General features: G+C 38.5%; 3 protein-coding genes, 1 long non-coding RNA gene and 1 pseudogene across 5 annotated transcripts in view; 4 read left to right on the plus strand and 1 right to left on the minus strand.

Annotated features, from left to right (window-relative positions):
- LOC124825122 (beta-galactosidase 3-like) overlaps window positions 1-5,560 on the plus strand; it is a 5,647-nt gene extending 87 nt beyond the window's left edge. Inside the window, exons 1-19 of the mRNA XM_047297697.2 lie at window positions 1-239; window positions 334-429; window positions 545-657; window positions 877-943; window positions 1,033-1,125; window positions 1,225-1,368; window positions 1,591-1,679; window positions 1,764-1,869; window positions 1,961-2,048; window positions 2,374-2,492; window positions 2,575-2,739; window positions 2,876-3,054; window positions 3,226-3,335; window positions 3,417-3,526; window positions 3,766-3,876; window positions 3,954-4,067; window positions 4,157-4,359; window positions 4,473-4,809; window positions 4,963-5,560. The exon at window positions 1-239 is cut by the window's left edge and continues 87 nt beyond it. Coding sequence (XP_047153653.2) covers window positions 75-239; window positions 334-429; window positions 545-657; window positions 877-943; window positions 1,033-1,125; window positions 1,225-1,368; window positions 1,591-1,679; window positions 1,764-1,869; window positions 1,961-2,048; window positions 2,374-2,492; window positions 2,575-2,739; window positions 2,876-3,054; window positions 3,226-3,335; window positions 3,417-3,526; window positions 3,766-3,876; window positions 3,954-4,067; window positions 4,157-4,359; window positions 4,473-4,809; window positions 4,963-5,097 — 2,544 coding nt within the window. The 5' untranslated portion in view covers window positions 1-74 and the 3' untranslated portion in view covers window positions 5,098-5,560. The remainder of the gene's footprint in view (window positions 240-333; window positions 430-544; window positions 658-876; window positions 944-1,032; window positions 1,126-1,224; window positions 1,369-1,590; window positions 1,680-1,763; window positions 1,870-1,960; window positions 2,049-2,373; window positions 2,493-2,574; window positions 2,740-2,875; window positions 3,055-3,225; window positions 3,336-3,416; window positions 3,527-3,765; window positions 3,877-3,953; window positions 4,068-4,156; window positions 4,360-4,472; window positions 4,810-4,962) is intronic.
- A 7,819-nt stretch (window positions 5,561-13,379) lies between these two features.
- On the plus strand, window positions 13,380-56,268 carry LOC124825211 (protein MICRORCHIDIA 1-like). 2 transcript variants are annotated; one of them, XM_047297817.2, is made up of 18 exons: window positions 13,380-13,739; window positions 14,435-14,509; window positions 15,655-15,689; window positions 16,389-16,467; window positions 16,581-16,670; window positions 25,064-25,139; window positions 36,959-37,037; window positions 37,122-37,250; window positions 43,661-43,759; window positions 44,643-44,750; window positions 44,836-44,985; window positions 45,605-45,703; window positions 47,639-47,690; window positions 47,782-47,893; window positions 48,494-48,710; window positions 54,751-54,824; window positions 55,869-55,911; window positions 56,000-56,268. In XM_047297817.2, the coding sequence occupies exons 1-18, from the start codon at window positions 13,481-13,483 to the stop codon at window positions 56,099-56,101; spliced, it is 1,878 nt and encodes a 625-aa protein (XP_047153773.1). In that variant the 5' UTR covers window positions 13,380-13,480; the 3' UTR covers window positions 56,102-56,268. The 2 variants fall into 2 exon arrangements, with proteins under 2 accessions (XP_047153773.1, XP_087960724.1); XM_088104598.1 differs by lacking the exon at window positions 43,661-43,759.
- On the plus strand, window positions 26,169-28,807 carry LOC148206686 (14-3-3-like protein B pseudogene; annotated as a pseudogene).
- Window positions 56,269-61,020: 4,752 nt separating the features above from the next.
- Window positions 61,021-61,928, plus strand: LOC148206687 (uncharacterized). The gene is made up of 3 exons (XR_015786290.1): window positions 61,021-61,319; window positions 61,472-61,562; window positions 61,710-61,928. It is a non-coding gene; the product is annotated as an uncharacterized LOC148206687 (long non-coding RNA).
- A 7,000-nt stretch (window positions 61,929-68,928) lies between these two features.
- The window catches only part of LOC148206688 (uncharacterized), a 5,819-nt gene continuing 2,658 nt past the window's right edge, over window positions 68,929-72,089 (minus strand). The window contains exon 2 of the mRNA XM_088108546.1: window positions 68,929-72,089. This exon is cut by the window's right edge and continues 2,235 nt beyond it. Coding sequence (XP_087964672.1) covers window positions 68,929-72,089 — 3,161 coding nt within the window.

Here is a 72,089-nt window from a genome sequence, read left to right on the forward strand (position 1 = left end):
TCACCCCATTCTTAGAACAATAATTTCATCACATTTTTACTTTCCCTCTTCCTGCACTTCCTTCCCACTGCACCATGGAAACCACCTCGTTTTCCATCTTACTGTTCTTCTTTCTCTTCGCCTCTTCCACTTTCTCTTCTCACGCCACTGTCTCCTACGACAGAAAGGCTATTCTCATTAATGGGCAAAGGAGAATCCTCTTCTCCGGCTCCATACATTACCCCAGAAGCACCCCTGATGTAAGCACCAAAAAATAACATCGTTCGACTTTACCAGCTTTCTTTACTTTCCTCTCGTTTTTTCTGATTTTGTTGTGAAATGGTGTCGGCGCAGATGTGGGAAGATCTGATTTTTAAGGCCAAAGAGGGAGGGCTTGATGTGGTTGAAACCTACGTCTTCTGGAATGTTCATGAACCTTCTCCTGGCAATGTGATTCTTCACTCTCTCCTCTTTTTTTTTTTTGGTTTCGCTGTGTTTTCATTTTTCGACCTCTAATTTGAGCTTCTGGTCGAATGTGCTTGTTTCTGCATGGAACTCGATTCAGTACAATTTCGAAGGGAGGTATGATCTGGTGAGATTCGTGAAGACCATACAAAAAGCAGGGCTTTACGCTCATCTCCGCATTGGACCTTATGTCTGTGCAGAATGGAATTTCGGGTAACTTCTCTTTTTCTAACATGGCAATGGAGTTCACTTGCAGTCCCCGTTTCATTGCATTTGTGGTCAATGCGGTCACAATTCTGGTCGTAGAGACTCTAGAAACCTTGTGTTGCTGTGGCCACAATTTCAAAGCTTGTTTGTCAGTTTTCTTTTAAATACACTCTTCTCATTGCTTAGCATCTTAAGTTTTTTTATCTTATATCGTTTTTTGTGCAGGGGATTTCCTGTTTGGCTTAAGTATGTTCCGGGGATAAGCTTTAGAACAGACAATGAACCTTTCAAGGTCTTTCATTTTTTTTTTTCGAAAACTGTTTTATGATAAGACTATTGGGTGCTTTGAACTTTACTGATGAGACATAAACTGTGTTGCAGAGGGCGATGCAAGGATTCACTGAGAAGATCGTGGGAATGATGAAGAGTGAGCAGCTATTTGAGTCTCAGGGTGGCCCCATTATACTCTCTCAGGTAAACATCAGGGTCTTTCATTTCAAAGCACCAGTGGCTATGAACTTTTCACTCTAGATCTAGTTTGAATAATGAAACATTTACTGTGTGCTGTTTTAGATTGAGAATGAGTACGGTGCACAGAGTAAGTTGCAAGGGGCTGCTGGTCAAAACTATGTGAATTGGGCAGCCAAAATGGCTGTGGAGATGGGAACCGGAGTTCCTTGGGTGATGTGTAAGGAAGATGATGCGCCAGATCCAGTGGTAAGCATTCTTACTCTTCCTCTTGAAAACTGTATAATATAAAATGCAATCTTCTGATACACCATTAACATGCCTAGGTTTTCTTTTTGGTTATTCTATGATTATTTTAACTTTCAGATACTAGCAACCTTAAAAAATTAGAAAATTAAATGCAGCACTCGCACAGTTGCGTTTACTTCATTTATTTCATTAAACTAATTATTTTCGTCTGTGGGGTAACAGATAAACACGTGTAATGGCTTCTATTGTGATAAGTTTACTCCAAACAGACCTTATAAGCCTCTGATTTGGACAGAGGCATGGAGTGGCTGGTAAGCTTTCTTTCTTTACTGCGACATTAAAATTTAGAAATGGAGAAATGAAATATCCGGCATAACTTTCTGTTAAATGTGAAGGTTTACAGAATTTGGAGGTCCAATCCACAAAAGGCCTGTCCAGGATTTGGCATTTGCAGCTGCTCGATTTATAATAAGAGGAGGGTCCTTTGTAAACTACTACATGGTTAGTTTTGTTGGCTTAAGCTGATTTATAAATTGATCATGATGGCACCTACTCTGGTATCCAACCTATGTTCTCTTGCATTTACCTGTAGTATCATGGAGGAACCAATTTTGGACGAACAGCTGGAGGCCCTTTCATCGCTACCAGCTATGACTATGATGCTCCACTGGACGAATATGGTGAGAGCTGAAAATTCTATGCCTGCTTTGTTATGTATAGTGTTTATTGACCCCATAATAACGAAACCAAAGTTCTTCAAGAATTCTGGCAGTAGTACTGTGCAAATTTTGTAACTACATGTCACTACCGTTCTTTTTCTTAGTAACCTCATATGCATGAATTTTTTGTCAATTTTTATGTCCAAAAACTTCTTACTCTTCACTACTTTGAAAGCCACAAATACTTTCCTCTAGTGCTTACACTTTGGGGTGTGTTTATCTCATAACAGTACCCCAGAACCCTTTTTTCCTCTTAACTGACTATTTCTGCAATAAAACATTGAAGGCTTGATTAGACAACCAAAATATGGTCATCTAAAGGAGCTTCATAGGGCCATCAAGATGTGTGAGCGAGCTTTGGTTTCGACTGACCCCATTGTTACTTCATTAGGGGAATCCCAACAGGTGTTGACTCAAGTCAATGTTATTTTGTTTTTCACGTGTAAAGCTTTGTTTATTGATTCTAGCTAACATGCTCCTTTTTCAGGCACATGTATACACTACGGAAACTGGAGAGTGTGCTGCTTTTCTCTCAAACTATGATTCAAAATCCTCGGTTAGAGTGATGTTCAATAATATGCACTATAACTTGCCTCCTTGGTCCGTCAGCATCCTCCCAGATTGTAGAAATGTTGTCTTCAATACGGCAAAAGTATGTAATAAAAGTTTGACATATTTGGTATCCTGTATTGTATTTAGTTATTCTATCCTTACTTCTGATGGCAACTTTTTCACCTTCAACGTGTCCATTCAACATGATTTAATGGACTCCTGCTCCTTTTGTTTAGGTTGGAGTGCAAACATCTCAGATGCAAATGTTGCCGACAAATACTCAAATGTTCTCATGGGAAAGTTTTGATGAAGATATTTATTCTGTAGAAGACAGCTCGGCAATCTCTGCTCCAGGTCTCCTGGAACAGATAAATGTAACAAAGGATGAAAGTGATTATCTTTGGTATATAACTAGGTAAAGCCTGATTTTTAGGCATTCCAAATATACTCCTTGAATAACCTTTTCACAACACCTTACTTTACAGATTCTTTAAGTTTATCCCTCGTTCCAGCTACTAAGTGAAGAGGTATAGAAACCATATTGAATGTACTTAATCTGTAATTCATTTTATATCTATGTTTCCAGCGTTGATATTGGTCCATCTGAATCCTTTCTACGTGGAGGTGAGCTACCCACTCTCCTTGTTCAATCTACAGGCCATGCTGTGCATGTTTTTATCAATGGTCAACTTTCTGGTATGTAAATTTTCTTGCTTGCCCATAACACCCCATTTTAGCTTATTGGTATAAGTAAACATAATATATATTTCAACCCAGGTTCTGCCTTTGGAACGAGGGAATATAGAAGATTCACATACACAGGCAAGGTAAACCTTCGTGCTGGAACAAACAGAATAGCTCTGCTCAGTGTTGCCATTGGACTTCCCGTAAGTCTCTTTCCTCTTTTACTTTCCAAATCCTACTGTCAGTAAATGTTTAGTTTCCATAAATAGCGGTTATTGGTTTGCGCTCAAGTTTATTTACCACTTCCATCTTTCTATGGTTACAAAAGCCTACTAAATGTCAGCTAATTGGGCAAGAAACAAAAATATCAACAATGGCTCAATTGTTTTCCTCCGAATAACTCTTATTATTGACCAAATGCCTTTCTGTATTTTGTTGTCAGAATGTAGGAGAACATTTTGAGTCATGGAGCACCGGAATCCTAGGTCCAGTTGCACTCCATGGACTTGACCAGGGAAAATGGATCTTGTCAGGGCAGAAATGGACTTATCAGGTTGCATACCCTTACTTTAGAAACTTAAGTTGCCTCACTTTCCTTGTAGAAAATTTCATTAACACGCTCTTAAACAGGTTGGGTTGAAAGGAGAGTCCATGGATCTTGCTTCTCCAAATGGTATCTCTACTGTTACGTGGATGCAGTCAGCAATAGTTGTACAAAAAAATCAGCCATTGACATGGCACAGGGTATAAAATAAAAGACAAAATGGGCTAAGTTTGACTGAAAATGTAACTCTAGCTTCAAAACTGATAAGCTTAATCTGTGAACTGTGCAGACTTCTTTTGATGCTCCCGAAGGAGACGAACCATTGGCATTGGACATGGAGGGAATGGGTAAAGGTCAGATATGGATTAATGGCCAGAGTATTGGAAGATACTGGACTGCCTTTGCTACTGGTAATTGCAATGAGTGTAACTATGCTGGTTCATTTAGACCTCCAAAGTGCCAACTTGGTTGTGGCCAACCAACCCAGCGATGGTGAGTATTACAAACAATGACATTGTAGCTTCTGCTACGTTATTATATCGGTGAACATAGTATGAGGCAATGGAAATCTTATATTACATTTCATTTCATACAAAATGTTTCAGGTACCACGTCCCTCGATCTTGGTTGAAGCCAACTCAAAATCTTTTGGTTATTTTCGAGGAACTCGGGGGAGATCCTTCAAAAATCTCGCTAGTGAAGAGATCAGTGAGCAGTGTGTGTGCTGATGTGTCTGAGTACCACCCAAATATTAAGAACTGGCACATCGAGAGCTATGGTAAGTCAGAAGAGTTCCGTCCACCGAAGGTTCACTTGCACTGCAGCCCTGGCCAGACCATCTCTTCCATTAAATTTGCCAGCTTTGGTACTCCTTTGGGTACTTGTGGGAGCTACGTACAAGGACCTTGCCATTCTCCAGCATCCTATGCCATATTGGAGAAGGTGATGTATCATACTCCTTCAGAGACACGGAATGTGTGACCTTTTCCGTGGATATGTTATGTTATAAGAGACTAGTCCTTTCTGATAGACTTTACCTCCATAATACATTAGCTTCTGATAAATTTCCTCCTATCTTTCTGTTTCATGTTTCAGAGATGTGTAGGAAAATCAAGATGCACAATCGCTGTGTCAAACAGCAACTTCGGGCAAGACCCATGTCCAAACGTAATGAAACGGTTATCAGTGGAAGCGGTTTGCGCTCCAAGTGCTACAAATTGGAGGGGTTGATTGGAGAAAGAAGCACCCTTTTACGTTTAGTGTGCAGTGACATAAAGCGCTGGGAAAAGGGAAGAACAATAATAAAAGGAGAATAGATAAAGTTAAAGGTAGTTGTGTAGCTGAAGACTAGGTTAAGTGGCATAGTGTGAAACTCTATAAAGTGGTTCTAAGGCGCGTCGTTTATAATTTTATTTGGTGGGGTTAACAGGGAAAAAATTTTCGTAGTTAGATAGGTGAATGTGAAAAACAATGGTCTGAAATTTGGACCCTCGTATGTGTGAATTTAGAGTGTACCAGTCCCCGACCTTTTAACCAGATATGGGCACTGGGAAGCGAGGCATTTATGTTGGTGTGATTTGTTTTTTTTTTGGATAACGTTGTATTAAATTAATGAAACCAGGTTCAACGTGAGAGTGGATCCTACTGTAACAATTGTCTGATGAGATTTATAAAAGTTCAATATTTATAGAAAGTGTGTTTTCATTATAGTTGCTAGAGCCGTATGTTGTTTTATTGGCTTAATTACTTTCCTTCCGTGGTTGGTTGAAAAGTTGCAAGTCTCTATTTTTGTTGTTTCATTTTTTTTAAAAAAAAATACTCAATTAGGTGTCCAATAAATATACTTAAAAAAAAAGGGTTCAACATGATTCATCCACCTTTAGGTTAATAAATAACGTAAAATAATAGAATATATATAGTCAAATTTTGATAGTTTGATTATATTATAAATATTTTTTATACCATTATATGGTTATTTTGTTTCGTAGAGTCCAAAAACCATGTGTTTTTCTAGGAAGTATACATTTTTTCGTACTTGTTCACATTTATCGTACTTATTCACATTAATCCAAACTCTTCAGTATAAGAGAGTTTTGTACAGATAAATTTTTCTATGTGTTTCAGTTTTCAAGAACATTAATCAAGAGTAATCAAGTCACTCATATCTTGTCAAATGTTTCAAAATATTTGACGTCTATCATAAGATTCGATGAAATGAAACTCTTCCCACGTCAGCATATAACAAGATAATCTCACAACAAATGGATGAGATAAAAAAATAGATGATCAAGACGTAATTAGGAACTTATGCACAAAATTCATCTTAGCAAACATTGAGATGTGATTTTTGTGTTGGAGACCATTATAATGGCCATTACACTCTGAAAAAATTAGCTCAAGCCAAGGAAGCCAATTACATGAAAAATTCTAGAAGGCCAAAAATTACTCAAACAACTCCAACTAGAGAAGCAAACAAAATCAACATGTTGCTTTTCACAAAGGTAAACCCCTACCAAAATCATCAACATGATAAATTATCCAAATTGAATGATGCACCCTAGGTCTCCATAACCTGTCAAAAGAACATTAAGTCTCCCATATAAAATTTGGAAATGCAGGTAGGACAACTTCCCAAGAAATTGACTGACAAAGAAGATAGTCAATTTCTTCCAATACAACACTAAATCCCAAGGAATAATGTCAGTCCATAACAATAAGACAAGGGATTGTAATTGGCAAAGGAGTTGGTGATGATTGAAACCAAGAAAAAAAGAAAATAGGAAGTGGTGAGGAGGAATAAGAGAATGAAGAGAGAAAAAAATCAGAAGATGAGGAGATATGATTGGTGAAAAGCATAATGTAAAATAATGAGGAAAAAAAATAAACGAAGTGGAGAGAAGATGTACATAAAAAGCAAGAAAAGAAAAATGAAGACACAATAAGAAAGTTGGAAGAAGAGTTGAAAAAAAAAAATAAAGTGAAATATCCTCCTGTCTTGCATCTACCTTATCCTTATGCACCTACAAGGAAGGATAAGAAAAGACAATTCGCAATGTTCTTGGACATGATCAAAAGATTGCAGATCAACATTCCATTCATAGAGGCAACGGAACAAATGCCTATGTATGCTAAGTTCATGAAGATCTACTAACCAAGAAAAGGAAAATTCACAAACAAGAAACTATGGAATTGGAAGTTGGATGCAGTGCCATCAAGCAAAAACTCCTACCTAAAGTATCTAGGGATCCTCGCAACTTCACCTTGCCTGTAGCAATTGAAAGTATAACAATAGGCAAAGTACTACTGACCTCTTTATAAAGGGTTATATGAATTTGCTTTTACTTTGCTAGAGGATATAAGAAGGGATTTGGCGTTTAAAGATTGGAATTTGTCTATGAGAATCCTTCATGTTCTTCCTTGGACTAAAGATTTTGTTTCAACTTCTATGAAACTCACAAGAACCTAATGTTAGGTGTGCATGACCTTCCTTTAAAATATTGGCAGCCTTGATTTTCTTAATTGTGTGTGGCATTAACACACCCTTATCTTTAGATGATTAACTAAGAATAAGTCTCATGAGTTTTTTTTTTGCATGCGTCTTGGTTCATCTTGACTTTTATCTAATTTGTCTAATCAAATTTTGGAGGAGAAGACTAGGGTTTGTGTTTATTGCTAATACGGAGTATGAAAAATTATCTTTTTTTTGTTTAAATTTTAAAATGATTTATCTAATAGTAGACGATTACAATAAGATTCTAATGTAATTTCTAGTAAGGAGAAAACAGTTGGCACAAAAATACAACAACTTTATCGTCCTAAAGTGGTGGGTGTTAAAGATGGCAATAAAAGGTTCGATTTTAAAGCTTGTAGAGGCTCTTTTAGAGCTCGTGGTAAAACCTATAGTTCAACCTATTATGATGCATTCTTTAGTGGTATCGTCTGTTTCTCCTAAATCTACTAAATCAAGGATTTCTAAAAAGCAATAATGAGTTTTTTAAAGAGGGAGATTTTTATTGGAAAGACACCACACTAATGAGACTTAAGAGAGAGATTTATTGGGAAGATACCATACCAATGAGACATATGCAGAATTACATAAGAGTTTGACAATCATCATTGATGAGTCTTTGAAGAGGCAGAATGTTTATTAAAGAGACATAACACAAATGAGTTTATTGGTCTTCATCCTTATATGGTGTTCAATATTCTCACTTCTATGAATTATACTCATGTGTGAATTTCCAATATTATGTTGATCAATTTGATTATTGAGTTGTTTGATGTTGCATTGATTTACATTTACTATTCTTCATATATGTACTTGTTTAATTTTTCATATTTTTTTCTTATGGATACAATATAATTTTATCATAGATATGATTCATGTTTTTGTTATTGTTAGTGTTTCTTTTTCAAATAAAATTTTTATTAAATGACCTAACCTAAGTCTATTTAAATATTAATTACGAGACACTAAATTAAAAATAACACGAGGTTATCATTCACTTGTACCTAGGGATGACAACGAGTCGAGTCGGGCACGGATAGTGCCTACATGCAACCCGACCCGTCGGATAAATATGTACGCTTTACCCGACCCGCTACCCGCGCGGGTACCCGTTTAGAAAATACCTGAGGGTATTTTAAAGTCTGCGGATACTCGCGAATACCCCCCAAAAAAAATATTTTATACATTTTTAAATTAAAATTTAAATAAAATTACAAAAAATATATATATTATAATATAATATAAATCAAATCTAAATTATAATTTAATTTTAATTAAATTTAAACTAATAAAATATAATTTAACTTTATTTTTAATTAAAAATATATAAATTAATTTATTTATTATTTTTTCGGGTATCGGGTACCCGCGAGTCGGATAGTATACTACCTGTACCCGACCCGTTTAGAAGCGGGTATTAAAATACCTGCTATCCGTTACCCATGAGTAGTAAATATTCGTGGATACTAATTACCCGCCACGAATTTTACCGAATACCCATGCCCTCATATATTTTGCCATTCCTACTTGTACCACAAAAGTGCAAACGGAGTAGTGTGTCTCTTAAACACATGTATTGATTTTAATGTATTCCACTTATTGGTAAACATATTATTTTACTTCTAAATAAACATGTTTTATGATTTTTTTATTAAATTATTAAATTGACATCTGTTCACGCGATCAAATTTACCATTGGAAAGCGTTTCTTTGACAATCCAAAGTTGCCAACTCTTTTACAACGACACGTGGCGTTTTTTATTGGTTGGTTTATAATATTTTATTAAGAAGGTGCATTTTGTCGTGTAGGGTATTTATGGAAAGGAATTTGAGATTCCCCTTTTCATTTCACGGTTTCATTTGAGACTTCTTCTCTCTCCACCATTTTCATTTCTGTCTTCTTCGTCTCTCTCCACCATTTTCACTTTCTGTGGAACATTGCTTTCATTCTCGCGGGTCTTCCTGTCCATCGAAAGAAATTTCGCCTTTGTGTGTTCCTGTTTTCGGGTTGGCGGCATTTTCCTCTTCTTTGTCTCTCTCCACCATTTTCAATTTGTCTAGAGCATTGCTTTCACTCTCACGGGTCTTCCTCTCCATTGAAAGAAATTTTTCACTCGAGTTGAAACTAAGTGCACATGTTTTTTGTATACAAAAGATTATGATTATAAATGTCGGGTAATATGTATTGATAATATATTATATGAACAAAATTTCCATTTTGATCTAGTATCATACATTTTCTACTAATGTTGTTTGACCACATACATAGAAACCTTTATTTGGTTATGGGTGCTTGGTACAAAATTTGATTACGTAAGCGACCTTGATAGGCCTAAGTGTTGGTGCATAAAAAAAGATAGTCTATTCAAGAAATATGAAAACATTTCGTAAAATGTCTTTGGTTACTTGTGTGCCCTCAGTTGGCTCCTACAACACAGATTTTTGTACAAAACCAGAATTTTGTTCGTGTAATCATTTACAGGGTCCTTGTAATCGATTACAATGGCCAAAATGGCCTACAATTGATTACCAAGGCATAAATTGGGCAAAAATGGTCATAAACTTCACCTACCTTGGTTCAGAAACCTTTGCTAACTATTTTAATCATAAATTTTCCCACATACCTCCAAATGATGTTATTCTTTTTTATTAGAAAATATACTCAAAAAATTTTCCAATGACTACTAATTTGTAATTTTTGGACATCATCTGGTACAGTTAATTCCTTAAAGTTAACATTTAATATATTCCTACCACCTCTGACCTTTGCTGGTTGTTTTGCATTTAACTTTCTCCACCAAACTCTAAATGAGTTGATTCCTTTTTTATTAGAAATGTTAGAAATATTATATCTTTTATGTTTATCTTTTATCTTTCAGTTAGTTTGTTATTATTTCTTATTTGTATTTTGGGCTTAGCCCATATTTCTTTTATTATAAATAGAGAACCCTATGTGTGTTTAACACAAGGGAGATTAATCCTATATATAATTTTCACTATATTTAACATGGTATCAGAGCAAGTTTTCTGATCTATTTCGGTGGTCTTTGCTGTCTGCCGGCGGCCGGCCATCATGGCCGTCGGCAGCTCCTAAAAATTTCATAAGATTCATTTTCTCTTCTTCTTAAATCTCAGCACCCAGAATCAAAGAGACAAGTCTCCTGGGAACCACTGCCTCCTCTGAACCAGTCGCCGCCTTCTCACCGGCCACCGTCACAGTTTCGACCGGTGACCAGTGGATCTGGACCGTCTCTTCAAGCGCGACCTAACCCTAGCAGTCGCCGTCTTTGTCTCGTTTGCATGTGTTGTCATGCGCCTCCACTCTCCGGAAGTAGATCTCGAACGCGTGTTCATCACGTGCCGCCTTCTCGGCGTCGGTATCAAACCGCGCCACTGCCAATCGTCTCACCGAACCTCCCTCTCTCTGTTCAGACCTTCCAGAGCAGCAGCCATTGCTGCCATCGACGTCTGTCTTCTTCTCGCTGCATGCTTCCGCATCTTCGGACCTCCTTCTTCTTTCTGCGTTTTTTGTGCTTCGTCTCTGTTGTAGAGGGTTTCGCCTCTGTATTGTTGTTCTTGCCTTGTTCTTCCTTTCTTATTGTATCTGCCGCACAGATCTGCTGCGTTTATTGCCTCCTTCTCTGCTGCGTTTATTGCCTCCTTCTCCGCTGCTCTCTTTCATCCACTTCTGAAGTTGAAGTGTTTATTGCCTCCTTCTCTGCTGCTCTCCCTCATCCACTTTTGAAGTTGAAGTTTCACAAGCTGTTGTTTGTTCATCACACTCTTGAAGACAAATCATCTAGTTCAAAACCAAGTTCAATTATTTCAAGCTTGGTTCATACAATTTGTATGCTCCAGCTTGAGGGGGAGTGTTAGAAATATTATATCTTTTATGTTTATCTTTTATCTTTCAGTTAGTTTGTTATTATTTCTTATTTGTATTTTGGGCTTAGCCCGTATTTCTTTTATTATAAATAGAGAACCCTATGTGTGTTTAACACAAGGGAGATTAATCCTATATATAATTTTCACTATATTTAACAAGAAAATAGACTCAAAAATATTTCCAATGACTACTAACTTGTAATTTTCTCATCTAAAATAAGAAACGTGAAACAATAATTTGAAAGTAAACTCATTTAGGAAGTTTGAAAAACGTTGTTTTTAGGAAATTAGCTGCATCTAGTATAGTGTCTAAAAATTATGGGTTGGTAGTCATTTGAAAGCTCTTTGAGTCTAGATTCCAACAAAACAAGAATCAACTCATTTGGAGTTCGGTGGAGAAAGTTAAGAGCAAAACAAATAGCAAATGTCAGAGTTGGCAGGAATATATAAAGCATTAACTTTAAAGAATAAATTGTACCTACTCAGATGTCCAAAAACTACAAATTAGTAGTCATTGGAAAGATTTTTTAGACTAGTTTCTAATAAAAAAGAATTGCATCATTTGGAGGCCAGGGGAAAAATTTATCATTAAAATAGTCAGCAAAGGTCTAAGTTGACAACATGTTATCTCATTCAAATTGTCTTTGGCTACTTATGTGCCCATAGTTGGCTCATGCCGTACAAGTTTTTGTAAAAAACTAGATTTTTGTTTGTGTAATCATTTATAAGGTCCTTGTAATCAATTACAAGGCACAAAATGGCATGCACTTGTTTCAGGACTTGAACCAACTTGGTCTTGACACCAACATTGGGTCTTTCCTTCACCATGGACTGCCCAAGAAATATGAAAAAATAACATAAAATGTATTTGGCTACCTGTGTGCCCATAGTTGGCTCCTGCAACATGGGTTTTTGTACAAAACAACAATTTTGTTAGTGTAATCGTTCACAGGCTCATTGTAATCGATTACAAGAGACAAAATAGGCTACGCATGCCATAGATGCAATGAAAATTGGTGATATCATTATTCATGGATGATACTCAATCACATTGGTCACTTTGTTTATTCACATTGAAAATAACAACACATTTGACAATGACAATAACAAAGACATTAAAACTTGAATTAACATTAACAATAACCAACTGATGTAAAGTTTCATCTTTTATTTCATTAAAAAAATCGGGTACAATAAACTTGTTTGTTCATCTATGTACAATTTTGTATTCATTTCTATAAGGATTCAATATAAAAATCACTCGTGTTTTGCTTTATTTGCTGTGTATTGGGTTCTAAGCGCCTTGCTCTTGTAACGCTTTCGCGATCCGACTCTCATAAACCTCTACACATAGGGTTGGTTGCTGTACATGCCTCTCAGGCTTACAAAGGCAGTGTTCATGTCGGATTCTGCACGAGGCGTACTTTGTACATTTCTCCTTTTACTCTTCTCTTCAAAGCACAAACATACTTTCTTGAAAAAGAATGACGAACACATAACTGCATCAAAGAGACCAAGATAATAAAAGGTCAGATCCCAAAAATGAAAACAAAAAAAATTAAACACAATAGCGAAAACCCAATGCCAAACCCAAAACGCAATGAAGAAAATGGATAAACACATCTACCTTACTCGAACCATCATGGTCACCATAGAATGCCATTGTGTACAATGAGGAACATGAGAGTGAACGAAATAGAGGGCCAAACTAAGGAGAGCGGACTTTGAGTTCGTCCTACGCAAATAAGGACCTTCACCAAACATTGAAGCTTTGGGTTCATCCCTTGCAAATCACGAGCTTCACCAAAGGTTTGAGGACAAAAATGAAGGGAGAACTAAAATGAGGAGAGATAATCAAAATGAATAAAGAGAACAAAAATTGAAAAATATGAGAGAATGAAGAGATCAAATACGAGAGGTAATTTTGAAATGAGTAATCTTTTAATCCTATGACCTTTTTCACGTCACATTTTCGTATTTTAATTTTATTCCAAACGAACGAATTTCATATTTTAATTTTATTACAAAGGGACGAATGGGGCGTTGACACTTGGCGTCGAAATGTTGTTAAAATATAGTTGTCGATGTATATGTATGGGATGCTTTACTGTTTATCTTAGTTTATTTTCTTTAAACGTATTTCTCCCTGAGAAAAACATGTATTTTCACTATCGATAACCCAGGCACAACAGTTCGTTTCCGAGTGTTCTCGATTCCTCCATGTCCTTGGTTCCCAAAACTGAGAAAAACGACGCCCCCGTCGTCGACATTGATAGCGACGGCGACGGCGGCGTCACCGTAGCTTCCGTCATTAAAGATAAGTTATCGCAGATGATTCCATCGTCTCAAGTCGAGCTTGTGCAGCAAGAAACCCCTGTCTCGAGTTCCACTCTTTCTGTCTCTGACGGCCGGTTCAGAAGTTTCTGGAAAGCCGGGGATTACGCTGTTGGTCCCTCTTCGAAGCCCGCTCCCTTTCAAGGTTTTGTACATTGCCCTTTGTCATTTTAATTCTTTTAATTCCTCCAAAATTAATTTCATTACTCACACCGTTCTCTTAGGTTATATTTTGACGAAGGTGTATGGAGGGAAAGGGTTGATAGAGTTACATGTGTGTGTATGATATTTTAAAAATTGAATGATTGATGGTCGGATGGTTACATGCTAACCTTTCGTACAAGGTTTTAAACTGTGACCGTTATCGTGATTTTGTCGCAATTATTGTGGAAAATTTCAGACAAATGCAGCGGATGTGCCACAATTGCAGTCGCGGACACTCCATGAACCTTGAAATTGCGGTCCTTGATCATTTTTTAAAACCAGGGTTTTTGTTTTATTTCTTTCATTTTGAGAATTGTTTACCTGTATAAGTTGTGAAGAGTCAAATAGAGAGAGATGTGGAAGAGAATAATATCCGGATTTCTGTTGAGTGTTCATAACTGAATTAAAACATCCACGCTTGATGATATAACTGTAGAACGACCATAACAATAAAAACAACTTAAAAAGAAAACGTTGCCATACGTTAAGGGTCATCTCATTCCTTCGTAATATTGTGATGAGTGAAGACTTTACTATTAAGTAATTGATTCAGGTTCAAAAGTTAACCCTTATTTCTCTTTATCCTCTAAAGCCTGCCATTCAGGCACACCCTTAACTGTTACCCTCCAATTTCAGGTCACTTAGAGCATGCCCGGGTGCACCCCAAGTTTCTGCATTCTAATGCGACTTCCCATAAATGGGCTTTTGGAGGTGTGCTTTCTTTGCCTCTCTTGTATTTGAACAAATTTTGGGAGTTGGTTTGATTTTAGAATAAATTCGTTGTTTGAAAAATTAAGATAAGAATTAATTTATTTTTGAAATCCTTTTGGTTCAAATTGTTTGTATAGATTTGGTTTGATTTTAGTTTTAATAATTTTGATATTTATTATTAGTTTAACTCTCGTACATATTCCAAGTAAATGTATTAAAGCAAATTACTTTATTCAAATTGTTTCACGCATCAAATTTGATATGCAAAATACCTCCAATTTATAGTGCAATTTTTTATAACTGCACTCCAAAAATGTTACTTTTTTGGCTTGGTTTGTGTGTAAAATTTACTTCTATTGAGTGGCTAGGTAATGTTCTTGCTAAGATACTACTTTTTTTCCTGGTTTGGAATGTAATTGTCTGTTTCCCAAGATGCATTGTGTCGCTTTTGTAGTTTTGTTTAGTTGGAATCTATGATGTGCAGATATGATATGTCTGATACAACAATATGTATTACGAAGATATAGGATACAGCATGTGTAAGAAACTTGTCTAGATAGGTATAAAATTCATAAAACTTAATTCATATAAAATTGCAATTTGAAAATCTAAATTAACATACTAAAAATAAAAATTTATACATTATTATCATTAACATACTAAAAATAAAAATTAACATAAAAATTTATACATTATTATCATTAACATCTAAATTAACATACTAAAAATAAAAATTCATAAAAATTTATTTCATGCAACTGCTGCAAGTTTCTACCACTTGTGAATTTGGTTGTTTGACAAAGCTAGAGCCTGATGCAACTTATGCTCTCAGGCTTTATGAAGCGTTAACTGGGCAAATAGAAAACATTCGTAGACTGTCTTTGTGTGGATCCGATATGTTTAAAGACTTGTTTCTTATTGAGTTGCCTTTTCAAATTGCTGTCTGTTTTTGTTTCTACAACTTACGATGGTTTTATTTAGAATAAAACTGATATGTTTCTAAGATAATTTTGGATAGCAAGGATAGTGATTGGAATTGCTAAATGTTTCTTTTAAATGTTGAATGAAGACTTATTGCTTTAAATATTTTTCATATATGATGGATTGCTTGTTTATTCATAATATATGCCTTTCTTAATTGGCAGCAATTGCTGAGCTAGTGGATAATGCTGTGGATGAGGTATGATTCCAGTAAAAAGTATTTTACTCTTTAGGCAGTAAGATAATCAGTTAGTCAGCGTGACAAAAATATTGTTGAGGACTTTTAGCTTTATGATAAGCTACTATGGTTTAAATTCACTTTTGATCGAGTTTATATTATAGCATTTCAAAGTTGGTCTACTGACAAGGGTTGGCTCACCTGGTTGATGGGGATAAAAAATTTTATTCTCCATGTGCATTGGTTTGAAACCCCTTTGACTAGTATTCATGCTGGGTGACAATTCCTCCTTGGGAAATCCATTGATGCCCAGGGTTAGTTGAATAGCCTCCTTGGAAGAAGAAATATTTGGAGTATGAATTTTTAGGTAATCCTATGAGTAGGTTTCTACCTTCTCCTTTCTGGTCCTACTATCTTATTCTCTTAGACGTACCTGTAGTGCCTCGAGTCACTGTCTTGGATCACTATTTCTCAAATGAAAACATTTTAGTTTACATGTAACCTATGTATTAGGTTTAAAAGGATCACACATATTTTGAATTTGAATTAACAAATATTAGTCATATTTGTTTGGCTGTGGAACTGGAAAATCACTTGCATGCTTGCAAAACTTTCCTCCTAAAAACTCCTGTCTATGAGGAACTACTAATAAGCTATTTGGGAATTGTTGTTATAGAACATGAGTATTAGTGAGTACTAAATTTTTCTCTGTACTTTAAGATTCAAAATGGTGCAACTTTTGTAAAGATTGACAAGTTTGGTGTCAAGAAGGATAATTCACCTGCATTATGTTTCCTAGGTATGCTATCCAATTCCAAACATACATTTTCTTACTGTGTCGATAGTAATTTTTTTGGTTTGATGTTAGTTATTGTCAACAAAGTTTTAATCGAGCACTTGTTTCCTATGCAGATGATGGTGGTGGAATGGACCCTAGCTCAATTCGAAAATGCATGAGCTTGGGTTATTCATCAAAGAAGTCAAAGACAACAATAGGACAATGTAATTGAAATTATTTTATTCATTTCTTTAACTTTTTCTGCACCCGACTTAAAGAACTCTACTAATGTTAATATTTGCATATACATTTATATCCTTTTCAAATGGTGTTCAATTTGTTTTCTGTTTAATTTTTTTGTTGATACATGCACTATGTTATATTTCTAGGGAGAGAACAATGACGATGGAAATATTTAAATAGGGACTCAAACTAAGCAAATTTTATATCCCTTTGGCAATTTTCTTTCATTTAAATCCCTAAGATTCTCATTTTCCAAGAACTTTTATAAATTGAACCATTTAGATGGTTTACACCTATTTGGGCCCATAACTCCCAAAGCAAAACATAATATTATACCCAAAATAAAATAAAATAAAAACTCAAAATTTCCCTCTCTAAACCTTAGTCATACTAGTTTTTTATTTAGTGCTTGTCAACAATTTCCCATGTCTGGTTCCTTTCTAAGGCACTCATCTCTTCATTCATGGCTTGCATCCAATTCTCATCCATTAGTGCTTCTTGAACTGATGTTGGAACTCCAATTGCATCAATGGTAGAGAGAAAACTCTGGTGTTGCATAGAAAGGTGTTTAATGGTCACAAAATGAGAAATAGGATACTTGCACAAGACTGAGTTCCTTTTCTCAAGGCAATGGGCAGGTCATCAAGGTCATGTTCACAATTACCATTCAAAGAAATTTCCAAAGGTTCAATGGCATCAGTAGGAGTACTTACCCTTGGCTCAGATGATTGGAGCTGTTGTTGGATCAAGTTAGGTTGCTTTTGTCGCCTCTGGTATTGTATATGGAAAAATCTTTTTGGACGACTAGTTTCTATAGTTGACCCTGACTCGGGATTGTTAGGAGCAACTTTAGAGACATCCATAGGAGATGTTTATGGAGAAATATTAGGAGTACCAAGAGTAATATCGAAATAAGATGGTTCTTGTATGACACATACAAAAGATGACTCGAGATTCAAAAGCCCCAACTTCAAAAGAACTATCCTCCTGAAGCTGAGGACCCGTGTAAAAAGATTTAGCTTCATCAAAAGTAACATCCATGGAGGTAAACAACTTTCGACTTGGAGAATGGTAACAACAATATCCCTTTTTATTAGATGCATAACCAATGAATATGCATTTAACAACTCTAGGATCTAACTTTCCATGGAATTGACTATGAATATGGACATACACAACACATTTAAACACCCAACTATGAAGACTAGATAGGCAATAGTGAGGACAACCTCGCCTCAATAAGATTTAGGGACATGCATTTAGAAAGAAAGTGCCCATTTTACCTCAAGAAGATCCTTATTTTTTCTCTTGGCAATGCCATTTTACTAAAAATAGCTAAAAATGTGATGACAGCTGCAGCGAAGGTATGGTGGAGGTCCGCTGAGGGTTCGACAAGGCTCTGGTGAAGGTCTGGTGAGCTTCGACGAAGACCCGACAAAAGTCCAGTGAAGGCTTCAGTGGGGTGCAAGAACCACAAGTCGGGTGCCCTTTAGAAAAACTCAATATTTTGGAGGAAATGGGTGCACTTCAGGCAACCCAAAAAAAATATGGATGTAGGGCTCCCAAGATCGGAAGCTCTAATACCAACTTGAAATAAGAAAAGAGAAGAATGTATGTTTTAGAGGGCTTGGAAACACCCATAACCTTCATCTCTTATTTATAGGAATACAAAGAATACAAAGGTGGAGGACAACTAATATCAAAGTGGAAAACACCTCACAAATACAACTCACACCACTCATGCTTGCAACTCACACAATTGTATTTATAACTCACACAGAGTTGTGCACCAACTAACAACAAAGAGTATTGTTAGAGTTGACAATAGTTGGGATGTGGGAGAATTGGCTGGTAGATCATAAATAGTGGTGGCAGTGTGCCCAAAATTGAAGCACATTAACATTAAATAGATGACTGATCATCATGTTTGTGTTGAAGGCCATAACAACCACTATGTTCTTTGAGAACATCTAGAGTTACAGTGATTGCAAGAACATCTATGGTCAATAAGCTTGATGTACAGATTCACCTTGTGATTGGCAAAAAGATTGAGTAGTGGCTTCATTGACATTAATTTGACAGTTTTTTCTAAGGACTTGTTCTTTTGCAATTCTTGGGTAAGAATCTGTTGAATATAGTGAAAATTATATATGGGATTAATATCCCTTGTGTTAAATACACACGTAGGGTTCTTTATTTATAATAGAAGAAATATGGGCTAAGCCCAAAATACAAATAAGAAATAATAACAAACTAACTAAAGATAAAAGATAAATATAAAATAAAGATAATATATCTAACACTCCCCCTCAAGCTAGTACATAGCTATGTACCAAGCTTGTTACTAATATAATTCATCAAGACTTAGTGAAAATATCTGCTTCTGCACTCGAGTGACACCAAATTGCTAATGATTTGCAAGACGATATAGAAGACGAAATACCAACCCAAAAGACTCCCCCTGAGCAACAAATCTGGGAGGTTGCTCCATGTAAATCTCTTCTTGCAAATCACTGTTGAAGAATGCCACCAGTGGATAAAGATGTAATTGTTGAAGAGCCCCCATGACTATAAATAAACTAACAAGAACCATCTTTTCCATGGGAAAAGAAGCATATATAGACGGGTCAAACACAATGGTGACAAAAAATGAGGTCAGAAGAGACACCAGCGGAAGAAGCCATGGATGAATAAGAGAGAGAAACCATAAAAAATCCAAAATTCTCCAATCAAGACGCCTGAAAAAGGAAAAAGAGCAGCCTCGATGCTCTAAACAACTACCAAACATGCCACAATGCACGACGAAAAAGTGAGCAAATCCATAACTTTAAAAGGAACTCCGATGAAGGCGTCGTTAAAGGCATGGTAGTCGCCTGGCCGAGACGATGAAAACCATGTGATCATCAGTCGAAACTAGAACTTCGGTAGTTACAGCGGTAGATGATGGCACCGCCGACGGCAGTAGATGGCGCCGCCGCCGGCAACGGTGGATGTAGTGGCAGAGGCACCAGAAACTTTTTCCTCAAAAAAGAACCTTAAGCTTTGATACCATGTTGAATATAGTGAAAATTATATATGGGATTAATCTCCCTTGTGTTAAATACACACATAGGGTTTTCTATTTATAATAGAAGAAATATGGGCTAAGCCCAAAATACAAATAAGAAATAATAACAAACTAACTAAAGATAAAAGATAAAAGATAAATATAAAATAAAGATAATATATCTAACAGAATCAATGCTTAAACTTTCTCAACCTACAATGATCTAGTTTACTCTCATCTATAGAAATTACAGGAGCATATTCTCTAGAAAGACCTTCAAGAATTATATGAAGCTATTCTTGACATGAAATAGAATCAACAACCACATAACAATCCTCTATGAAAGCCTTTATGGAAAAAATTTAGTAAAATATCAATCTTCAAGAGAAGTGTTGAAAAGCTTCAATCTCACATGTTGCACTTTCTCACAGATGTTGAAAGTGAGCATGAAATCTCTTTGAAATTTAGTATGCATGTGTAAACCAACGTGTGAGAGAGTTGTGGTAGAGGGTGAAAATTATAACCAAGAGATCAATAATTGATTCTGCAACTCCTAGGGGAGGAATTTAGGATTCATTTCAGTGAGATCAAATCTATTAGCAATGAGTAACTTAGGTGGAATTTGTTAGGCTTCAAGATAATGGTGAAGTCTTGAGCTTTGGTATCTGGTTTGACCAGCTGTCTCTGAAAGAAAATTTTTTCCCCTCAAGTTTCTTTATGGTTTGATGAGAGAAAGTAACCAGAGCAGAAGTGGGGGAGGACTAGGTGATGGTGGAGGAGTTTTGGAAGCCATGGATGTGGGTCCTTAGGCTCTTGAAAGAAATAACAGATTGGGAACGTCACAACTTAACTAATCTATAACATATTGACAGTTGTACTAAAGACACTAAAAATAAAATAAGAGAAAGAGATAAGATTTAAGAGAGCTGAAAATTACGTTTTTCATTACATTGGAATGAGATACAACCATCTATATTCATACAGATTACAGTGATTTCCCGAGGAAGCTAAACAAACCAGGCCAGCATACAGATCTATGTAACTAACTGATGATTCGGGGTTAATGACTATAGCAGAAACTGACTGCCCAACATAGAAACTGATGGCTCAGCGTAACAGACAATTGAACACTTGTCTGCTTAGTCCAACAAACAATTGAACTCTAGATTGCTCAGCAGAACAACTGACCTATGAGGCACTGACTCTAACATGCACACTAGACATGGCCCAATACTGACATCAAAACACGGCTATTCTCCAAAATATGGGGCATGAGGACACTCCTTCTATGTGTGTTTGTGTCTATATATATACACGTATAAATAAACATAACAAAAATATAAATTGTGAATTAAGATTTGCATAATTCACATTCAAAAATAAAAAATTGTAAGCTTTATATAGTTTTCATGTAATAAAGGACCCTCAGGTATAGAAAACTAAAAATATATTTTTTAATAGTTAAAACAATTAGCTAAATGGTATGAACTGTTTTTATATTTGTTTTCATAATAGGAGTGCCTATGAAATGTTTAAACAATAATTGATGTCGTCCCACACCACTTATCGGGGAGGTGTCCAAATTATGTTGAAAAGTATTTAAGCTTAAAAAATATATTCTGTTAGTTTGGGCCGTAACCAGTAGGCTCACTCACACACTCGCACAAATAAGGAACACTGGAAATTTACTGAATATACCGCTGTTATTGAATAGAAAATACTGCACCAAAGATAACAACCAATAACTGGGAGCAGGATCTCCGTCAGTTACCTGAGAGCATAACCTCTCTTACAAATCTCACACATAAAAACATATTTTTAACCCTAGACTCTAACTTTATTTATTCTAATCACTCTCTCCCGAAAAGGTAAAGAATCATAGTAATTATGCCTATTTATTAAGATTATCAGGTAAGAATATCTTCACCCTTATTTACTATATTTAATTTATATTTAATAATATCCTGAGATAGGCCCTTAAATTCTAATAAATTTCCCGTCCATCCTAATTGCTGTGTCAGTTAGGATGCTCCTCGCTGCTCCCCACCCTTTGGCCCTCTTTCCCTCTTCCTTCTACCGCTCGGTTAAGTCTCTCTCCCCTTCTATCATCTGGACCGCTCATTCCCTGTCATTAACCGTTCGGCCATCGTGCTCCTCGTTCCCTGTCACTAACCGTTCGGCCATCGTGCTCCCTCTTCCTTCTACCGCTCGGTTAAGTCTCTCTCCCCCTTCTATCATCTGGACCGCTCGTTCCCTGTCGTTAATTGGTTCACGATCGAACGGTTCTTCGTCCGCTCTCCCCTCGGTCCACCCGAGGTCCCATACTAGCATCCAGGCTTCTACTTCTTTCATCTTGAACAACGCCTCTGGGTCAACCATCCTCCGAGCTAAGGTGGGGTCGCCTTTTATGGTTTCTTTCCTTCCTCCTTGGTCGAACATCATGGTCAACTCCCTCCAGTTCAACGTCACTTCCCCAGCTTGGCTAACCATTCTACTCCTAGTATCACATCAACCCCTCCCAATTCGAACAGATGGAACCGTACGGCAATCTCGGTTTTCCCCATGTGAATTACCACTTCCTCACAGCATCCCCGGGTCTTCTTCTGTCCATCTCCCAAACTCACCGAATAAGGGGGAGTATCCACCACGGTCAAATTCAACTCTTTCACCAGTTCTTTACTGATGAAGTTGTGGCTGGCGCCACTATCAATTAGAATCAGCACCTGCCTCCCTCCTATCTGTCCATGTAACTTCATCGTTTTGGGCTGGGTTAGCCCTCCTTCTGAGAAAGCTGACAGCTCCATCTGTCTCTGGTTGAGCTCAGTATTCTCTTCTTCTTCGTCGTCTTCCTCATCCTCTGCCAATATCGTCATCTGCAAGCTCCTTTCTGGACATTGGTGGCCTGGACCGAACAGTCCCCCACACTTAAAACATCTTCTCTCTTCCCTTCTTTTCATATACTCCGCATAAGGTAAATTCCTTATGGTTCTTTCTCTGTTGTTAATGAACGAACGACCTGCGACACCCCTGTGCGTTCCATCTCTTCCCCCTGCGCCTCCGTTCTCTGTGGTTCCCGCTCGGTTTCCTACTGTCCCTACCGATCGGTTTTGGTTGGATCGACCGTGCTCCAATCGCGTGCCAGAACTACCCGGTCTTCCCCAGGATTGGTTCCTGTTCGTGCTTCCACTCCCCGTCTTCGTACCCCCTTGGACGTCCTCCACGTCCCTCGCTATCCTCATAACCATCATCAATTCCCTCGGATCAAGTAATCGCACTTGCTTTCGAATTCCATCCTGTAGTTCGGCCATGAAATATCCCATAAGTTGTGCTTTGGCCAATCCTTTTGTCTGCCCTACCAGGATCTCAAATTCCTGGATGTATTCCTCTACTGTGGCCGTTTGCTTAACGGCAGCCAGCCTCTCAAAAACTGGTCCCTGGCTGATGCCTCCGAACCGTACCACTATCGCCTCCTTCAGTCCCGTCCATGTTCGATCGTCTGTTTGTTCCCTCCAAAACCTGAACCAAAACCCTGCACTACCCTCCATGCTAATGTATGCCAAACGCAACTTTTCTTCCTCAGACACCCCTTGTAATTCAAAGAACTTGTCCGCTCTATTGATCCAATTCAGTGGATCACTCCCTTCAAAGACTGGTAACTCGATCTTTCTTCTCCAGTTCAGAGGTTCTTCCTGGCGTCCAACTCCATGCGACACATTACCCCTGTCACTGTTCGATCCATCTCCTTCCCTACTGAACGGTCTATCGCCGTTTGGTTCTTCATATTTCTCGCCCTCCTCCTCGTTGATTTTTCCATTGACGGACCCTTGACTTCCTTCGTGTTTCCCCTCTAGGTATGGGATTCGTGTGGTCATTACTCATTAGTTCTCGAAAATTCTTGCAGAGTGCGTCCATCTTGGTTTCCACCACGCCTATGGACACTTGCATGCTTTCTTGACTTAACCCCACGTGTTCTAGTTTGATTTCGACGGCGCTCATCCTTCCCTCCATGACGTCCTCTCTCTTTTCTGTCGCTCCGGCTGGCCTCGTATTCTCCCTTGTCGGATCCGACAGGTCGGACCAATTGTTACGTACCTGAGTTTGGGCCGTAACCAGTAGGCTCACTCACACACTCGCACAGATAAGGAACACTGGAAATTTACTGAATATACCGCTGTTATTGAATAGAAAATACTGCACCAAAGATAACAACCAATAACTGGGAGCAGGATCTCCGTCAGTTACCTAAGAGCATAACCTCTCTTACAAATCTCACACATAAAAACATATCTTTAACCTTAGACTCTAACTTTATTTATACTAATCACTCTCTCCCGAAAAGGTAAAGAATCATAGTAATTATGCCTATTTATTAAGATTATTGGGTAAGAATATCTTCACCTTTATTTACTATATTTAATTTATATTTAATAATATCCTAAGATAGGCCCTTAAATTCTAATAAATTTCCCGCCAATCCTAACTGCTGTGTCAGTTAGGATGCTCCTCGCTGCTCCCCACCGTTTGGCCCTCTTTCCCTCTTCCTTCTACCGCTCGGTTAAGTCTCTCTCCCCCTTCTATCATCTGGACCGCTCGTTCCCTGTCATTAACCGTTCGGCCATCGTGCTCCCTCTTCCTTCTACAGCTCGGTTAAGTCTCTCTCCCCCTTCTATCATCTGGACCACTCGTTCCCTGTCGTTAATCGTTCGGCCCATATCCTCTACCGTTCGGTCCTCTTTCTCTCTTCCTTCTACCGTTCGGTCTTCGTGCTCCACCCTCTCCACCGCTCGGCCCATATCCTCTACCGTTCGGTTTCCCTCTTTTTCTCTCCTATATCTCTTTCTTTCGTATACTCGCTAGCCTCTAACATATTCACTAATTACAACACAGTTCAAGAGTATCCAGCACATGACAAGCCTGTTTGACAAGTGTTGTGTTTGAAAAGTGCGGGAGATGTTGTTTTATAGAGGTGTTGGTGCCCCTTAGAACTGACTGCTTGGCGTAACTACTAAGAAAACTATCATGTAAAAAGTGACAGCTGTTACTATGACTAAACTTACTGGAGAACTTGAACGCAAAAATTATTCATTCTCACATATTTTAAAAATTGAGAGACTTAATTGACTTAGAAAAGTGGGGAGAACTTGAAAGCAAAATTTATTCATTCTCACATATTTTAAAAATTGAGAGACTTAATTGACTTAGAAAAGTTGGTAGACCAAAATTGTAAAAGCCAAAACAATGTAATTAACCCATTATTTTGGGGTGAATGTTGCTAGTTTTGATGCACTTTACTTGTTTCTTTGTAAGTAACATCTTGTTTTATGCTAGATGGCAATGGATTCAAGACTAGTACCATGAGACTGGGTGCTGATGTTATTGTTTTCAGTAGGGCAAGACATTCTGGGTACAAATTTTTAATTGGTTTATTTTATTCTATTTTAACTTTCTTAAATTCAGTTTTTCTTGTTGAATTTTTCGTTTTCCCTTGGATGTTAACTATGAAAATATGGAAAACTAGGTATATTATTAATTCTCCTTACGTAGAAAATACACATAGGGTAATATATTTATAATAAAGAATAATAAAGGAAATATGGGTTGAAGCGCAAATATACATAATATTGTAACTAACATAATATATTATGTAATTAATAATATCTTAACAATATCTAATACACCCCTTAAGCTGCCGCATATAAATTTTATGTACTAAACTTGTTATAAATATAATCAATTCTAGGTTTTTGTAAAATTTTAGTGAAAATATTTACTAACTGATCACTTTAGTTAACAAAGTCAGTCTTGATGTATGTATATACACTCTTTTCCTGAATAAAATTATAATAAATCTCAATGTGGTGGTTTTTTATGAAAGAAATGATTAGATCTAATATGAAAAGTTTCCTAATTGTCACATATAAGTATCATTTGAGTGACATCTCAAAATTGCAACTCTTTAAGTAACTGTTTAAGCCAAATAAGTTTACAATTGGCTAAGACTATAGCTCTATGTTCTTCTTTTGCACTAGATCTTGCCATAATATTTTGTTTTTTGCTCTTTCAAGAAATCAAGTTATTTCCAATGGAAACACAATATTCGGAGGTAGATCTTCTATTAGAAGGAGATCCTGTTCAGTCGGCATCTGAATAGTTGACAACTTTAGTATGGTTACTATGTGTGACCATATAAAGGAGATCCTTTAATGTACTTTAATATACAAATGACTACATTTCAATGATTTGCACATGGGGAATTGAGAAATTGACTTACCACGCTAACTACAAATGAGATTTCAGGATGAGTATGTGTTAGGTTCCTTTACTCAGGGAACCAAAACAGATCACACAACTCTCACACAACTCTCAAACAACAAAATATGGCAGTATATGTATGTATTTTATTATCACTATAATGTATTGAAAGAAGAAAATACATGTAAGTATCCCCACCCAAGGAAGCCTTCTGCAATCCAACCCGTGGATATCGAAGAACTTCTCAGCTTTTGCAATCCAACCCGTGAGGTCAGTATCTTCAAAAGTTGGTAGCTCAACGCGCTTCATCCAACTGCATTGTATTTCGCCTTGGTCGTCTTCCGATTCCTCCTCCGAACTCTTTGATGATTGTCGCTCTCGTTTGGCGATAACGGAATTACGACTCCCTTCAGAGCCCCGATCTCGGTTCCTGGAGCGTCGTCTGAAAGCTCGCTGGAACTCGTGAGTCATTGCTCGCACCTCCGCCTTCAACTCTTCCACCGTCGACTCCATTGCTACCATTCGTCCCTCCATTTTTCTCCGCTATCGCTCACTACTCTACCCTCCGAGCAGATCCGGCAGGTCAGACTAAAGCTGTTAGGTTCCTTTACTCAGGGAACCAAAACAGGTCAGACTAAAGCTGTTAGGTTCCTTTACTCAGGGAACCAAAACAGATCACACTACTCTCACACAACTCTCAAACAACAGAATATGACAGTATATGTATGTATTTTACTATCATTGTAATGTATTGAAAGAAGAAAATACATGTAAGTATCCCCACCCAAGGAAGCCTCCCTTCCTCCACTGGAAAATATGTCCAGTCTATACTCAAAAGCAAAAAATATCTGATATCCCCCTCCTCAGCCAACTCAACATTATTTGTACTCTCTCTCCACTAACAAACTAACCCCTTTTTCCGCTATTTAATTCTGTCCTCTTTTATTTCTTCTTACATATACTTTTAATTGTCTAACCGTATGTTAAGAAGTTAAAGGTACACGTGAGAAGGAATAAAGGGGGAGGAAATTAAAGGCGGGAAAGGAGATTAGTTTGTTAGTAGAGAGAGAGTATAAATAAGAAACAAAATAGAGGGAGAGGGGATATCAAATATTTTTCCTTTTGGGTATAGACTGGACCTCTTGGCCAGTGGAGGAAGGGAGGCTTCCTTGGGAGATCATTACTTGTATTTTCTTCTTTCTATACATTACAGGTTGAATAAAATACATATACATACAATTTCTTGCCTGCTGTTGAGTGTGTGAGTGAGAAGAGAAGCTATTGTTTTGGTTCCGTGAGTAAAGGAACCTAACAGCTTTGGTCCGACCTGCCGGATCTGTATCGGAGGTGCAAACGAAGCGCGTGTGAAGAAGAAGAATGGAGGGAAGGCTGATTGCGATTGAGTTGACGGTAGAAGAGTTGACGGTAGAAGAGTTGAAAGCGGAGATGAGAGCAGTAACTTGCGAACTCCAAGCGTTTAGACGCGCTCTTGGACGATGAACCAGGAATAAGGATCGGAGTTCCGAAGGAAGTCGTAATTCCGTCAATGCAAAACGGGAACGATGACTGTCGGAAAACTCGGAGGATGAATTGGAAGAAGACAGAGGAGAAGTTCAACGCAGTGGGATGAAGCGCGTTAAACTACCTACATTTGAAGGTGTGGATCCCATGGGCTAAATCGCAAAGGCGGAGAAATTATTCGACCTCTAGAGCGTGATGGAGAAGGAGAAGATGAAGGTCGTCCATATATGCATGAAGGGAGGCACGAGCTATTGGTTCCGCTTCTGGTAGAAGAAAAACAGTTATCCAACTTGGAAGATGTTCGCTGACGCTCTGACGCGGAGGTTTGGCGATCTAAATCGGGGCTTTGTTTTTGAGAAGCTGGCAGCGGTGCGACAGAAGGGGAGTGTCGATGAGTACATCCAGGAGTTCGATATCTTGGTACCGCAAGCATCGGGAAAACCAAATCACTCCTCACTTTCTGTCCCTTTCGATCTTGGAGCTTGCATTATAACGGGTGTTGAGGCTGATGTGATCACTGAGCGAAGGCCTGACCTCAAGATTCGGCGCATTGCACGCATCGGAAGCAGTGAAGAAACAAAACAAAACAGGTATGCCGAAATGGTGGATGCCATGAAGAAGATGGCGAAACTGGACGTTGAGCTGAGTGTGGAAGAGAGGAACTTGTTCTCTATTGGATACAAAAATGTTGTGGGGTCACGGAGAGATTCATGGAGGATCTTGTCATCGATAGAGCAGAAAAAGGAGTCAAAAAGGAATGAGTTGAATGTTAAGCGCATAAGGGATTATAGGCACAAGGTCGAGTTGGAGTTGTCTAATATTTGCAGTGACATTATGATAATTTTAGATGAGCATCTGATTCCATCCACTGATATTGCAAAGTCCACGGTGTTTTATTATAAGATGAGAAGAGACTATTACTCGTATTTGGCAAAATTCAAAGCTGGTAATGAAAAGAATGAGGTAGCAGATCAATCACTTAAAGCACATCAGACAGTAGCTACCACTGCTGAGAGTGAATTACAACCTACACATCCTATTCGTTTGGGTCTGGCTCTAAATTTCTATGTTTTATTATGAGATAATGAATTCACCTGAAAGGGCCTGCCATCTTCCTAAGCAAGCGTTTGGTGATGCTGTCCTTGTTACTGTTCTACTTGGTTGTTTGAAGGCTGAAACTATACAGTTCTCCCAACCTTTGCCATAGTGGAAATGTTCTTCTGTTCAGCATCTCGGTTATGGAGTTCTAAATAAAGTGGCTTTGGAATTTCCTAGTATATTTTGGGATGATGTTGTTGACTACTTTGGAGCAACAACTGAGTAGAGAAACAGTAGAGGTCATTGCTTTATGTTCTGGAATGTCAGGAAAACAGTTGGGGCTCCTGTCCTTATTGCCTTAGTGGTTGGTAAGGCAGCCATAGATGGTCAAAGCTTGAGCTCTTGTGATCATGTTAAACATGCATTAAAGGTTCTCTAAAAACTTTTTGGGCAGGATTCAGTTCCAGATCCTGTTGCCTATGTTGTGACTGATTGGGCAACCTGCCAAGAGCAACTAGATACTGTTGGTGGTGTGATGATGAGTAGACTACGAGAGTCTGTTAGGATAATTGACATATTGAGCATTGGAAAGGATTATATTGCTGAGGTGGAGGCATTGGAAGCTGCACGGGACATTTAGACACTGAAAGGGATGAAGTGAGGGATATAATAAAGAGACTTGATCAGTAGAACTTTCTAACATAATGTACAAGAACTCTTTAGAGGGTGCAAAAATTTTAACCCGGGAAGCTTTGTTAAAGGGAATGTTCAAGTGGTCCCTAATGGGAGCGGAAGCTATGCAGAAACTCAAGGAAGCTGTAACTATAGCCCCTGTACTGGCTCTACCCGATTTTGGCCAAACCTTCTACGTGGAGTGAGGCTTCTAGCACTGGAATAGGGGTGGTTTTGTCGCAATGCAAGAGGCCCATAGTTTTCTTTAGCAAAGCATTTTTTGAATCTTCCCTTGCTAAGTCCATTCATGAAATGGTGGAAGTTAATAGAATCCAGGAAGAATGGAAGACATTCGAGGAGGATTTGCCACCACCCAAGCCTCGAGACCTTAATCGGAGGGCAGTAGCCAGTGGGTTCCCTTCATATGATAACACGATGATGAAGAGGAGCCAGGAGATCAAGTTTCATGGTTCGAACCTTGAGGATAAGGTTGTTTTGCTGCAGGGTGTAATGTTAAGAAGTTAAAGGTACATGTGAGAAGGAATAAAGGGGGAGAAAATTAAAGGCGGGAAAGGAGGTTAGTTTGTTAGTAGGAGAGAGTATAAATAAGAAACAAAAATAAAGGGAGAGCGGATATTAGATATTTTTCCTTTTGGGTATAGACTGAACCTCTTGGCCAGTGGAGGAAGGGAGGCTTCATTGGGAGATCATTACTTGTATTTTCTTCTTTCTATACATTACAGATTGAATAAAATACATATACATACAGTTTCTTGCCTGCTGTTGAGTGTGTGAGTGAGAAGAGAAGCTACTGTTTTGGTTCCCTGAGTAAAGGAACCTAACAGTGTAACACTAAGATAGATCAATTTTTCAACTAATTTTATGTACTTCTCAGGAATTGAGAGAGGCTCCCCTGTTCAGGTAGGAGTTTGGTATTGAGATCCATGGGTGTGTCAATAGATTTTGAGTTCATCAACATAGTTTTCTCGAAAATATCCAATGCATACTTCCTTTGAGATATAACAATACCATTGTTGGATTGTGCTATCTCAATCCTTAAGAAATATCTGAGTTTTCCAAGATTTGTGGTCTGAAAGTGGTGATAAAGGTGTTGTTTCATTTGGGAGATGCCATGGTGATCACTACCTATAAGAACAATATCATCAACATATAAATTAGATACACCCAACACTTGAGTGAGGTAAAAAACTGAAGGATATGCCTCACTGTGAGTCATACCAAATTGTTGAACAACACTATTAAATTTTCCAAACCAAGTCCTATGACATTGTTGTAGGCCATATAAAGATTTGCGGAGACAACACCAATCTAGAAGTTTCTTCCTGCAAATCTCCATTAAGAAAAGCATTTTTGACATCCAATTGGTAAAAAGGCCATTGTTGAAGAGCAACCATGATTATAATAAACAAACGAACAAAAACATCTTTGCCACTGAAGAAAAAGTATCACCATAATCCAAACAAAAGATTTGTGTTTAACCTTTGGGACAAGATGAGCTTTGAGAAGATCAATATTACCATAAGGACCAACTTTGATAGGAAAGACTCACCTAGAACCAATGATAGATTCCTTAGAAGGTAACGGGACAAACTGCCAAGTTCCACTATTTTGAAAAGCACCTTTTTCATCAAGCATGACTTGATGCCAATCGGGATAGGCTAAGGCATCACATACGGATTTTGGAATTGACATAGTAGAAATAGATGAAAGATAGGTATAAAAAGATGGAGATAATCTATGGTAACTCAAAGTAGTTTTATGGGGAGAGCGTATACCTTTACAAAGGACAATGGGAAGTTCAAACTCAGTTGTTAGAGTCGGAGGGGATGGAGGATTGCACAGTAGAAGTGAGTCATTTAGTGGATCATGAGAATCTTGTCGTTGACTATACATTTGAAGAGTTGGTGGAGGTGGGGAATTTGAAGATGGACTAGACACAACAGGAGGATCACAGGTAATAGGAATATTGACTTTAGTTGGAGACACACACAGAGGAGACTTAAAATAAAGATTTTGTTTAAGTTGAAATGGATATTGTTTGGTGCCCTAATGGGGAAAGATTTATTTGGTATAATCATTGGGCTTAATCTTTTTAAAGAAGGTAACCATCTACTGGATATAGGCTTAAGAAGAACTTGTACATCTCTCAATTCATTGTTCTTGTTTTTGATACACCGTGTTATGCACATTGGGACATACAAAAAAAGTAGAGCATTGCACTAATTTGAGTAACAAATATATGAAAGATGATAGCAAGTATGGATGAATACCCTGCCCTTGATGTAAACCATAAAAAATGACCTGCATAGATTCAGTACTCTTTTTAATTTTAGCTCTTTCCTATCCGTCATATTCCCTCCATCTGAATGCTACTCGTGCTCCCTGCTCTTGTGTCATGCTACCACTTGTCAATTTTGTTAGATTCCTCTCTAATAGATTTCTCATGAACCTATGAAAGAGAAATGGAAAATTGATGAGATACTATGAAATGAACAATTGAGAATAGGAGAAAGGATTCTATTGCGAGGATTCCCCATGCTACATATTTCAAATTCTTTGAGTATGCCTTCCATCTTTATTTTCCTTTGTTAAAGTATTTGAAACCGTGTGTTTGAGACAATATGGATGCTTTTTTTTATATTGAGAAAAATAAATCAATACAATAAATAGAGGAGATTTGATATCTTCTAAAAATAAAGATATGATTCAAAAATAAGTAAAAGTATTTCCAATATATATATACACACTCAGGTATTCAAGATCTTTTGTTTGGAACTTTTGAGCAAAATATTGTTTTAGTTGTATAATACCTTCCTTATCACTACCTTTGATTAGGTGACGTCAACATATACATTGAGTTAGATACATTCTTAGGAAGAATGACAATAGAAGAAGGAATGATCAACTTGTCTTTGAGGGTCATTCCAAACTTCTGGATCATAGTCCAGAAACACCCATAATATGCACAGGGTGACTGCTTGAGGTTATAGGGGGACCTATACCCATATTAGATGACTCTGCTTGAGCAATAAATGTAGAAGGTTGCTTTATGTAGATTTCTTCATCAAAGTCACCATGTAGAAATGTAGTTTTGTTGTTAATTTGAGAATAATTACAATGGAAAAGAAAAAGCGAATAAATATCATTTTGGCAAATAGGAGAGAAAGGGTCATTATAATCTTGGCCTTAGATCATCCTGCAACCAGTTGAGTTTTATAGCAGTCAATGTTGCTATTGCGTCTTGTTTTAAGAGTATACAACCATTGACATTGAGCAATTGATTTGCAAATTGGAAGAGGAACCTATTCCCATGAATCACTTCTTTTACGAGCACATATATTGCTTATTGACACTTTGTTAGGTTACTAGATAGAGGAATCCAAGAACACCACTGCAAAACACCCAAACTCACTGAAAAGATCCTGTATTATTGATTCTAGGCACCAAGAATAGCAAGAATGCCTCCAAGGGACAATGTTCCCTTCACACAGGATGCCAATGATCCTGGCAACAATTCTCTAAAGCATCCAAAAAATCCCCTGCCTACAAAGACCCCCACTATATAAAGGAAGTCTCACTCAACCTCACAACCCACTAACAACTAATTTTTAATTTGTTTCCTCCTATCATACACATTATATCCTATCATTAAACACTGCTCCAGAACAACCTTGTTCTCAAGGTTGGAACAGTGAAGCATGATCCGATGGCTCATCTTCATCAATGTGTAATCATAAGAAGGGAACCCACTAGCTACAGCCCGCCAATTCAGGTCTAGAGGCTTGGGTGGTGGTCGATATGACTCCTTCTGTTCCATTAATGATAATAACTGCTTCAAACCAAAAGACTTGGAAAAGCAGTGACTTCTTGCACGTCTCTCAAATTCTGTAGCATATCTTCGCGACAACTCTCGTTTTCTCATTTCTACTTCTAGATCTTCACGAATTACTTGGCCATCCCCATAAAGCACAAGTGTCGCAGTACGCTATGAAATTGTTTGCACTGCTTCCATTACTGAAGTTTCTTTTCTACCATCTATACTTTTCTCCATTGTGAGTAATTCAAGATGGCTAGTTAAAAACAACTCTGGAAGAAAACCAGAAATTCCTTTGTGGCCATTGATAGAAGCAAGATCTACAGGTGTTACAACATTAGGAAATTCAGGATATGGATATGTAACTGCTATAGTGGGTGCAACCTTGGACACTAGGGCCTCAACTAGATTGCTCCATGACCCCATTGTTTTAACCCTAGGGCTCAATAATTTTGTTCCATCCTTATCTGGTTTACTACTTTGTGAAGATCTATCTTCCTTCTTCTCTTCATCGTTAGCCAAGTACTCTCCTTCTTTAAAGAATTTCTTGCCTTTCTTGCTATTTTGCAAACTATCTTTCTCAGCATCCTATCCCGATTTTCCCTCTTTCTTTCCTTTCATGACAAATTTCTCACTTCCTTTTGAGCCTCTTCCACGATTTATTCGTTCCTACAACATGTCTTGCTTTTCTTGGACGATTTCTCTTATTTCTTGCATAATGTCTTTTTTTCCGTCATGGCTCTTCCTTGTTTGCTGGCCCCTTTCTCCAAAGTATTTACTCTTTCTTCCATAACCTCCTCAGCCTCGTCCTTCCTTCCCCTTCTGTCCCCATTCACCAACCCTTTATTGCCCTCCAAATTATTGTCTAAACCCTTGGAGTTTTTCATAAAATCTCTGAACATCTCTTTGAGTTCTTGATGACCCTCTTTTAGTTCCTCTATTGCCCTTTCTACTACGCTAATTCTTCCTTCCATTATTTTCCCTTATTTAGATCCGGCAAGTCAAACCAATTTGTTAGGTTACTAGATAGAGGAATCCAAGAATACCATTGCAAAACACCCAAACTCATTGAAAAGATCCTGTATTATTGATTCTAGGCACCAAGAACAACAAGAATGCCTCCAAGGGACAATGTTCGCTTCATACAGGATGCCAATGTTCCTGTCAACAATTCTTTAAAACATCCCCTGCCTACGAAGACCCCCCCGCTATATAAAGGAAGTCTCACTCAACCTAACAACCCAATTAACAACTAATCTTTAATTTGTTTCCTCCCATCATACACATTATATCCTATCACACTGTGTGTGATAAAACTTCACTTGGAGATTTAAGAGCATGATGTCAGAGCTGTACAGCGGAATGGTTAACATGTTTGGACAAATATCAAGATGACGGGGTGTATTGATTTATTATGCTTTGAAAATAATTTTTCTTCTCCCTTTATAACAATTTACTTAACAAATAATATATGTTGGAAGTCTCACATTGACTAGAGATAAGGCCAATTTATAGTATGTAAAGTGGGTGCAAACCTCATCTTACAAGCCGGTTTTGTGGTATTGAGTTAGGCTTAAAATCCACTTCTTAACATGGTATCAGAGCCAGGTTAGAGCCTATCCTAGCAATATTTGTTGTTTGTTGGGCATGTTGTTCCACTCACTATCGGACCACCCATTAATGTGTAGTCTCATACCTCGGTGTAAGGAGGTGTTGGAAGTCCCACATTGACTAAAGATAAGACCAATTTATAGTATATAAAGTGGGTGCAAACCTCACCTTACAAGCCGATTTTGTAGGGTTGAGTTAGGCTTAAAGTCCACTTCTTAACAATATCAACAACAATAAAGAGTGTAGGAAAAGAGAGATTTGCACAAGTAATTTTATACTGGTTCAAATCCCAAGGATCCTATGTCCAGTTGCTAATCTCAAACAGAGATTAACCATCCACTATCACAAAACTAATAAACTATTACAATAATACAAAAAGACAAGTTTAAGGGTTTAGAAACACTTCTCTTGTTACCCTAAGAGATGATACTCACTTCCCCTTAAAACCACAAGGGATGAACACCTCCTCTGAATGCTTCACGAAGGATGACCACCTCCTTTGAATCTTCACAAAGGATGACTTGTTTTAACTCAGCAACAACAATAGCACTTGATCACACTCCTGGTGAAAGTTCTCGCTCTATGCCAACACCAAGTTCTCAAAGCAAAAGCACAAGGGTTACACAAACCCTAGATCACACTTCACTCAATTTCACAAGTGTAGTTGTGTGTGTGTTAGAATGAGAGTCTAAAACATCTTTATAAAGACCTCACTCAAGGACACCTCCAAAAATTTGTTGTCAACTATTTAACGCATGATGATTGATTATCTAAATGAGGTAATCGATTATGCATTTAATGTATGCACAACGGTCAAAAACATGCTTGAAAACTCTTATAGTTGCACGTGATAATCGATTAAGGTATGTCATAATCGATTATCATAAGTTGGTAATTGATTATTCCAAGGCAAAATGAGTTTTTGGAAAACTTTTAAGCAGACAATACATGTAATCAAGGATAAATAATACCCTATACATAAAACTACTGAATTACAAAAGTTTTAATATAAAATAAGTCTTCATTAAGGTCTTCTTGCAACTTGAACACTTGAGACTTAATTTTGGGCATCAGCAAAACTTCTAGACTTCATCTTTATGCTAACGCATGAATAGATGATAACGTGGAGAGAAGGGTTACCGGTGGAACATACCTTTCATAAAAACAATAGGCAAATAATTTTTAGATGGGACCGAATTTGGTGCAAGAGTTGGCTTCGTGGATGTAAGGCATGACCTCCACCATCTCAGTATCTGTCAAAGATGGATCTTGTGTACTAGAATATCTATTGGTCGTAGATGATGTTGATATACTTGAAGTGATGTAAGAGAAATGCCAGGTGTTGATATATTCAAAGTCATGTACGAGAAATGCCTGTTATAGTTATCTGCATTTACTTAGTATTCTTTTTGACGCCCTATGACGCAAAATTCATACGGAACAATGATTCGACTCTGAAAAATATAGCATACTATATGTTCAAATACATTTAAAATATATGTCTATGCATATACGTGATTCACATAATAAAATAAATATTATTGTATTGTAACTTTTTTAAAAACCATATTAAAATTTAAAATCATTATTAAATATTATCTAAATGTATATGTAAATAGTGAGAGTTGTTTCTATCTACATGTCTTGTCACATTGCTTGTTTTTCAATTATCTGGTGCTCAAATATCAAATCCCAAAATGGAATAAATCACAAAAATTGTATATTTTATGTATATTTAGTGTTTGGCATAATATAAAAATAAAAAAGATGATATTTAAATGAGACTAAAAGGAAAAAATGACTAAGAAAAAATTGTGATTGCTATATATATATTAGTGGAATGTTATATCTGAGGCTATTTTAGGAATAAGGGGGTAGTGTGGGATCTTGGGACAAGTTATCCTATTTAGCATGGGTAATAAAGTCTTCTATTGGATCAAAGTTTAAATAAAAAAGGCAATGGGAATTCGTAAAACAGGATTATTAATTCCACACCGATAAGCAACAGTGCTGACTTCTAAGTACTCTTTCTACGTATAATATTTTTTTAATAGCTGAAACTCTGCAGACACATGTTAAATGTATCTAAACGTATCCGTGTTAGATATGTCTTCAACACATACGCTGGCCTGATGAACATATTGGTGCATCAGAGTTGATACTATATTTTCTATCCTGACCTTGTCCTTTTGGGTTTCATATGTACAGTTCTTCATTTTCTGGAGTTACATTTGTAACTTCTAATCTTGGATAAGATTGTGTTCTTTTAATTTCTAAAACTTCTTATTTTTCAGCCGGGCATCACAAAGTGTGGGTCTACTATCCTATACCTTTTTGCGGAGAACTGGGCAAGATGACGTAGTTGTTCCAATGGTGATATTTCTTTCCTCTAATGTTTAAATACGTAATAGAAAATGTTTTCTTCTTTCACTTTATTTAGTTTCCTTTTCCTTGCAGATAGATTTTGACACATCTGGCCATTGGCCTGAACCAATTGTATATAGCTCACAGGATGAATGGACAGCGAACTTGAAAACAATTCTTGACTGGTCTCCGTTCACATCAAAGGAGGAGCTCATGCTTCAGGTTCATTGCAATTTTATTGTATCTTGAAAAAAAATTATTATTTGGAAATTGATTAGAAGTAAATATTTTTGTATACTGTTATTTTGATTTTGGGTAATATTTCAAGTGGTTGTTTGCCTGTAGAAAATAGCTTATCCTTGGGTAATTTTTTCAGATTCATTGTCTATGAACTCATTAATTGTGTATCTCTGAGCTCCCTTGACTGCTGTGCAACTGTTCTTCTGATGAGAAAGCTTCATAAGATGCAGAAATTACAGTGGAGTGTCCGATGTCATTTGGATTGAATAGTCAAAGACAACAGCTAAGAAAACGAAAACATGAATCACAGAGCTTTTGATAGGTCTGTTAGTTGAGAGACTTGTTTAGTGAGTTAGTTGGGTAAATTGGTTGAGAAATAGGGCATGATGCCTAAATAGGAAGAGGGGTCGAGAGGAGGAGTTAGTATGGGTGTTAGGGAGAGTCCTAAATCTCTTGAATATCTTGGGAATTTCTGCACTCTTTTTGTTGATTAGTCGCTATGCATTTTTTTTTTTTGTAATAAAGAAATAGTTTATATGAGCTTCCCAATCTGCATCTTAGCTGGCAAGGAATCCTGTTAGACCGTTATTAGTCTATGAGAGAAGAAAGAAACATAGTTAGTTGGTCTAACTGTTTGGGCAGTTAGGGGGAGCGGGGAAAAGCTTTTGAACTTGTATAAATAGTTGTGATTAGTTTGGGGGAGGGATTTTTTTTGGCCTTATTGAATTGTTGATCAGGCGTCATTGTCCTGAGGGGGAGAGGTTAAGCTCTCTGTATTCTTTCTGTTGATTGAAAGTGAATAAAAGAAGCATTTCTTTGTCGGAGTGTGTGTTTGAAGAGTAAGGAGTGAGTTTTTCCTAGGTTCTTGGATAAAGAACCTAACAAATCCCCTTAATACATTGTATTCTTTTTACCAAATAGAAGCTGAAATGTTTAATGTTATCTCAAATAAATTTTCATGCCACAAAAATCTTATTAATTATGTTCCAAGTTTATGCAACAATTTCAATTTAAAATTGCACATTTCTGCAAGACTTAAGTTTCTACGAAAACCACGTGCAACTTTGTTATACGTTCTAAAATTTTGGCACTAAGTGTGTTAGTTGGGGAATTCGTATTTGAGCATGCCCATGAGGTTTGTTGAAGTTGAAGTTAAAGGTTAAAACCAGATTTTTGTTTTCTCAATTTAAGTAGAGGATTAATTTTACCCTTACCATTTCTGTGTCTACATACTTTCTTAACTTTTTCTATTTTGATGACATCAATTCTAGCAACTATCCAAAACACTAGCATGAAACCACTTCCTTTTTATGTTTGCAATTATAAATTGAATGTATTGTAGAGAGCCTGATACGAATAAGAAGAAATGGTTAGTGTATGAGAGAAGGAAGAAGGGTAATTAGCTGTAATAGCCTAACTGCCTATGACAGTTAGAAGTGAGCAGGAGAGGGAGTATAAATAGAGGCCTGTTAGTTGGGAAAAGGGGACTTGTTGAATTGTTTGTTGACAGGTTCTGACTTGTGAAGAGGGTTAAGCCTCTGGATTCTTTTTGTACAGATACACTACTGTGAATAATATTCAGTTTTTTCCTATCTCTTTTGTGTCTTTTGGTGAGAAAGAGAGTACTTGATTAGGTTCCCAATTTAGGAACCTATCAATTGGTCCGACCTGTCGGATCTCATTTGGAGAGGAGACATTAGCGCATGATGGAGGGAAGAGTGGTGGCATTCGAAGGGCACTTGGAGGCTGTCGAGATTGCAATAGTCGAGACGAAGGCAGACACGACGACGATACGATAGGAGATCCAAGCGATCTTGAAAGCGCTTGGAGAATGTAACCACAATCACAAGGGCCAACATCAGGATGAGAGCCAATCGTCGGTGAATGATAATGGGGGTGGACCCGACGGCGAAAGGGGAAGAAGAGGAGAAGGTAACCAAGAAGGAATGGTCAATTGGAGGAAACGGGTCGAGTTGCCTGTGTTTGAAGGGGGGAACCATGGATTTGGATAGGCAGAGCGGAGAAGTTTTTCGATAGGGTGGCTGAAGAGGAGAAGCTACAATTGGCTTTTATTAGTATGGAGGGTTACGCCGGAAGTTGGTTCCGATTTTGGCGGGAGAAAACCAAGAACCATTCTTGGGATGGATTGAAGAGGGCTTTGGGAATACGATTCGGGAGAGGAACAAGAAGGACGGTTTATGAGAGGCTGTCGACCATAAAACAGGCGGGGTCGATGGAGGAGTATATTCGCGAATTCGAAGTACTGGTTGGGCAAACAACAAAGATACCCGAGGAGCAAATTATGGGTTACTTCATGGCGGGCCTATGGGAAGAGGTGGGCGATCATGTCAGGCCGCATGACCCACCTAATCTAATGACTGCCATGCGAGTTGCGCGCGATGTGGAAAAGTTGTGTTCGACTTTGAAGGCGGGAGGAGGATGGGTGTCCAAGAATATAAATTTCCCTGGGGAAAACGACAGGATCGGTGTTGCCTGCGGAATCAAATCGCGATACAACGGTGCGAGGAGGGCCGACGGAGAGTATCGGGTCTGTAAAGAAAGACATGACCCAGGGGGGAAGTAACGTGAGAGCCAACAGCAACGGGAGAGAGAGGAATGTCCGCAATCTACCATACTCGGAGTATGTCAAACGGAGAGAGGAGGGGAGATGTTTCAGGTGCGGCGGACCTTTCAGCCCCAGCCATCGCTGCCCAGAGAGGGGTTTAAGGATGCTAATCTTGGCGGAAGAGGAGGAAGACACTGAAGGCGAGGCGGGAACCGAGATGAATATCGCCATGATGGAGCTATTGGCGTTGTCCGCCGGCATACGGGGAAGAATAGGACGACGAGAGGTGTTGGTTTTGATTGACAGTGGCACGAGCCACAACTTTATCAGTCGAAGGGTGGTGGAGGAACTGGAGATGGCGGTAGTGGAGACCCAACCTTATATTGTAAGCCTGGGGGACGGACAGAAGAAGAGAATCCGCGGTTGCTGTGAGCAGGTGGCTTTGGAGTTGGGAGATGCAGAAATTGTCGAACGATTTTACCTGTTCGAGCTCGGAGGAGTGGAGGTAATCCTTGGGGTGGAGTGATTGGAGAAACTAGGAAAGGTGACGGTTGATTGGTGGAAGTTGACTATGGTGTACCGACAAGGAGAGAAGGAGATAACAGTGAAGGGGGCCCACGTTGGAACGGAAAGTGGTGGGACCCAGGGCCTTATTTAAAATGGATAAAGTAGAAGCTTGGCATATGGTGTGGGAATTAGGCTCACTGGAGTCCAAGGAAAGTACTCAGAATTATTTGGGCCTCACCGACAAGCAAACGCAAGAGATGGAGTTGCTGTTGGGCCAGCATGACGTGGTGCTCTCAGAGCCTACGGGGCTGCCACCTAGCAGAGGGATGGTGCATCATATACCGCTAAAAGAGGGGGTAGATCCCATCAACGTGAGGCCTTACCGGTACCATACGTGTTGAAAGGAGAAACAGAACAGCAGGTCGCCGAGATGCTCCGATCAGGGGTGATCTGACCAAGCCACAGCCCCTATTCGAGTCCTGTCATTCTGGTGAAGAAGAAGGACGACAACTGGCGCTTCTTCATAGACTACAGGGCACTAAATCAAGCTACGGTGCCGGACAAATTTCCCATACCGATGATCGAGGAGTTGCTGGACGAGTTGGGAGGGGCTTCCTACTTCTCTAAGGTGGACTTGAAGGCGGGGTACCACTAGATTCGCATGGGTGAGAAGGATATAGAGAAGACTGCGTTCAGAACGCACCAGGGGCACTATGAGTTCGTGATGTTCGGGCTCACCAACACGCCGGCGACGTTTCAGAGCGCGATGAACAACCTTTTCCACCCCTATTTACGAAATTTCGTTCTGGTTTTCTTTGATGACATCTTAGTCTACAGTCGAACTTGGAGGGAACATCTCGAGCATGTCGGAAGTGTCCTTTCAACCTTGGAACGAGATCATTGGGTGGCTAACCGGAGAAAGTGCGAGTTCGGACAAACCTAAATTAAATACTTGGGACATATTATTTCGCACAGAGGCGTGGAGATGGATGATGAGAAGATAAAGGTCGTCGTGGAGTGGGAGAGACCAAAATTGGTGAAGAGCTTAAAGGGATTCTTGGGATTGTCAGGGTACTATCGGGGGTTCATAAAGGATTATGGAAAAATTGCCAGACCTTTAACGGAACTGCTGAAGATGGGGGGATTGGCCTGGAATGAGATGGTAGACGAGGCATGGCAAACTTTGAAGAGAGCCATTACGACGGCCCTAGTGCTGTCTTTACCTGACTTTTAGCAACCCTTCCACATTGAATGTGACGCGTCGGGCAGAGGCGTGGGTGCAGTTTTGATGCAAGGAAAGAAACCCATAGCCTTTTTCAGTAAGGCTTTATCCGAAGGAACACTAAACAAGTCTATTTACGAGACAGAGCTGATGGCTCTCGTATTAGCCATACAGCATTGGAGGCCCTATCTGTTGGGGCAGAAGTTTGTAGTCCACACTGATCAGAAGAGCCTACGATACCTGCTGGAACAACGAATCACGACTCATAATCAGCAAAATTGGATAGCCAAGCTGTTGGGATACGATTTTGAGATCGTGTACAAGACGGGGACTGCTAACAAAGTTGCTGATGCGTTGTCAAGGAGGGATGAGGGTGAAAACGGGGAGGAAAGGGAATTGTGTGTGGTGGCCAGGCCCTACTGGCAAGACTTTGAAGAAATAACGAAGGAAGTTGAGGAGGATGAGGGGCTGCAGAAAGTGATAGAAGAAATTAAAAAGGACCCAAACTCCTACCCTGCCTACACACTGGAACACGAGAGGCTGCACTACAAAGGCAGGATGGTAATGTCAGCGAAGTCTTCATGGCTTCCCAAGCTAATGGCGGAGTTTCACGTAACGCAAGCGGGGGGCCATTCTGGAGTATAGAGGACGTACAGGAGGATAGCCCAATCATTGTATTGGGTCGGAATGAAAAAAGATGTGACGGAATTTGTGGCTAAATGTCTTGTGTGCCAGCAACACAAGTACCTAACATCCTCACCTTAGGGATTATTACAACCATTGCTTGTTCCGAATGCAGTGTGGGAAGAGCTAAGCATGGATTTCATAGTTCGTTTGCCCAGATCCCAGGAGTATGATGTAATTCTGGTGGTGGTGGATCGCTTGAGCAAATATGCACATTTCTTACCGCTCAAGCATCCCTACTCGGCAAGAACGGTGGCTGAAGTCTTCATAAGAGAAATCGTAAGGCTGCATGGGATTCCACAATCCATCGTGACAAACAGGGACCCATTGTTCCTAAGTATATTCTGGAAAGAATTGTTCAAGAGTCAGGGGACGCAGTTGAAAATGAGCAGCCAAGAGGATGGATGACTGTTTTGCCATGGGCGGAATATTGGTACAACACAAGCTATCAAGGAGCTATAAGGTGCACCCCTTTTGAGGCTGTGTATGGGAGAACGCCCCCCTCTTTGCATAGATTCATTCCTGGCGAATCATTGGTGCGACAAGCTAATAAAAGGAGGAAGGCTGCAGATGTGGAAGTGGGGGATTGGGTATATTTGAAGATATGGCCCCATAGACAATCCTCGATGCCAACTAGGCTTCACCCAAAGTTGGCAGCAAGATATTTTGGGCCGTTCCAAGTTATTCAGAGGGTGGGGAGGCAGCTTGTAAGTTGCAGTTGCCAGAGACAGCACGAATTCCCCCTACCTTCCATGTGTCACAATTGAAGAAGGCAATAGGAGAACAAAGAGTGGAGAAGGAATTGCCACAGGACCTGCAAACAAAAGGGCCTTCATTCTGGCCAGTGAACATTTTAGGAAGAAGACAACTGTAGGGAGAAGGGGAAAGTGTGCCACAACTGCTGGTAGAATGGCAAGAAGGAGGGCCGGAAGGGGCAACCTAGGAAGACGAAATGACTATCAGGGAGCAGTACCCCGATTTCAACCTTGGGGACAAGGTTGGTCTTCAAGGGGAGGGTATTGATAGGAATAAGAAGAAATGGTTAGTCTATGAGAGAAGGAAGAAGGGTAATTAGCTGTAATAGCCTAACTGCCTATGACAGTTAGAAGTGGGCGGGAGAGGGAGTATAAATAGAGGCCTGATAGTTGGGAAAAGGGGACTTGTTGAATTGTTTGTTGACAGGTTTTGACCTGTGAAGAGGTTAAGCCTCTGGATTCTTTCTGTACAGATACACTACTGTGAATAATATTCAGTTTTTTCCTATCTTTCTTGTGTCTTTTGGTGAGAAAGAGAGTACTTGATTAGGTTCCCAATTTAGGAACCTATCAGAGCCATTGATGACTCTTCTTTCATTTGAAGAAGTTTATGCATTGTAGACTCCTTTCATTGACCAATTTATTTTACACTTTTCAGTTCGATGATATAGGATCACATGGAACCAAAGTTTTAATATACAATTTGTGGTTGAATGATGAAGGGATATATGAACTGAGTTTTGATGATGATATGGAGGTATGTTGTATATCTTCACTGCTATATGACTTTATTCATTTGCAGGTTTGTTTTGGAAATGCATTTTGAGATATTCTTTATTGGTAGAGGACATATTGAGATAAATGTTGGTGAGTATTTGTTGAAATTACAAAGTGTGAGTAGGACAAATATGTTCCAAGACAAAAGTAGGTAATGAAGGCATATTTTGACAACATTATGTTATGACAATATGAATTAGAAAATTTTTTGTGATTCCACAATAGTTTTATAGATATTTATATTGTACTATGTAAGTGGGGGGAACCTTATGTTGTAAGCTGATAAATTAGACCTAAATCCCCTATTGCGTTAGGAGAAAATGTTTTCATAAGCTACAATAAGATATTGTAATTATTACAAGTGTGCTGGTGTAAGATACTAGAGATCTCTTTGTAATCATTACATTAGGGTTAAAGTTCTCGTAATCATTACAATAGACTCAACAAACAATAAATTTTGCTAGGATAGGGTTTTGATACCTTGTTGAATATAGTGAAAACTAGATCTAGGGTTAATCTTCCATGTATAGAAAATACATATAGGGTAGTGTATTTATAATAAAGAAAATATGGGCTAAGCCCAAACAAAAATAAATATAAATATGTGAAATAACATAAGACACAATATAAATATCTAACACTCCCTTTCAAGCCAATGCATATAAATCGTACATACCAAACTTGTTACAAATATAATTAATTATAGGTTCTCGTAAAGACTTACTGAAAATATCTACCTAATGATCATTTGAGTTAACAAATTCAATCTTGATGTTTCCAGATACAATATTTTCTCTAATGAAATGATAATCAATTTCAATGTGTTTGGTAGCAGTTATAATCATCTTTGGTCTTTTCCATAGGATATTATGCTGAGAGATGAGGCCAGCCATGGGGCTGAGAAAAAATTGAACAAAAAAACTGTTCAGCTTCAGTCTCATATTTCTTACCGCATTCGTTATTCTCTACGGGTAATACTTGAGACTTCAATTGTATTTATTGGTGTTGCTTTCTTATTTTTGTTGTGTATTCTGATTGACACTTCAAATGTTTCAGGCATATGTTTCGATGTTGTACCTCAGAAAATTTTCTAACTTCAAAATCATACTAAGGGGTAAACCTGTGGATCAGTACAACATAGCAGATAACTTGATACATTCGAAAGTAATTCCATATAGGCCTGTGCTAGCCATTGCATCAAATGAGGTAAGATCCATGATATGGAGTAGGAATTCAAAATTGGTTAAAGCAATATGGCACCACCATGAAACTTGCTACATATTCCTCACAGTAGAAATATACTTGAACTAGATGTCTTCCTGACATGAAGCCTGTTTGTGAGATTGTTGTGCTCCAACAGTTAAATAAAAAACTTTTAATGTTATTAAAATTTGAATCTTCTTCCTCATAATAGTTTTCATAATTTTTGCTTTATAAGCCTCCTAATACTATAGTATGCGAGAGAAGGACAAACAAAAAGAAACACAATCTCTCAAGGTGGGTAAGACAGGAATTTTGGAGAATATTCGCAGTTTCGTACATGAGTGGAGCATAATGGTTTGGCAAATTGATAGAGAGAAGGGTGAAGGGATTTGATTATTGGGTGGATAGACCCTTGAAGACTTGCATTGTCCTTTTTTTTTATTCATTTTCTTGGGTGTATCTTTTTCTTTGTTCTTCTGATTTTCTTTTTCATATCAGTATCAGAAGATATTATCAGTGTTTTCCAACTAGTACCATTTCAGTTATCTTTATCACTCATGAGTATTTGACTAGGATATTTTAGTTTTTAGATTTTCAAATTAATGAGTTTGGATTGTCTTAGGCCGCAGCAGAGACAAAGACAACCATTGGATTTATAAAGGAGGCACTTTCTATTAAGGTTAATGGATTTAATGTGTACCACAAAAATCGCCTAATCAAGGTTTGTTATGAATGATTGAAATGCCTTATCTGACTTAATGTTTATTTCAGCTGTCTTTTGAAGTATATTCATTTTCTTTATATTCTCGTTCAATATTTTCTTGTGCATGGAATCTGATTTTCTATTTTAGCTTTTATTCCTGAATAAACTTTGATTATTTAGTGGTTGAATATGTGAAAAGTGTTGGATAGTATTCAAATTGATACCCACAATTTTTTTCTTGGCATTTCTGATTAGATCTAAATGGTAGATCACACTGTAAGCTTCAACCTTCCTCTCTTTTTTGGAGACACTCCTGATATGGCATAAGGTTTAACCCTATTTCTGCTATTGTGTTGCTGTTCCACATTAGTGGACCAGTTTCTGGTGCTGTCACAGATCTATTAATGCTGGTTTACACCCCATTATTTATTTATTACTACGTTTCTCCCATGATTGACTATTTAAAGGGATGTAAGTTTTGAAGACTGACCCTCCGCCAGAATTAATTCTATTTGATGCTCCTGATTCTGTGTCCTTGTGCTCTTCCCACTAGTTGCATCTGTAGCTCCGCTTCCATAACCTAATACCCTGAGTTACATCTTCAGGATAATGTGTTGTGGCCCTGCTTTTAATATTTGATTTCAAGCCTTAGAAAGAAACCACTTAAGAATGAAAAGATGATGAAAAGGGCTTATGAGGTTGATTATCTCTTATCCGATCCATGTGTTTTATAGAAGAAAATTACGTCAAGAATACCAAGAGTTCACAAGGAAAAGGCTATATCAAAATAATTTTTGCTAATAACCAAGACAACTCTTTAGGACAGACTACTTAACCTATCGAAGCACTTTAAAGGGACCATAGTACCTAGCTGACAATTTTTGGTTCAATTTGGTTTGCATTTAATAAAAAATTTCCAAGTTGGCTATCCACCCTAGTGAGTCCTTTCCTTCAAAACTTTGCTGCTCCACCTTTTCATCCCAATATCTATTTGCTTCAGTTCTGGCCCTTGAGTTGTGCTACTAATTACACTTCCACCTATTTTTCTTTTTTCTGAAATTTTTTTCAAAACTCTTATTCTATACATTGACATTTGTTGTTTTGAAATAACTACATCTATATTTCTTATGTTTATGTGCTAATAACACATACACTTAACAAAGCAATGAATGTGCACGGAGGTGGGTTTAACTTTTTGTTAAGAAGGCTGATATGAACAGAGAATTGGAAGGGCATATTAGGAAGATTCAAAATGTTTGAGAGGAAGAAGTGGAAACCCATTTCATGGGGACCACAGGCACATGCACACTGATTTTTTGGACAACAAAATTTCCTACATGGTAGGGGGAGGGAATGTAGGAATCTTTTACGTTATGGAGAGAGAGTAGGGAGTATAAGGGTAGTATTACGTGATCTTTTGAGGGGCTGGTTTTTCGGTAGCAAAAAACAGATTTCTGGGCTGGGATTTGGCAATCAGAACGACTTTGTCTATGTTGGTTTTTAGTTCAAGAAATAATGCAAGGATCCCCTTTTGTTACTTTTTTGTATTTTTTATATCTATCAAAGGGTATAAAGGGATTTAGCACCAACCTCAATGGAGATAAATGTAATTATATCCCTTATATTTTATAACAATTTAGAGTATTTTATGTTGTGCTAGGATTAGTTTTTGTATTTCTTTTTTAGTTAGTATTATGCAATATGATTGAGTATTAATAAAAAGATGGAAATAAGGCTAGTGTTTTATATAGTGTCATCATGTAAAACATGAAATCATGTCGCAAACTTCGTGTGTTCATTTCTTTGATCTCCTCTACTCCACCACTCTAAAAAAATTAATTTGACATGTAGAATGCCAATTGGTAGCAGTACAACTGCAATAGAAATTTCTTTGAGAATATATTATTTGGTCTCAATTCTAATCCTGACATGATTAACTTTTTTGTGGTGTAGCCCTTCTGGAAAGTTGTTTCCGATGGTTCATCAAAAGGGAGCTGTGTTGTTGGTATGTTTTTTTCCTTCTCCACTGTTGAGTTATCTCTGCATGTGCTTAATCCAAAATTCCCAGGTTTTTTAATTTACTGGCACATATTTAGGAGTTCTTGAAGCCAATTTTATAGAACCAGCGCATGACAAGCAGGATTTTGAGAGATCAGTGCTGTTCATTCGGTTGGAAAACAAGCTGAAACAAATGACAATGGATTACTGGTTTGTCTCTCGATAGCATAGTTTATTGTGAACAGTTTTCTTTTATATATGGGTTTTTCTTCTTTAATATGTAATATATTTAGTGATTGTTCACGTGTTAGCTAGCGAGCTAATATAGCTTTCTTTGAACAAAATGATTGCAGTTGATGCTTTAGTTTTGATTTTCTGTTAATGTTCTTTAGGTTTTACTATTTGTTTAAGTTGTAATTTCCTTGGAAGTAAATAACTGTTGCCAGAAGCTATACACATTGTAATTGTGGTTAGCTACTTTTGCTTCACAACGGGCCCCATGCATTAAAAGAATGTGCTGGTTTAAGTTGGCCATGAAAGTATATTATATTTGCAGTTGTAGATCCTTGTTTATACTTATTGGCTGCAAGTTTCAAGCACAAACGCACTTAAAACTTACTAGAATAAGAATCATAGTAACTAGATGGAAGAACCATTATCCTCTGCTGTGTTATTTTTATGCAATCAATAGTAATTTTTATTTCAAATGAAAAGCTAATTAGAGCTTTATGATACATCTTTTCCAAAATATCAACATTATGGGGTTGACAATATTTGATTTATTCAATTTGTTTTTTCTGGAGTAAACAGGAAAGGCCACTGTCACTTGATTGGATATCAGCCCCTAGATTTCAGATCACAAAATGTTGTAAAAGAAGCCCAGATACGAAAATCAGCTGAGCATTCAACTAATCCACAGAATGAATTGCCCTCTGACAAACCTGAGCATCGAAACACCCAGAGTTTAAATCAAACAATTGTTGATCTTGATGTGACTGGCGTGCAAGATTTAAGTCACGAGCAACTTGTAAGTTGCTGACATTATCTGCCTAAGATTGTATTGGTCTGATGTATGCAGCCTGAAATCATACTTGCTACTGTATTTGGGTTGATATATATACCTGTTATTTGTTTTTATTAGAATATAGACATAGAATGAGTGAGATTACTCACAAGAACAGAGAAGAAAAGAAGAAAGAATAAGAAGAGAGATATGGTACTAGATAGAAATTTTTATTTCTCACTTCACTTGTTAGTCACATATATAGGGCATCAGTATTTTTAGTGCACATTTAGAAGTAGTTTGCTAACAACTCAGTAACTAGCAAACATAAAATCACTGACAGAGGCTTTGTTAAAATATCAGTCACCCAACCATTAGTATAGCAATATTTCAACTCAAACTTCCTTTACTGGCATGATATCTGAGGAAGTGAGTCTTGTTTGAATATGGTTGCTCCTTCCATCAGAAAAAAAAGTGTTTAACCAAGCGTATAACAGTTATTGTCTATTAGCATTTATTAAATTTAGGAGAGAGAATATATTTTTATTATTTGTCTCCTTTGCATACATTGGATATATATACAAGAGCTTATTGAATGAGCAGTTTATTCTACGTAACAAATCCCTAAAATTGTGGGATTGTTATTCTAGTGATAATAACAAGATACAAAGAATATAACAAACTAAATACATGGGAATAATATATAAAATTTCCTAAAATACATTTTGACACTCCCCTCAAGCTGGTGAATAAGTGTTTTCCATTTTCAGCTTGAATATAATTCTATCAAAATTATTGTTGCTCAGTCCTTTGATGAGTATGTTTGCAAGTTGACCTTGAGTGGACCCATATAATTCTTTCAAAATTACTACTGACTTGACTCTAACTTCTCCAACTTTGGGCAGAGTTACATCCAACATTTGGAATTTTTACGTTACTTGTGGCAAATTCAATATTAAAATACTTGAGATTGAAACTATAAAAATAATTCTAGAGGGCGTGAAAGATCCCTCTCACTCTCATTCTATATATAAGAAAGTTCAGATACAAAATAGGGTAGTTCTGATATAATAATGATAAATAGGGTAAATACTCTATCAATGATAAATAGGATAAATATTCTAACAATAATAAATAGAGTAAATATTCTAACAATGATAAATAGGGTAAATACTCTAACACTCCCCCAAGTTGGAGTATACAAATTGTATGTACCAAGCTTGAAACAAATAAACTCAATCCAACAAAATCAACTTGTCTCGAATGAGACAATAGACGTGGTAACTTTAGCTTCGAACAAGATGCACATGTACTTCAAACCGTCGGGAGAGAATGTCTATAAACCAAATTGGACTCACAAACCAGCATAGCCAGAGACTCCCCTGAGATATATGATATGTCTTCAAGAGTGTGTGGCAACCAGATGACAATGGTCAGCAGATAGCAAAAACACAAGTCAACGAACAACTCACAACAGCTTATGGATTGGACAGTGGTGGACAATAACGAAACTTCAACTAGCACCATGAAACTTCAAGTAGGATGACTTTGACAAAGGAGATTTCCATCAAGAGTGGATGACGGCCAGCAGTGGTAAACAACAACAAACTGTAGGGACTGGATTGCCATCAAGTAAGGATGGGGCCTGTAGTGGTTAAAAGCGACAAAACTACCGGGATTGCCATCACTACTGATGGGCTTGCAGTGGCAGGAAGCGACAAAACTACAGGGACTGCCATCACTGACTGATGGGGTGATGGGGCCTACAGTGGCTGAAAGCGACAAAACTACAAGGATTGCTATCACTGATTGATGGGTTGATGGGGCCTGCAGTGGCTGGAAGCATACTCCCCCTCACGGCGAGCGACGGAAATGACGACATGCCGATGAAAAATCGTGAAGGTGGAAGATCATAATGGTCTCCTTTATTCATCAAAGCACCCAAAAACAAATCTGACAAAGGGTTGGTGAAATTGTTGCCTAAGATTTTGAATCTTGCCAGAAATATACTCCCCTCATGCTATGAGCAACCTTCAACCCATAACTTTGGTGTTGAAATTCCTTGGTGTTAACCACCGACTGCCCTTGGATTGTAAATAAATGACGATACAAAGCTAAACACACATAATGGAAAGGGCTAAGGAACATAGATACAATGCTGAACAGAGGCACTTTTTTTTTTTAATATTTCTTCGTCGGGAAGACTTTTCTCATCCCATCTTCACGTCCATTCACCAAGAAATCTATGACTCTTTAAAAATACCAACCAAATGACTACAAATCAGAAACCACGACTAAATATGGACTCAGCCTGATTTGGCATGTCAGACAATAATGAAACAGTGTTGAGTCGCACTCCTTGAGACCTAACCCATGTCTTTGCCGGAAAAAAGGATGATGGTGGCTGCGGTGAACATCGGACATATGTAGCGCTCTTGGTGGCGCGTGGATGAGAAGTAGGCCACGACACCAACGGGGTTGGCCGTTGCTCGAGGAGGCAATCCATATCCGTTGGTCACTAGTCGAAACTGTGACGATGGTTGGCCGGCGAAGAGCGGCGGTTCACAACGGAAAAATAGCGAACCGAACACTGGAAATATCTGATATTATTAGGAGGGCGAAACTGCCCATTGAGGTATTTCAGAAAAGATGAAATTTTTAAGGCCGTCGGTGGCAGTGGCCACCGACCACCGGTGGCAACAAAGACAGAGTAGGAAGAGACTTAGATAACCTGCTCTGATACCAACTTGAGATTGAAACTGTAAAAATAATTCTAGAGGGCTTGAAAGATCTCTCTCACTCATTCTAAATATAAGAAAGTTCAGATACAAAATAGGGTAGTTATGATACAATAATGATAAATAGGGTAAATACTCTAACAATGATAAATAGGATAAATATTCTAACAATGATAAATAGGGTAAATATTCTAACAAAAATAAAATAGGATAAGAATCAAAGATATTCATTTCATACTCCAACATTATTTTCCTTTGAAACTTCCTCTTCTGTCTACTTAGAAATACATTTATAACTTCTAGTTGGTGTCTTTCAATATTGGTATCTAAAGACATTAGTACACTAAAATTTTGAGATTTGGTAAAAGGACAAACATCTTTGAATAGTCGATGCATAAGATTCGGTGTAACCTTTTGTCATCCAAGTTTTCTTTCTGAGTTGTACTTGATTACGAACACCCCTATGTTCCCTACCATTTTTTTCCCCTTTACCATTTCTACAAAGACCAATCCCAAATTTGATTTTTTGGAAGAGTTTTCCTCTTTTAAGATAAGCCATATAAAATGTTATTGGAATAAGGATGTTTGCTACATGTCCTTGTGTCTTTTCTAATAGTAATGAGAAGGATGGAGTCATCATCTTTATGAGATTCACAAACAAATTTATTATTTGAATGAGCAGGTTGTATTGTTCTTGAAATTATTAACTTCAGGTTCCTCGAACTCTATGTGATGCAAGTTCTGATCATTGCATCCATAATTTTGTAATATTTTTTTGCTTTAGTAAATGATATCAAAAGATTATGTATCAAGTACCATTGTTTCTTCACAGTAACGACTTGGATAGCACTTGTTTTCATTTTCATTTGCTTAAATACGATCAGTTTCTGATTTAAAAGTGATCTATAAGTTAAAAAAGTTGTGGAGACAGTGCAGAATCCAACTTTTATGATGACTCTTTTGAAACAAAAACGAATAAACAAACTTCTTTGTTGGATCAAATGAAAGCAAAAATGTTAGCATATGTTAGATGTTAAGATGTGTGTTTATGTTAATTGGGCTCAACCCATTATGTATTAAGGGCCTTGGCCCATATCTTACATTATAAATAAACTATCCTATGTGTATGCAAGAAACACAAGGGAGATTTCTCCCAATCTTCTCCATTATTCACATGGTATCAGAGCCATGGTTAGAGCCTATCCTAGCGATATTTGTTGTTTGCTGTGAATATTGTTCCACCCACTATCGGGCCACTATCGGACCACCCATTAAAAATGTCTAATCTCACGCTCGAGATGTATATACCACGGCATAATTTGCCACAGTAGTCACATTTTGGACGTCCTTTACCTGGCTTGCGAGACCGACTTCGATCATCACGTTGGGCAGCTATAACTGAGGAATCATGAGGAGATGTCTCAGTGACTGGTTTGCTCGGCATACGCAAAAGAGCAGAACAAGTAGAAGTAAAGTTGGGTATGACAGGAGAATCCAAAATCTGATCATGGACATGAGAGAAATCATCAGAGAGTCCGTATAATGCCAACAACATGAAGAACTTTGACCATTGTTCCAATTCTTCAGCAGGAGTGGAAGCAGGAGGTAATAGCTCATTAAAATCATGAAGGAGGGCATGAACTTTACCCAAATATTCTGCCATGGGACCAGGACTGCATGGACCAATAACAGTGAATAGGTCCTGACAAACTCCATAAAGACGTTGAGTGTCAGTGATCGAAACATTTGTTTCAGTGAGGAGTGAATGGTGGACTTTATAACAATGCATAACTGGGCATCAATTTTCATCCAGCGGGAAGTGTCATCTATGGTAGCAGTAGTCACATTTTGAGTAAGGTGATCTACGTACCTCTGATTCTTCAACCAAAGTTTGATGTCGGACGCCCATGTTCCATAATTTGTGCCATTTAACTTGTCAATGGACAAGTGTACATTCACATAATTGGTGTATATTGAGGGATCAGATGATGAGCTACCAACAGGGGTGTTTGTAGACAAGGAAGACGCCATGGAGAGAGAGAAATCCTAAAAATCCAAAGTGCTCCGATTGTGCAACGACCATAGATCCAGAAAGAGGGCGATCACGACAGTCCTGGTCGACAGCGGAAATATCCGGCGATGCACCGGCAACTGTTGCGGCAGCGCATGGGTGGTTCGTTCGCCGCGATCTTTGCACCACGGTGGTCGCCCGGCCGAGACGATTCCGATGGTGTGGTCATCGGTCGATTCTGGAACTCTGATGGTAATGTGTGCCGAAGACCGTGGAGATGGAACTAATACTAAGCTCTAGATATCATGTGAATAATGGAGAAGATTGGGAGAAATCTCCCTTGTATCATTTATATACACAGGGTAGTTTATTTATAATGTAAGATATGGGCCAAGGCCCTTAATACAGAATGGGCTGAGCCCAATTAACATAAACACACATCTTAACATCTAACAGGATCAAATGTTTATCACTAGACTAAAAGTTATAGTTGATAGTTAAAGTGCAACTCTTTCTACTAAAGAGTGTAAACAGTCTAAGTACCACAATTCAATTGTAAGTTGGCTCGCTTGGCCTATGCCGTGGGACAGTTTTTTGCATCCTGTAACAATCTTCCCTTCAACAACAATTGTTTCACTACGAATCAAACTTTTCATTTATGATTAGGCTCTCCTGCCTATATCTTGGGATAGTAGTGCAACTTGCAAGAATCGGCAATGTTCCATTGTGAAATGAGTTGTCCCATTCATAGATGTTGACAATTTGGTATCTTCAGTGGTGGTTTGGAATGTATTTTCTCTCTATTAGAAGTCCTTTGGGTCTTGATTGGTTTAGAGTTACCACCAAAGACATTACATTTGAAGGATATTAATCGATACTGATCTTTGCCTTTTTCACAACGGTAGAAAGCAAGGTTTAGAGTCAAAGCTTTGATACCATATTGGAATGGAGAAGAATATATTTTATTTCTCTAATTATGTTTTAATAATACTGTCACTAATTTATATGGTGGACAGTGTTATTTCCATAGAGGAGACCATTTTACTACAATGTGGTAGAAAATCAGGAATCAATAAATAACATTACCTATGATCTGATCATGATTAAGATTTTATACAAATCTTATTCTGAAAAGATTTATTACAATATGAAATCAAGACATAAATCTATAAAATAATTGATTGAAAATTAAGGATTTCTGTCAAAAACTACCATTTGTTTATATGCACCCATTGAATAATATTTTTTTTTCTATTTTATTTATTTGCAAGTATGCAAGATTTTGTTGTTCACGAACATGTATTTTTTCTCACAGGGTAAAATGGTGGGAACTCTGCAGTCTGTATCTGTTGATGAAATCTGTGCAGAAAACATAAAACTTTTTGAGAGGTGAATTTTTTTTTTTTAAATTGTCTTCAAGGATGAAGACAATAAAAAATTGTCATTTTCATCCTTGGTTATACTTTTTGAATGGCTATACTTGTTCCTTCTATGTACTGCTTGATCAAACCATTTTCTCTTATCCGTTTGTTGTACATCAACCAAACGCATTTTTACTTCTGTTACATCACCTACTGTGACAAGAATGTGTAATTTTGAGTTGCTTGGCTCTATTATATCTCTATACTTTCCGTTTTGGGATGTAGTCTTAACTACCCTACATGTATTATTCTCTTCTATCATTTTGTATGTTTGTGGGTTAGGATTGGCAATGGTTTACATTTCCTAATTTCATAATCTGGCAATAAAAGAATTAATACTTTGTTGGGTTAGATAATGTTAGGATCCATTTGTAGGGTATGGGACTTGGTCCGACATTGAAAGTATGGGATTCTACTTGTTGGTGTGTAAATCTTGGGCTATCCAACTACAATAGCTATCTTGTGGTGTGGATCTCTCAAGTTTTTTTTTCAATTGTTATTACAGCTTTCCACCATGTCTCAGTTGCAAAAAAGCAGCGCTGGTGGTGACGTCAATGTTGCAATTTATAGCGTCTAGGTCACAACTAGCCCGCTGGTATTATGTTAGGATCTAAATGCATGTATGGAACTTGGAGTCATACACTGGAAGACTGCGATTCTAGTATTGGGTGTATGATGCCTTGTACTGTCCCACAACAATAGTTAGCTTTTGTAGTTTGGTTCTTCCATGGTTCTTATCATATATTTATATCCTACAATCTTATACCGGAAATTTCCCACTAATTCATTATTTTCTACTTCATCACGATATTTTAAAGTTAGTATAATATGTACTCTCCAAATAATTAATTATTAATACCTGTGACATTGCATATGTACTTTTTCAAAAATTTTGCAAATGCAAGGTTAACATGGCAATCACTTTGGTGTGTATGTATACCTTGGTGTGCCTGGGCTTCTTGTTTACTCATTTTATTGTCGAATAGAATTTCACTAAAGCCCTTCTCTGCAGGTGTGAGGAGTACAGGCTAAAGGAGACACAACTAAAAAAGATGGTAATAGTAGTCACAGATTACAAAGTTTGATTATTGTGTTCTAATTAGTCGTTGTGTTTTAATTGTTAGTGTTGCTGATGTAATATAGGTTGTGGACTTGGAGGAGGAATATAAAGAAATCCAGAAAAAATGTGCCGTTCTTGCTTCACTCTTGGAGACCAAGAGGAAGGCGAAGCGTGTTAAGGGATGATGGTTACACTATACAAGCATCATTTCAACAAGAGGCAAGTTGATTGCGTTTCGTAATTAACTTTAAAAGTAATGTCTTAGTGTAAATGTAGCTGTTTTGAAATTACTATGAAAACCTCTTACTTTGTTCTTGAACATCTAATTTATGAAGTTCTGTTTTTTCGGTTATATGTTTCTGCTGTTTTTGTCAAAGAAATCATTTCAGATAGATAATTTGTCCTTGTGAAAAGGGGTTCGAAGAGCAAAGAGGAAATTGTTTAAACAACAAAATCCGGATTATGATGCAATTCATCAAATGACTAGGGTTATTGGCTACACTAATACCATTTTAGAAGTAATTATAAAAAATATTATAAGCACAATTTATAAATCTTGTATGCTTTTTACTATGCCAGTTGCATATTTTCGCTACGGAAGTTAATATCCAATGGACATTTATTCAAGTATTTTTATAAAAATGATACTCTATCATTTATCTAGAATTTGTAAGAATTTAAATAGAATGTGTTAAAATTATAAACCTTCTTTTTTGTTCACTAATTGTGAATTGTACTGTCTTTGATTTTATAATTACTTTTAAAAGTAATTTTAAATGATATTTAATTAACTGGTTATCTGATAATTTTTTTACTGGCAATTGTTTAAGTTAAACTGTTTAAGCCCCACTTTATGGTGATTTTGTTGCTATTATTATTATTTTCATTATTTGTGTATAAAAATTGCAAAAGGTTTTCAGAATCAGAGCGTAAATTAAAATAAGTAACAGGAAAATAATCAAATAAAACACGGGATTTTAGTTCCTCCACTCATGGTTTCTTCGTAGGAAAAGTGTAAATTATCCATTGGGTCGGGAGTATTATACAATCCATAATCCACACACAAATATGGATTCCAAATCCTCCTTCAGCTTTGCATGGATAGGATAGTGTAACAAATAACTGCACCTAAAAATAATATCTACTAAAAGACTAAGACTAGCATTAAAACCATTTCTATGAAATGTTCCAGCGTATTACATTATCTTCTTTTTGGCAGAGCTTATGTTAAGGAACTTGAATTTGGACTAATTCAATATTCATGTCATTAAAAGAATTGTTTGAACTTTATCAAATCCAGAAAGAGCTAATTAAACTACAGTAAGTGTGAATGGATGCAGGTAGCTATAGTTGTAGGACAGACAGAAAAAACTAAATCCAACCACATTCTAAAACTTGAAATATTTATCTTACTTTTGATTTTTGTTGTTGTACGTACTTAAGATTTCTTCTTATAAAAAAAATCAGCTCAATGTTATACCACCTCCATATGCTACTACTGTTATTAGTTTCACTAGCAATGGCCTTGAAACTCTTTTAGCATTTTCAATTCGGACATGTTTTGACAGGTCTTTGAAGGTTTAAGTTAGGAAAAATAAAACATAGAAGTTAGTAAGTGGTTAGGGGTAGTTAGGAGTTTCATAGCAATTAGGTTTAGCTTTTCTTTGGCTGTTGACAGTTTTTTTTTTGTTAGTTATGTTTTGTTTGTCTTTTAAGGAGGTGGGGATGTATTTTGGTGGGATTGAGTGTTTTATTTCTAAACAGGGACTGTCTTGTGTAGAAGGGAATGTTTTCCCTTGATTACTGTTGATTGCTTTCAGTGTATTTCTATTCAATAAAATTGTTTCCTCACTGTGAGGATTCATAAATATGTAGTGATTCTTTATTCTAAGATAGTATCCAGGTTTCTTGACACTAAGAAACCTAACAAATAGGTCCAAACTGCTGGATCTAAAAACACCGAGAAAGAGTCATGGAGGGTAGAATGAGCATGTTAGAGATGACAATGGAGGAGACGAGAGAGGAATCTAGAGCCAACTATCAAAGACTCAGGGTAATGATGGAGAAATTGATGTGAATAATGAAAATTTTGGGCAGAGATTCTTAAGGAAGTAGAGGATCTGGAAATGGAAATAGAGTGGGAAAAAGGGATGAGACTGACGAAGAATCATAGGAAGAAAAAAAAGGGGAATCAGCGGGGATGGATAACAAAGGGCTGAAAATTTCTCGGAAGTTCAGGAGGTTACATTTAGAGAGAAAATCATATTAGCTTTCATAAGTATGGAAGGAAGAGCGAATCATTGGTTTCGGTTTTGGAAGAAGAAAACCAAGATCCTACTTGGGAGCAGTTGACGAAAGCGCTTATTAGGAGATTTGGGGGGAAGGAAGGATGTTTAGTGTTTGAAAAACTGGCAGTTGTTAGGGAGCAGGGCGAAATATAGGAGTATATTCTTTATGTTCAGTAATGTGTTATAATTGTTACATACATAGCTTTGTCATGTCTTTTTCTTCATATATTAAATTAAGTTCCTACTTTGAGGTCATCAAGCATGATTGTTAGAGAGAGACTATACCAATGAACAAGTATGCAAATTTCAAAACCTTTTATATAATTTTAAACAAGTTAATAAAGAATGATTTGCTGAATTTCCATCTTTTTTATTCTCTAATAGATGTCCAATCCACAAATAATTATTTTCCTTATTATCACATTATACCATTTTTTACTTTAGACATCACAACTTGTAAACACTCTTATAAGGGTGTTTAAAAATTGTCAAACACAACATTTTTTTTAAATGTTGCTTTCAAAATATGTGGCCAAATCAAAAAAAAATGTTGCCTTATATATTTACACCTAACATTATATTACCCAAAAGAAAATTATAAGTTTTCTTACACACTTTCGTAAAAAAAGAAAAACTTTCCTCCTATTTTTCACTTTTCACTTCTACCATTCTACATTTCACTTTTCAATTTCGTAAAAAAAAAAAAAAGTGCGTGTGTCTCTCCCCAATAGTGTGACCTTCGTGAACATCTCTGCGCATGGCGCCAAGGTGCATCTCCTTCGTCCGTGAATATCTCACTCAGGTGCGTCCATGTGTCCCGCCTCTCCGTGTAGGAACTCTAATTTAGGGTTTTAATGATGAAATTGGGGTAGAAATTGATTTTAGGGTGAAGGTGATTTTGATGAGTGTCTAATATTTTTGTTCGATGCATTGTGAAAATTTGTTTGCTGCTATCATCTATTCCATCTATCTGTTAAAAAATAAAGGAAATAAAATGTGAGTCTATTTTAATGTTGGGTGAAATAACTTCTGAGAAGTAGAAGAATAAAGAAAGAAAAGTAATGTTTGAACAAATATAATTTTGCTTTAAAAAGATTGTCTGTTTGTTTTTTAAGATAATCAATATATAGATTTTTTTTTCCTAAGATAAACATAACATGTAAATCTAGAACTGTGAGTAAAATTGGGTATTATTAGGGATGTCAAACGGGTCTGGTCGCACGGGCTGCGTCACCCCGACCTAAATATAATGTATTGGTGATCACCCCGACCTAAATATAATGTATTGGTGATCGAATCCATTTATTATACACTTTCAACATTTTATTTTATATTTTTAAAAATTTCATTTTTAATCTTTTGACATCTTTGACTCTTTTAAAAATTTGACTTTTAACTTTCTTCTCTTTCTTATCAAAGACATTCTACACCACCTTAATAATAATTTTAATTTAATTTAAAATTTAAATATTATTTAATATAATTTTATATTTTAATAATAATTAAAATAAAAATAAAAACAAAATAATAATATTAATAATATAAAATTTGACTTAAAATATTTAAATATATTAAATTATATTAAAATATTAAAATAAATTAAACAATCATTAAATTATAAATAAATAAAAAAATTCAAAAACTTGTCAGTTTTGTTTTTAATTTAAAATTTAATCAATATTTAATTTAATTAAAAATTATAGCATTATTTATTATATTTTTATATTTTAATATTTATCAAAATATAATTTATATTTTTATAATAGTTTTATTACAAAATAAAAATAATAATAACTAAAATAAGAGTAAAAATAATGAAAATAAAAATAATATTAAAAATCACATTTAATATATTTAAATATATTAAATTATATCAAAATATTAAATTAAATTAAATAATTATTAAAATTTAAATAAAAAACAAAATTTTAGAAACGTTACCGTTTATAATCGGATATGGATATCCGATGAATAAATTTTTCTAAAATTTTGATTTTTATTTAAATTTTAATAATTATTTAATTTAGTTTAATATTTTAATATAATTTAATATATTAAATATATTAAATATGTGATTTTTAATATTATTTTTATTTTCATTATTTTTACTTTTATTTTAGTTATTATTATTTTTTAATAAAACTATTATAAAAATATAAATCATATTTTAATAATTATTAAAATATAAAAATATAATAAATAATGCTATAATTTTTAAGTAATTAAATATTGATTAAATTTTAAATAAAAAATAAAACTGATTTTCGATAACAAGTTTTTGAAAATTTTTGTTTTTATTTACAATTTAATGATTGTTTAATTTATTTTAATATTTTAAGATAATTTAATATATTTGAATATTTTAAATCAAATTTTATATTGTTATTATTATTATTTTATTTTTATTTTTATTTTATTTTTATTTTTTAATATAACTATTATTATAATATAAATCATATTTTAATAATTATTAAAATATAAAATTATATTAAATAATATTTAAATTTTAAATTAAATTAAAATTATTATATTAAGGTGGTGTAGAATGTCTTTAATAAGAAAGAAAAGAAAATAAAAAAATATTTATTAAAATGTCTTTATTTAGAAAGAGAAGAAAGTTAAAAATAAATTTTTTAAAAAATTGGAGGTGTAAAATGTTATAAGGTTAAAAATAAAAATTTTGAAAACGCAGGATGAGTGAGATGTTGGAAGTATAGATGAAACACTCTTGAATCCGCGAACACGTTGCAGTCCGATCCAACATAACTGCCAAGTAGGTGCGAACCCGTTTGGATGGTGCAGGAAGAAACTTTGGAGGTGCAGTGAGAAATAGCCTGTTTGTTTTCCCAAACCCTTTTCATTTTCATTTATGTCTTCGTGAGAGAAGCCCAGAAATACTGAAGCCAGCCCAGTCTCGCTCATATTCTTCTCTTCCTCAACGACGGTCAACGAAGCCCAACCACGTTCTTCGGTATTCCTCTTCTTCTGTTCTCTTCGACGACATTCAACGAAGGCACTAAGGTGATGTTGCTCCTCTCCTCTTCCTGAACGTTGATGACGATACCATCTAATCAGCAACACATTCACCCGCGGTGAAGGCTCACGTAGTAGATAGGTTCTTTGTCCTCCATTAGCCTTAATTTCTTGAATTGGATTTGGCCTACTTCTTCGATTGACCCAAATTTCCTAATTCATTTTTTTGTTCGCCCTAACTAACGAAAGATAATTAGCCCTAATATGTTCATTTTGTTTGCTCATTTTGAATAGAAAAAAAACATCAATTTCGGATTGTTGTTCGAGAGTGTGTTGATTTGTCGGAGGCTCTGTTCATTTGGTGCGTGTGACAGTGAAAGTGCAGGTATTTTTTTTTATCAAACCTTTATATGATTAGCCCTTGTTATTAGCTTTCCTGATCATGGCTTCCATCTTTGTTTCGACCTGTGGTTGATTTAGTCTTTTTTGTGTGTACTATTTAGTGAAGTTTTTGTTTATTATGTCTTTATAGGAAACATGAGTGCTTGACTGGTGATTACTGTAAGTTAGAAATGATATAATGGCGCCATCACTCATGCTTTGGTTGCTCTATGATATCATGACAATAACTAACAATACAACTTCCGCTTCCACCAAACGCCCACATTTTGATGTAACTTCTCTAACTATAGTACAAGCTTTCTAATTTAATTAGTATTTTTAATATAGAATAAACTATTTTTTCTTTTCATTAGTAAATTAAAAAACGCAAACTATAAGTTACGTTAAAAATGGGAAGTAATCAACTATTGATGTTCATGGATCTTGACTTCACATAACCTATGGATGTTGTTCTTAGATGATAGGGGAGCCATATTGAACGTTTTACAGGTTTGTCATTGATGGCAAGGATTTGTTAAGCATTCTGATCACTATAGTTGCATCTTAATCTTCATTCAGTAGTGAATAAGAATTCTAAATAAGTATAGAAATTGACTTTTGTCAAAAAAAATATTGAAGGAATTATTTGTACTTCAAGTTATAAACATGGCTTTTATGATGGTAGTTTGTCTAATTTAAATCCCATTAACTTTGTATGCAGATTTTTATGTAGCCATTTGACTGCATTTTCCAGCCGTTGCAACCATGCATTTTTTAATTTTTGTACTTCTCATTTTTTTGTTTGAGCTCTCTAAATCGTGCACTCACATGCCCAAATCGAAACTGGCTGTCATAAATTGCATTTTACCCAACTTTAGGTTTCCCAAAATTCTTCAAAAATTAATTAAATTAGATATTGTTACTATAATATCTATTTTTAAACGATGAAATTATACTATATATGGTAAAATCTATTAGACTTTTAAAGTTTAATACACACACATAATATTTAAAATACAACTTGAATATGTCTTATGAATCGATTCTTCTACTTGTTTATCTCCAACAATGTTATATTTTTCGCACACATAATTTCTGTTGTTAAATTATCTATGTACGCACCAGTGAATTTATCATGTTTTCTTCTATTATATTTCATCATTCTAAATCATGTGTAAAAAAAATATGATGACAATAACGTACAAAAATACTTTAAATATAATTTCATAATTGTTTGTGAGATATTAGAAAAATCATACAATCACGTAAAATCTCAACAAGAAGGAATTCATAAATGGGTATATCTTTTACACCTATGTGCATTTGTTTTTTCCACAAGAATGTTTTCACGCCCATTTGCCACAACCAAGTTATTATTTCAGAAAAAAAAAAGCTAGCTAATAATAAAATTGGTAAAAGTTTTACTACAGTAGTCATATAAATGATCTTTTCATTTAAGCGATATATATATATATATATATATATATATATATATATATATATATATATATATATATATATATATATATATATATATATATATATATATGAATTTTTGAATCAGACTTAGAATCAGTATAAAAAGTGGAAACGATGAAAAATTCATAATAAAGTAGAAGACTTTCTATATCGATTAAACCTAGAAACAATATAGAAAATAATATGGTGTAATTAGGTTAATTTAAACCCTTTCGAACTTTTCAATCCTAGCGACAACACCTACTCTTGTTCTTTCGTTCTCCAAAGATGTCGAACTACAATCCCAAGCATCTGAAGGAAAATCAGGCAGCCATCGCTAATGATGAGGAAGAGGTTGTTGTCACCACTGGTAAGGAGGAAGTGGAAGTGGTTGTAGGAACATACAAAGTGACACTTTTAGTGGAAGTGGTTGTAGGAACATACAAAGTGACACTTTTTATATCAGTTGTATCTTTAACTGATATAAAACACTAAAAAAAGACAAGTATTATCGATCAAATCTCTTGGAAACATGAAAATTTCGTCGATAATGACTTTTTTGGACAAATTTTCGATGGACCAAAATCTTCAATAATAGTGTTATCAGTAAATTTATGAACAAAATTTTATATATGTTAGCAATTATAAAAAATAATCTATCAGTAATTATCAAAGAAAAAATTTGTCGGTAAATATTGTGATTTGGTTCATCTTTTTTCCCAATTTCCTTCTTCTTTCTTTTATTTTTACTAATCCTGAAAAATGAACACATTCCAAACAAAAGGGGTAGCCTATCTTCAATCCAATTAATTCTTTCATTACAAGCTGTGATAAAATTTTGGAAAAAAATTTATTAGAATTCATGCCAAACAATGAAGGTTGCATTTCCAACCATAAGGGCGGTGACAAACGGTGATTTTTTTTTGGACTTAGATCAGACAACAACGGCGATGCGCTGGTGGCAGTCCTTGCATGTGTCGTTGCATGGAAGATGAAGAATAGAGGGATTACCTCTCCCCTGCGTATGTTAGAGAAGAAGAAGATAGAGTAGAAGACCCCAACAGTGATGTGTCGATGGCGAGGGACATGGCGACCTGGCTTAACGAGAATGAAGGCACATCAAAGAGGCTTGTAGTTGCGGTTATCTGAGTTGAGATGGAGAAGTGGGAAAGATGGGATTGCCTCACGCGAGAGAAAAGAAATGAAGACCTCACATGAGAGACAGAGAAAGAAATCATGTGACTTGTAGAGAAAAAAAGTAGACAAAAAATTGTTGCTCTTTTTATCGCTGAATTTTACCGATGAAAATGTGTCGATAAATAAAATATATATTATTAAAGGATCTACCGACAGTTTTGTCGTCGATAATGTATATTACATATCATGAAAGTTTTTACCTATAGATGTTTTTATCGATACATGAAATATATATATATATATATATATATATATATATATATATATATATATATTGTTTCGGATGTGTAGTAGGGCAGTGCAGTTCTAAATCTTCCAGCTCTTCTTCGATCTTCTCCAGACGGCGGATCTTCTTTCCAAGCTTTGACTTTCCTCTTGATCCGGAGGGGTGGAGACCTACAAAAGATTCTCCGATGCCAAAGTCAGTTTCAGAGCAATGGTCTTTCTCAAGGGATAGCAATAAATGTGCCTTGAATGTAACCTATCTACCACTCACCGTGGACCTGTATTTATAGTTTTCGCTATGGGCTTGGGATTAGTTGAAAGTTAATCGCGGCCCAAAACGGCCCAATAGCTTCTAATTTCTACTTACCTTTAAACCAGGCTACTTTTCCTTAAGTCATGTTGATTAGTGTTTTGGCGGGCGTGGACGTCCGCCCATGTGAAATGGGCGTCTGCCGCGCGCACACGGAGATCCGCCCATGTGAGACCCGCCCATGTGGGATCTTTGGTCCGGCGTCCGGTTTTGCTGGCCGTGTCCGCGAAGATCCGTCCATGTGGGGTCCGCCCATGTGGGCTCTTCCGTACGGCGTCCGGTTTTGCTGGCCGTGTCCGCGAAGATCCGTCCATGTGGGGTCCGCCCATGTGATATGGGCATCCGCCTCGTCCGCATGGAGATCCGCCCAATTAGCTTGGGCGTCCGCTCACATGGATCCTTCCGTACGGCGTCCGGCCCTTGCAGATACACAAGCCCCCCAAGTCCTAGTGCCCGTAGTGAACGTAGGACTTTGGGTCACTTAACAGGCAAGATTTGATGCAGTGGCTGTCGTGTCGGGCTGCTCTGTAATGGTAGAATTCCTTGTGAGTTCTTCAAAGTTTTTCTTATAAAGAGGTTCGACCCGGTTGGTAGGTGTTCCTCCCTGCTACAAGAGGGTTAGGAGAGTTTATACCGGGTCTAGGTTCAATCTTTGGCCGGCTCTTCAACGCATGAGCCTCCGGCTTGTCTTATACGATTGCGTACAGGCATTGTCGTAAGTCACCGTGGCCTCTGGAGTGGACTCCGGTACATCTGGGTAGGCGATCATTGGGCAACCGGACGGTCCTTCCGTATGGCGCCCGGTATTTCGGGCGTCTTTTGCACGGCGCCTGGCACTTCGGCGCCCTTCGTACGGCGCCTGGCACTTCGGCGCCCTTCGGCGGTTTCGGTATTTCGGGCGTCCCTTGTACGGCGCCCGACACTCTCTGGTACACAAGCCCCCCAAGTCCTAGTACACGTAGTGAACGTAGGATTTTGGATACGGCGCGTGGGGGTCGGGAACCCGTAATTGGGCTTTATCCAGTGGGCTTTTTGAATTCGAATTTCAGGCGGGAAAACACGTGGCGCGTCCCCATTGAATAGGGCTGAAGCGTCGCCAAATCTGGAGCGTTGGTTGTACCAAATCTAGACGGCCAAGATACGTTCAACGGTTACTAATTTTTCCCTATAAATAGCGGAATAGATGGTGTCATTTTCGCTTATTCTCATCATTCACGAGCTCAAGATTCTTTTTTCCCCAGGTAATAAATGGCGTCTGTGTCCATCGAGTCAGGTTCTGGATCGTCGGGCGGAGTCCGGGAGGGGTCGGTGCGGGGCGACAGCAGCGATTCTCTCAGCTCAGTGTCTTCTCACTTTTTGGAGGAGGCGATTGGGTCTTCTGGGGCGGATCCCGATTCACCGACGGCGGCGGATGACCGGATTTTTCATGGCTTGCCGTTATTCCTGCTCAAGGGCGGTATTTCCGTGGTCGGGTCCCCCTTTGAACCGGAAGGTCAAGGGGTGGCTGTGTCTGACTTGGCTCCCCCTGTTCCTAGCCGGTATGCTTCCTCTTACGCCTTTCGCAAGGATTTAGTGTGGCAGGTTCGTCGCACCCATATTGTCCGGGATGTGGAGGACTCTAAGTTAATTAAAGCCGGGGTAACTTTGCTAAATGAGAGGGTTTTCCACGATGGGCGGGCTAGTCCGTACGATTTCTTTTTCATGTATGTGGCTTTCTTCACCCACCTTTTTGTCCGGGTTCCCTTTACTAAATTTCAAACGGCTATTCTTCGGGAGGTCAACGTGGCCCCAACGCAGCTGCACCCCAACTCGTGGGCGGCCGTGCAGGCTTTTCTCGCTATGTGTTTGGCAGTAGGTGTCACCCCAACCATCCCGGTTTTCTTTCATTACTTCGTAGTCCGCCCATCCCGTTCTGGCGGTTGGGTGTCTTTTAGATCGGTACGGGGCAGGACCCTTTTTCGCCCCTTCTCTGATTCGTTCAAGAATTTTAAACAACATTACTTTAAAATAATTATTGACAAAGTCGGCGTCCGCGAATTTTCTGACGGTGAAGGGAATCCGCTGTTTCCACTTTATTGGACGAGAGATCCTCGACATATAAGGGCGACTTCTACAGGAGCCTTGACAGCAGCCGACCTAGAAGCTGTGCGCACCATTAACGCCCTCCCCCGCCGGATATCCGCCCGCCACTTGGTCGAATGCCTTAGTCTCGAAGATTGTGGACCAAAGGCGTTCGGTATGGTCTTGTCCCGTTGGGTGTATTTGTTTTTCGCTTACTGACGTTAAATTTTCTGAATTTTCCTGTCTCTTGCAGAATTAATGACGAATCCCGGTCCCCGCAAATCCAACTTTTTCGCACTGAGGAAGAAGTCTGGGGCTAGCTCGTCGACCGCCCGGCCGACTGTTGTTCCAGATGCGCCCCGTCCTCCTCCTTCGGGGGTCCGCCAGGCGACCACCCGCGCTGCTCCTAAGGTAGGAGTCTCCCCTGCTGCCGGAACCGGGGGTCACAGTATGCAGGCACCGCCTTCCAATCTTCCGCCGGAATTGGAGGCCGCCCAAGTGGAACCTTTGTCTGAGGCGGCCACTGTTTCAGCCGATCTCTCGAAGCGCAAGAGAGCAGATCCTACTGCGGAGGGGCGACGAGACAAAGAGGGGTCGTCGTCTCGCTCGGCCTCGAAGAAGGCCCGTAAGGGCAAAGACAAGGAGAAGGATCGGGGGAAAGCCCCGTTCGTTCCTCTTCCTGGCGGCATTTTTAGCCCGGCCTTCAGCATGAGCGACCGTACCAAATTTCACATGAGCTCCTCCCAACGGGCGCTCATTGAACCACTTTCCGAGTTGGAGCTTACTAACGCCATGCTGGAGATGTCAACCCGGACATCCGCCTTGGCTTGGTATTTGAAGGAGTGGGCCGACCGCCCCGGAGTGGAAGAGGTCCGGGCCGAGCTTGAACGGGAGAAGAAAAACGCGGCCTCCCTTCAGCTGACTTTGGAGGAGATGGTACTTAATCAAGACGAATACGATAAGAGGATCGAGCAGCTTGAGGCCGAGCTAGAAAAAGCTAAGAGGGAGTCCGCTGAAGGGTTGGCAGCCGCCCGGATTGAGCAGGAGCGTTTGGCGGAAGAGAGCCGCCAGAAAATTGAGCTGCTGGAGGCGGAGGTAACCCGCTCGAAGGAGGCCGAGTCGTGCCGCGCCAAGGCCAATGAGGAGCTCACTCTTGAAGTGGCTAAGGCCAAGGAACAGATTGCTGAGTTGGAGTCCACCATCCTTTTTGAACATGAGGAGGGATTCAACAAAGCCCTGCGCCAAGTGACTCTCTTGGCGGGCGTCCAGGATCCCTTTGCTCTGGGCGTGGATATAGAAAAGGACGTCTTCAACGGCGTCCTTGTGGACTTGAATGCCGTCGAAGAGAACGAGCCGCCCGTGGAGGTCGCTGGGGGCGGGAAGAATTAGAATTTTTCTCTTTTTTAACATTGTTTTTTGGAGGTGTATTTTTCGACCGTCCATCCAACGTCTCGAGTGTTCCAGAGGTTGGCTGGGCGGTCTTTTTTGTAGATCTCAGCGCCTTTAAGCGCAAATGATTAATACACAGCTCTTTAATTTTGCACATCTTTATCTGCCTTTATTTTTATCCGGTTTAGTTGCATAGCGTCGCCCAACCAAGCCGAGAATTGTTCTCGTTGGAACAATCGCCAACTTGGATTTTGGTAATGCGGACAATCCTTTCGCGGTCACCCAACCAGGCCGAGAGTTGTTCTCGTTGGAACACTCACCGGCGTGGAGTTTCGTAGGGCGGACAATCCTTTCGCGGTGTCGCCCAACCAGGCCGAGAGTTGTTCTCGTTGGAACACTCACCGGCTTGGAGTTTGGTAGGGCGGACAATCCTTTCGTGGTGTCGCCCAACCAGGCCGAGAGTTGTTCTCGTTGGAACACTCACCGGCTTGGAGTTTGGTAGGGCGGACAATCCCTTCGTGGTGTCGCCCAACCAGGCCGAGAGTTGTTCTCGTTGGAACACTCACCGGCTTGGAGTTTGGTAGGGCGGACAATCCCTTCGTCTTGGTTGATCGAGTTGAGAGCGGCGCGAAAACGCTTTTTCTATTAACTTTCTACAAGATGCTTCACAGGGGACAACAGATATCTCGTTTGATTGATTGTGGGAGTACATAGAAATAAGTAATTGAAATTAACTAAAATGAAACTTCAAATGTGTGGCGTTCCAAGTGTTGGCGATGGGACGTCCGTCCATGCGTTCCAGCCTGTAGGCCCCGTTTCCGAGGGATTCCCGTACCTTGAATGGTCCCTCCCACTTGGCGGCGAGCTTTCCATGTGCCGGGTTTCGGCGGGCGTCGCCCGCTTTTCTCCATACTAGGTCTCCCTCCTGGAAGCTTCTTGGCCGGACCTTGGAGTTGTATTTTCTTTCGACCATTCGCTTGCACGCTTCGGCTCTCAGTGCCGCCCGGTCTCGCCGTTCGTCCAGGGTATCCAACTCGATCCTCAACTCTTGGTCGTTGAGGTTCAAATCTTCAACCTCCCGCCTTAAGGACGGTTCGCCCAGTTCAACCGGTAACATGGCATCAGTACCATAGGTTAGGTTAAAAGGGGTTTCGCCTGTGGTCCCATGAGGTGTGCATCTATATGCCCATAGGACCTCGGGTAGTTCGTCCACCCATGCCCCCTTTCTTTCCCCCAAACGCCTCTTAAGTTCTGAGACTATGGTTTTGTTCATTGCTTCGGCTTGACCGTTCGTCTGGGGATGCTCTACAGAGCTGGTAACGTGCTTAATCCCCAATCCCTTGAAGAATTCAGCTAGTTTTTTGTCGATAAACTGCCGGCCGTTGTCAGTGATGATGGATCGAGGGAGGCCGAAGCGACATATTAATTTCCAACAGAACTTCTGGACCTGGGCAGCCGTGATGGTCGCCAAGGGCTCGGCCTCTACCCACTTGGTGAAGTAATCCACCGCTACCAAGAGGAACTTCTTCTGCGCTCGCCCTACTGGGAATGGTCCTACGATGTCCATTCCCCATTGGGCGAATGGCCATGGGGAAGATATTGAACTTAAGGTATGTGGCGGTAGGTGGGAATTGTTGGAATGTTCCTGGCAGCGAACGCAGCGCTGGACGAACGCTTTTGTGTCCGCCTCCATGGTAGGCCAATAATATCCGGCTCTCAGTAACTGGGCTTTTAACGTTCTCCAGCCTGTGTGGAAACGACAAACGCCGTTGTGTAGCTCGTCCATGACATAGCGTGCCTCTTCGTTCCCCAAGCACTTAAGGAGGGGGGAGGAGAATCCTCTTCGGTATAAGTCATCCCCCACGATAAGGTAACGGGCGATTTTCTTGGCTTCGCCCGGACCTACCGTCCGCCCCTCGTCCTGGCGGGTCATGATCTCCCTGATTTCAGCACGCCAGTCCTGCCCTCCATCGGATACCGCCGAGCATTCTACCGAAGGCTGAAGTAGGACTTGCCGCACGACAGTAGTCAACTGTCCCTTTTCCTTTCCCGAACTGAGTTTAGACAGTATGTCCGCCCTCGTGTTTTGTTCTCTGGGAATGTGCTGTATGTCAACTTTATCGAACGCCCTTGTGAGTTCCGTCGCTCGTTGGTAGTATCGTAAAAGGCGCTCCTCTCTGACTTGGAAGTTGCCGTTCATTTGGCCTACCACCAACTCAGAATCCGTCCGGCAGGTTATCCTCCGCGCCCCCATGTCTTTTGCCAACTCGAGGCCGGCTACCAGGGCCTCATACTCGGCCTGGTTGTTGGATACTTTGAATTTGAATATCAAGGAATGCTCCAGTAAGAATCCGTTGGGGCCTTCAAGAACGATGCCGGCCCCGCTTATCGAACGTCCGGACGCTCCGTCCACGTACAGATTCCAGTCTTCTAGGCCGGGTGGGGGTAATTCGGCCGCGAAATCTGCCAAATGTTGGCCTTTAACCGATCCCCTTGGTTCATAGCGCAAGCCGAACTCTGAGAGCTCTACCGCCCATGCCACCATCCGTCCGGCTAGGTCCGGCTTTCTGAGGATTTTGGAGATTGGGAAGTCCGTTCGGACTATCACTTGATAACTTTGAAAGTAAGGGCGAAGCCTTCGGGACGCGTGCAATAAAGCCAAGGCCACCTTCTCTACCCGCTGATACCGGGTTTCTGCATCTAGGAGCGTTCGACTCACGAAGTAAATTAACCTCGCTTGAGGCCGCTCTTGCATCAATACGGCGCTGATGGCCGTTTCAGATACTCCCAAGAAGATATGCAAATCTCCACCCGGAACCGGGCGGTTCATGACGGGTGGGTTACTTAGAATGGCTTTGACGTCTTGGAACGCTCGCTCGCATTCGTCGTCCCACGCCGGGCCGGCCCCTTTCTTCAGCTTACGCAGGACCGGCCTCATCCGCTCTGCTAGCTTGGGGATAAACCGGGACAAGGCAGTGAGGCGTCCGACCAGTCTCTGGACTTCCTTAAGGGTGGCCGGACTCTGCATTTGCAGTACCGCGTCACACTTGTCCGGGTTAGCCTCAATCCCCCTTGAAGTTAGCATAAAACCCAAGAACTTTCCGGCTGCTACCCCGAATGTACACTTTGCGGGGTTCAAGCGCATGCCGAATTTCCTGACTTGGCGAAAAACCTCCTCAAGGTCTTGGATGTGTCCCTCTCCATCTGCCGATCGGACCACCATGTCGTCCACATATACGTCCATGCACCGGCCTATCTGGTCCCGGAAGATTCGATCCATTAGGCGCTGGTATGTCGCCCCCGCATTCTTCAGGCCGAACGGCATAACCTCATAGCAGAAGTTAGCCTTCTCTGTGATGAACGCTGTCTTCTCGATGTCTGGTCCGTACATGGGTATCTGATTATACCCGGAATACGCATCCAGGAAACTCAACACTCGGTGTCCGGAGGCGCCGTCCACCAGGGCGTCTATGCTGGGTAGGGGGTGCGAATCCTTTGGGCAGGCCTTGTTCAGATCCGTGTAGTCGGTACACATGCGCCACTTCCCGCTGGCCTTCTTCACCATGACCACGTTAGCTAGCCATGTGGTGTAGGTGACAGCCCGGACGAATCCGGCTCTCTTCAACTTCTCTACCTCCTCCTCGACCGCCTTGCGCTTCTCCTCGCCCATTCTTCGCTTTTTCTGGGCTATAGGTCGTGCATTCTGGAAAAGCGAGAGCTTGTGGCACATCACCGCAGGATGAATGCCTGGCATATCCGCTGCCGTCCACGCAAAGAGATCACGGTTCCTCCACAAGAGTGCTCTCAACTCCTTTTCCATTTTGGGGTTCAGCTCCCTGGCGATGAGAGTGGTTTGGGCAGGTTCCTTTCCTATCAGGATAGGTTGGGTTT

This window comes from Vigna umbellata, chromosome 1 (genome assembly GCF_029865625.1).
Source record: "Vigna umbellata cultivar VRB3 chromosome 1, Vumbellata_1.0, whole genome shotgun sequence".
Taxonomy (NCBI): Eukaryota; Viridiplantae; Streptophyta; class Magnoliopsida; order Fabales; family Fabaceae; genus Vigna; species Vigna umbellata.

Bases quoted from the DNA above. Each gene is read 5' to 3' on its own strand.
- LOC124825211 (XM_047297817.2), top strand. From the start codon at position 13,481: ATGTCCTTGGTTCCCAAAACTGAGAAAAACGACGCCCCCGTCGTCGAC. The intron at 25,140-36,958 runs GTACAAATTTTT...CTTATTTTTCAG, and splicing joins AGTAGGGCAAGACATTCTGG to CCGGGCATCACAAAGTGTGG. The intron at 43,760-44,642 runs GTATGTTGTATA...TCTTTTCCATAG, and splicing joins GTTTTGATGATGATATGGAG to GATATTATGCTGAGAGATGA.